Genomic DNA, 72,089 nt, shown 5'->3' with positions numbered 1-72,089 from the left:
GATAGTTTAATGATGGATACACGTCATTATACATTCATCCAAACCCACAGACTGTGCAACACTAACAGTGGACCCTCATGTGAACCATGGACTCTGGGTAATGATGATGTGTCAGTGGAGGTTCATTAGTTATAATAAACGTGCCATCTGGTGGCAGATGTTGATCATGGGGGAGGCTGGGGGGGGTTGGGGACAGAGAATATGTGGGAAATCTCTCTTACCTTCCTCTCATTTTGCCATGAACCTAAAGCTGCCCTAAAAAAAATAAAGCCTTTAAAAGAAACAGAACATGAGAGACTCCTAATTTTGGGAAACAAACTAGGGGTGGTGGAAGGGAGGTGGGCAGGGGGCAGGGGTGACTGGGTGATGGGCACTGAGGGGGCACTTGATGAGATGAGCACTGGGTGTTATTCTATATGTTGGCAAATTGAACACCAATAAAAAATAAATTTATAAATAAAAAAATGAAAAAGAAGAAGAAGAAGGAAGGAGAGGAGGACGGGGGGAAAGGAAAAGAAAAACTAAATAGAACATGGCTTCAAAAAATCCCCTTTTCAGGGGCGCCTGGGGAGCGTGGTTGTTGAGCGACCAACTCTTGGTTTTGGCTCCCGTCATGATCTCAGGTTCTTGAGATCAAGGCCCTGTGTTGGGCTCCATGCCCAGCAGGGAGTCTGCTTGCCCCTCCCCCCACCCCTCACCCCCACTCAAGCTTGCTCTCTCTTTTTCTCTCTCAAAAATAAATAAATAATCTTTTTTAAAAATTCCATTTACAAGCTTTTAGAAGATCACAGTATATGGAGATGATTTTGTGAAGGTCAGATTCTTTCCAGTCAATCATACTGGGCTTCCTGAGAGTTCAAGAGGGAGCGATGGTGCCTTGCCTTCTGCAATGAGACAGGATTTTCAAAGCATCCCGTCCCTGTGGAAAGGCAGTATGATACAAACGCAGGAGGTGGTTATGGCACCTGTATTACTATTATTATTGGACTGAATTGTCTTTGAGAGATTGCTGTAAGAGGGACATTAGACTGAAGGAGTGGATTGTTTCTTCAAATTTCTTCTTTAGAGAAATCAGGTTCCTGGGGTTTGAAGACACAGGGGGCAGCCCCCTCAGCTGGCAGACTCATCTAATCTTCGCGGAGAACCAACCTGAGCACGGGATATCTGACCTTGTGAGAACTTGGGTGGAACTAAATTTGTTGGAACTCTCTTCAAAAAGGATCAAAATGAATATTGTACTCTTCGCATCAAAGCTTTTTGGAGGAGCACCAAGCAAGAGTCATTTCCCTGCCCACCCAGAGTCACAGCCCTTCGTGTGGTCAGCACAGATTCCTAAATACCCACCTTCAAGAATCACGGTCAGACTCCAGGCACAAGGAGCACTGGCTTCCCTCAAACCTCCTTTGAATATGTGTTAGCTGCTGAGAACACTCCCTTCACCCATCCTGTCACACTACAACTGCATGTGGCTTGCACGCAATTCAAATCCTAATCCTCACCCCTAGAACACCTCATTGACCCTTTCCTTGTCAGGCCATGAGCCGTTCTGGAGGAGTGAATGTGCTGTGTGATTTAAGGTTTACCCCTTCGAGCACTGAATCATAAAAAATAAACAAGGAGACTGTGTATTGCATACTTTCCTGCTGAAATAAAGAAAGCACATTTCATACTTGAAATTTTATGATTCAGGCCATCATCTTGAATGAGAAGTATATTATAGGGTTGTAATTCATATGCGGTAGGTAATAAAAGGTTAAAAGTAGTGGTGATTTCTGCCTCTGTGGCGGATGCCCTTAACAAAACTTGATTTCTGGGGCATTGCACGTTATTAAATTATTTTCTGCATGTCTGCCCCAGGTTTATCAGGGTTCATGGAGAAAGTTAAAGAGACACGACACAGGTAATAAGCTCCATTTCAGAAATTAGAAACTGTGTCACTAATTAGATCCCAGCATAATTCTGACCAAGGAGACTTGAATAAATGTTTTCATATCTATCTATCTATCTATCTATATATCTATATATATATATATATATATATAGAGAGAGAGAGAGAGAGAGAGCGCGCAATATAAAATGATGGTGGTGGCCATGAGATCGAAAGATGGTATATCAGTTAAGATTCTTTGGTGTAAGCAAGAGAAACCAACTCTGAGTTACTTGAGCCAGAAAAGGGATATATTGGGAGAATTCTAAGTAGGGCCCACTGGTGAAGTTGTTGGTGAACACCTGGACCCCAGGTAAGACTTAATGAAGGCTGCGAGCTCAAGGATTCTGGAGCTCCATGACCCCACTACAGACACTTCTGGTGTCTGTGTGTTTCCACTCAAGAGTCAATTCCTGGGAAAGAGATGATCTCTTTGGCCCATTTTGGGTCATGAGTCTATCCCTGAGTCCATGTGCATACAACCCTGTGACAGGGAGCCTCATAAAAATCACAGAGAGTGAAGAAGGGGCATTTCCCCCAAAGAGAGGAATGTTGGGTCAACTAAAACAGAGGTCCGCTAGAGACAGACTCCCTAACCCCTCCGCACATGGTCATACCCTCTAACTGCTGGTTGTCCCTGGTTTTGTATAAATGTGGCTTCCTGTCCCAAGGATTTTTGCTGGATCTTCCCTGAGAGGCCATGGTGGATAGATTACACCTCCTCCCCAGGGCACTCCATGCCCTACTCCCCTGCGTCCATGAAAGGGGGACTTTACAGATGTGATTAAGGTTATGGACTGTAAATACAGAGATTAGCCTGGCTTATCCAGCCAAGCCTAATGTAATCACATGAGTCAGACGGGTGCAGCCAAAGAGTTAGACACATTTTAAGCATGAGAGGGACCCAGACCCTGTCACTGGAGGAGAGTCACATGGAAAATACAAGGAGGAATTCAGCAGCTTTTAGCAGGATCTCTAGCAAACATAAGCCCCTGGCTGACAGCCAACAAGGGCACAGGGCCCCCAGTCCTGCTATAGCAGGGGACTTAATTTAGCCAACAACCTGAATGAGCCTGTACGGGGGTTCATACTCAGAGCTTCCAGAAAGGAACTCAAACGTGCTGACCCCTTGTTTCAGCTTATGAGACTCTAAGCAGGTGAACTACTCTGTATCCAGAATTCTGATAAACAGAACTTAGTAATAACAAATTTGTATTGTTTTAAGCCACCAAATTTGTGGTGATTTATGACAGTAGTCACAGAAGACCAATACAGAGGCCATACAGATGTCTCACCTACCGTAACTTAATACCAGCATCTTATGATTTTCTTGGTGATTATCTGGGTGGATGAACTCTCTGGGCATAGAGACCTGACCATAATTCTTCTTTTCCATCTTCAGCAATAAAAACAACAACAAAAACAAATAAAAAGTATTCACTGAACAACTACTACATGTTAGGTACATTATAGTCATTATAGTATATAATCCTCACTCTCCTCCAAAAAACATATTTTACAGATGAAAAAGCTCTCCATATCATGGCATCCTAGAACATAGGAATAGTAATATTGCCTACTTCCCCAGACTTTTATAAGGATTGAATAAGGTACGACAATGGGGTAAAGGTCACCCAAATTCACAAGCAGTAAGAGATGGAGTTGGGATTAAAACCCCAGTCTGGGGATGCCTGGATGGCTCATTTGTTGAGCATCTGTCTTCGGCTCAGGGAGTGATTCCAGGATCCTGGGATTGGGTCCCTGCATCAGACTCCCCGGGAGCCTGCTTCTCCCTCTGCCTGTGTCTTTGCCTCTCTCTCTGTGTCTCTCATGAATAAATAAATCTTAAAAAAAAACAAAACAAAAAACAAAAAACAACAGTCTGTCTGACCCAACACAAGCTCTTTCCTACCATGCCTTGCCCCAGTATCACCACTAAGAAGGCACCCAAACAACAGGTAACAAACCAACAATCAGTATCATTTCATGTATCTCACAGCCTCGGGATTCTCCAGTGTATCAGACCTATGGGCCAGTGGGACCAAAGCTGGACCAGGAGTTACTGGCCAGGTCTCCATATCTCTACAAATGAATCAGTGTGGAGGTTAAAAAACACATTGAAAGTTGAAGCCAACTCTCAATTCTCCTTGGCTTTCAGTTTTCACAGAGCTCTCTTGGGTCTGCTCCATGCATGCAGTATCCCAGCTGTCAGGAATATGTGGAGAATGTTTCTCAGCCTCTCTTTAGCACTTTTTGATTTTTTTCAACTTTCCCATTGGATTTAGGGCTCACTTCAACTAAGAGCAAAATCTTGGGCTAGCAAAGTGACGAGGTTATTCTCGTTTGTTCCTACCTGAGTCCCCCAGGGTTAGGCAGCAAAGCCCCTCACAGGTTTACACACACACACACACACACACACACACCAGATTGAGTCTGTCGTTTCTGGCCACAAACTTGCTCATTTCCATGTTCAGTCCACACTTTTAAAGCTATAGTTCTAGCCAATTGAGGTGATAGAAGGGCACAAAAGTAGCTCCAGCAAGGAGGCCACAGACGCCTACCCTTCTTACCTGAAGCTCAAGCAGTGTTTCAAGAATAGAAGCTTCTCAGTTTGTTGTCTGCCTTTGGTCAATTTACAGTGCTTTGAAATAGTTGTTCTTGACATTATTTTTTCCAGTGTTATGCTTGCTTTATGGAGGAGTCATGGGCCTCGCATGCTGCTGCGCCTAGAAGCCTCTCCCTCTATCCCTCCCAAGAGGCTGATGTGGAGGCCGCAGGAGACACCAGCCATGGCAAGCTCCCACTATACAGCTGTCCTTGCCCCTGACCACACTAACCCCAAAACTGCTCCTCAGAGGCCCTTCAGAGTCATTTCCCAGAATCTCCTCTCTCTCCCCACATTTCCCAGCTCTGCCCTGGGATAGGCAAAATGGAGGCTTTTGCAGCTTGAATCTATTTCTGTCATCTGCATATTTTCTAATATCAGAAAATATACAAGTCTGGCTGCCTGAGCTCTGGCTTTGACTGTCACTCTGTGTTTTTCACTGCAGTTAATGAACCATAACTGCCTCCAAATACTTTGGCTTTCAGACTATTGGGGCCAACATTCTCAATTGAGTATCAATTTACCATTGCATTTATATGAAAGAACAAGAAAGAGCTTTGTGCGTGTGTGTGTGTTTTTTTCTACTCGAGCCTCATTTCTTGAAGCTGAGAGCTTAGCCAGAATGTTTTAGCCTGCTGCCTCCTCTTTATTCTCACTGCATTACTCCTACATTAATATCTCCTTTTGGAACTCTCAGAAAATAAAGGAAAACAACAGCCCTTCCTGGCAATGGATGTAAACGTCATCTAGCGAGGTGATGGAGTTATTGCAAGGTGATCATGAATCTAAATGCCATCCAATCATGTGTATTCTGAATAAATAATATGGGTACAACTACTTTCAAATGCACACACATCCCTATTGTACAGTGCGAGTATTTTTACAGTCACCAGGATTAGGGTAGATTCTAACGCTGGATATTAAGTTGACAGTGTCTGTATCCTGCTGGAAGCAGGGAAAGCCTACAAAATTTATGGATGTTAGGAAGTATTCCTCATTTTCAAAAAGACTGGGTATTCCTGTTCCAGGGAAACTGGATCTGTAGCAGAACAGCATCTCCTCCCTTTGGCCTAGGGAAGGGGCAGTATCAGAGACAGAGGGTTCCTCCACCACCACTACTGGCTCACATTCATGACATTGGCCAGCTGTTGGGTGCAGTGCCCTTGTAAAATAGACAAGATAATGGTCTAGGAGTCTGAAGACCCCATATGCCATTAGCTTGCTGGAAAATCTTGGAAAAATCTTCATTATCTTGGGCCCCTGCTCCTTCATCTATAAAACAATATCACTAAATGATGTCAAAGACCCTTGCCAGCTTAGCCATTCTTTGACTCAACACATTGCAATAATAGGCACCTAGCACACATCTTCCTGTTCATAAATCCCAGAATGGCCACAGGCCTTTTACAGACAATTGGATTTCCCGGCTAAATGCCAACAGCCTCTCTTGGCTTCTGATCATAAAACAAAATGCAGCTCAGGGTACAAGTGGCCAACAGCATCAGGGTTCAGGTGGAGGAACACACATAGCCTCACCAGTCCTAACAACGGCCACCACTTACCCACCACTTACTATGTGCCAGGCACACTGAGAAGCACTTTTGGGCTCTTAAATCAATTGATGCTCACCACAGTTCTATAAAGTATCCTATTATTCTTCCCCTTTTACAGGCAAGGAAACTCAAACCTTTCTCTGGGCTGATTCTGCATTATCTTTGCATCTTTTAGCTGACATGCCCCTTGCAGAGAAACACAGAATGTTATAAAAATATATATATATACAAAAAATTTTTTTAAAGAAACAAGGAATGTTTGTTCTTAGAACATAATTAATAAGCACATAACCCATTATATGGGTTTGTTCTTAGAACATAATTCATAAACACATAAGTCATCATCATATGGGTCATGAAACACAGTAAGATTCAGGGAAGAAAATAAAAGTTTCATTTAGCTATTACCATTTGAGATCGCCTTCCCTGAGACAACTGTCAGATATCAATGTAATTATCCTTAACTCTCCCTGGAAGCAGGGGAGAATTTGGTGATTCAAAGTTTGCCACTCTTTTTTCACCAGTCTTAAAGCAGAACACATCAAACAGTGAGGAGGGCTTACACTGGACAAAGTGCTTGGCAGCTTGATGCCTTCACTCATGAGGGAAATTGTGACTTCTGCAACTGAGTCGATCAGCCCCATCTGTAACCCTTTTGCTAACTCTTTCACCAGTACTCAACCCAAAGAAAACTGGGCTTACCCTATATGCACTAATTAGAACAAATATAAGCAGATGAAAGCACAGGGTTGGTAACATTACCATAAAAAGCCATCTTTCATATAGAAATGTTTATATATATATGACTGTAGATTGGTACAAAGCTTCTGAAAAGCAACATGGCAAAGCCAAACAATAATGCTCAGCAATCCCACTGCTGAATGTCTATCCCTAGAAAACATATCAATAAAAACAAGTCATACATGAAAATACCCATTGCAGCGTTATCTGCAATAGCAAAACATCAGAGTCAACATAAATACACACACACACACACACACACACACACACACAGCCTTTCAGTATTCATTGAACACCTGTTATGTGCCAGGCACTATGCTAGACCCCAAAATGAATACGAGTCCTCGAGGAGTGTGCTGAATATTAAGGCTATGTTGGTTCAGTTTTGCCTATTTATTTTCAATAATTTGCATACACCACTTTCTGGCTTTCCTGTATGTCATGAGGCTGGAAGATTGGGAACTATATTGGCAACTATATGATCTGCATTCTGCCAACAAGATGTGTTTGTATGAGATTTGGAAAGCAGAAAAAGGAGGCAAGAGGACATATTATTCTTTCTGCAGCACCAATGGTGGACGCAGGGGCCTTATCACACGTGGGTTTCTGCAGAAACCAGCAAAACACTTGCCAACCACCCACCTGGGTATTGCGGGGCAGCTGGGACCATTAGCAGCATTTTCCTGCTTTCTGACCTCTGCTCTGAGTAGTCCTTCCTGATTCTCTGAAAGTCAGCCTTGAACCTGAAGTTGAGGAGACGCCCCCCACCTCCCACCGACCCCTGCTGCTAATTTTCATTCCTCCACCCTTGGTTTTGTAAGCACCTAATTCCCTGTGTTAAATCCCTCTCTGGTTAAAATTCCTGGGGTAATATACATTTTCCTTGATCCCTAACTTATTGCAGTAATATTATCATCTAGAGCAGCACTGTCCAGTAGAAAAATAATACAAGTTGCACCTGTGAGCCACATGCGTAATTTAAATTTTTCGGTAGCCATTTTTTAAAAATAAAAATAATCAGGGGCACCTGGGTGGCTCAATCGGTTAAGCATCTGCCTTCAGCTCAGGCCATGACCCCAGGGTCCTGGGATCAAGCCCCTTCCCACTGCTTCCCTAGTTGGGCAGGGGCGGGGTGTCCCTGCTCAGCAAGGAGTCTTCCTCTCCCTCTTCCTCTGCCTCTGCTTGTGTGCTCTCTCTCTTTTACTTACTCTGTCTCTCAAATAAATAAATTTTAAAAAATATCAAAATATTAAAGCATCTACTTTTTATACTGTCTTCAAGATACAGCGTGTATTTTGCCACTATATCACTTCTCAATTCAGACTAACCACATTTCAAGCACTTAACGGCTACATGTGACTAGTGTCTCCCATAGCCCAAATCTGTACACGAAACTATGGCACAATATGATGGCTGATTACTATGCAGCTATTTAAATGAACTTTGGGGTTTGGCGGGGGACCTGGTTTCCGCTACTGTGGTTGGCACATCTCTCCACCTGGTCCATTGGGTGTCTGTCATGTGAGACCTGGTTGTCACCCAGGGTGGGGATCGAAGGCAGCCTTTCAGACAGGAAAGAACACAAGCTCTGTAAGCACCCTCAAATTATGTAAAATCTCGACAAGGCAAGAAGGGGCCAGGTCCGGGGTGCTGTGCTGGAGTGAACTCAGTTGCAAGGTAGGAATAGGGCAGTTCCTGGCCTTCGAAGCTCTCTGCCTGAGACAGAAGGCACACTGGCATGAGCTCCCAGGTCATGTCCACTGGGAATGGTAGTCTGACAGGGGAGAGTCAGCAGGACTTGTGTGAAGAGGTACTGAGCTGGCCACAGGAGCCTAGAATGAGACCTTGACTTACAGGCGGGTCCAACAAGCATGAGCAACAGAGACACAGCTCAGGAGACTGTATCTTGCCAACAGTGAATTTGCAGCAGGCAAAAAACAGATGTAAGGTTGGATTCTGGAAAGGGCAGCTGTTATGCAGGTCAGGCCAGCCAGGGTGGATGCATGTTGAATGTGGATTCCAAGAACAGGCTGAGAGCACCTGCAAACCCAGTAGCAGGTGGGGGTTAGGGGCCAGGGTGGGGGCAGCGGGGGTTGTTGTGAAAGGGCCTGGGTGTGCCTGCCTAAGGTGAGGAAGGGCCGTGCGGTGGCTGCACCTGTCTAACCCTGCCTGCTGCCTTCCCTACCGGTTTCCTCCTGAGACAGCTGTGCGCCACACATCGGGACAACAACTGATAGCTGAGCTGTGAGTGCTTCCCACAGGGCCGGATCAGTGCCGAGAACTTTGCACACATGATCCCAATCTGATCCTCCCCAAAAGCGCCGTGAGGAAAGGACCGTGATTAGCCCCACTTCACAGATAGGAAAACCAAGGACTCAGAACCCTACCTGAGGACCTATGCTTAGGAAATGTTGAAGCTGCCCTTCAAACTCAGAAATGCTGACCTGGAGCCTCACGCATCACCGCTGGGCAGGGCTGGGCTGCTTCAGGAAAAGTTCTCTGGCTTGACTTGAGCTGGGAAAGGAGAGATGTAAAGGCAGGGGGTAAACTGTCAACACCCAGTTTGGCCAAATTCACAGATAGCGTGTTGAGGTTGGACCTGGGGAGGGGACCGTGGAAGGCGACAGGAGTGACAGTGTCAACTGGGGGCAGCAGTGCCCTCCATGCATGTTCCAGAAATGAGGGCCCCTGTGCACGCAGGGACCCCACCCGCAGAGACCCGGGCTGGGGACAGAGGTTGCAGACTCTCAGCCTCACTTCTAAGAGAAAGGAATCATTCTTAGGTGCAAGGAGGTGCTGTTACCATGGCAACTGCAAAATCTTGGCCCAATCCTAGGGCAGTAGCCTGACTCCTAATTCAGAGAGGCTTGGTTTGCAGAAAGGGGGGGCGGGGGGAAGAAATCGAATTAAAGAGAATCAGAGCGTCAGTCCACCACAGCAGCCTTGCACAAAGGGACAGTGTCTCTACCCGGCTCCACATCCAAACAGATAAACCGCAACGGGCCCAGAGGCCCATGAAAAGCCCCTGCAGAAGGTGAAGCGCCCTTTCATCGCCAACAGTCCCCCAGCTGGGCCTTGGCGCCAATCGGCCAAGGAACCTGCCAGAACAAACACGAAGCCTTCGGGCCGGGATCCACATTCCAGTTGTGGGCCTCCTGCAGCAGCCTGCAGTCGGCCCCACAAGGCTGACTTTTCTCCCCACCAGTCAAACCTCGTTTATCAGGCCTGCTGGCAGCCCTGGCAGCCCTGGGGGCCCCCTACACAGCCTCTCTCAGCCCAGGTCTGCCTGCAGCTCGGCGTAGCTCCGAAAACCTCCAGTTTCAACAGAGCCTGGACTGTCATTCCTCCCCAGTGATGGCTCACTCGTTCTATAAGGATTCAGGGCCGGCCCGAGGAACCCAGATGTCACCGCCCTGTCCCCAGCCGTGCCTGTCCCCTGTGCCCACCCCCACCGCCAGGCACACATGCAGGTACTATACACACAGGCCTTGCAGGGCACCCCAAGGTGAACGGGAGCCTTCCTTCCCCCTCAGGTGGACCCCACCACCTTACCACCATGCTTATTCCAGGACATGGCACTCCTCGGAAATTATACAAACCAGGTTCCCACTTTTCCATCTTCTATGCCTGCACTGAGGAGCCCACAAATGTACTTAATGCCCAGAATGGAAAAATAACAAAAACAAAAGCAAACAAAAAGTCCTGCCCAAGTCCTAAAGTTTCCCATGCCTCAGAAGGGGTCAAAGATAGTACAGCCAACTAATTAGAACCCCTTGACAACAGGCTCCATATGCTTGCTGTTTACATTTATATTTCAGTCATGCGAGATGTATTGAATCATTAAACAGAATTCTAAATAGGTGCAAGAAAATCTTTATCTCATTTTTGGATCCCAGTGCAGTAAACTGCTTTCATTTGTCTGCATGCAGCTGCTGTTGCCTTTTCATCTTTCCAGAGAACATTTATCATTATATCTCATCTGAAGTTTAAGCACCTGGGAAGAATAGAGCAGGCATTAATAACCCCCATGTCCTAAAAGAAGCCCGGATGACCTCATCAAGGTGAGGGGCTCCGCTGTTCTCTCAAGGTCAAGACCAGAGCACAGCCTTAGCAGGTCTAGATCTAGGGCTCTGTCCAACTTTCCAGAATCTCATATGTACCAGCAGGCTCATGTCCTGGGCTGAACCCAGGCCTGAGGGTATTAGGGAGATAAGTTTTCTTTCATAACCAATAACAATGATTGCCACTAGGAAGGAGAACAAGGTAGCTGAAGCCACAGGTAAGGGGAAGATTTTCCTTTTACTGTATATCCTTCTGTGCCTTTGAATTTTGCCCCATTTACATGACCCAACTATTCAGGAAATAATCAACATTTAATTTTAAATGTTAGTTTAGATGTAATTTAAAATTCAGATGTAATTTTAAATTTCCTTTTATAAATCAACTTTATCAGGGTGCCTGGGTGGCTTAATTGGTTAAGCATCTGCCTTTAGCTCAGGTCATCATCCCAGGACCCTGGGATCACGCCCCACATCGGGATCCCTCCTGAACAGAGAGCCTGCTTCTCCCTCTCCCTGCTGCTCGTGTTCCGTCTCTCGCTATTTTCTCTCTCTCTCTCAAATAAATAAGTAAAATCTTAAATACATAAATAAAATTTATCTTACCCCCAAATTGATGGAGTTGAGACACACATTGTGATTAGTGTGATGCTTAAGTCTCATAAGAGCCATGACTGGATGAGCCCATAGCCAAGTTCACAGGGAACTTAGATAAGAGATGCTGGCCACAGTCACCCCTCTAACACCCAAAGCTGTAGAGTTCAGAGTAAATAAAATAGCCAGTTTGCAATTATCTGTGGTAGTGAAGGAAAGTCAGGGGATAGATACTTTAAAGTGTGAGTAAAGATTAAAAGTTACATCTAATTTATAGTTTAGCATTGGAATGTATTTGCACACTTTGGAATATGGATCTTTTTTATCCCATGAACTTACAACACTGAGAACTAAATAAACCCAAAACACTGAAATATTGGGAAACTGTCCATATTTTTCTCTCTGTATCTGTTAGAATGTTTTTGGCTACAGGAAACAAAAATCCTGGCTGAAGCTCATTTCGACACTAAGGAAATTTACTGTTGCACAAAACTGACAGACCACAGGTCGGGGGTCAGAGTTTGTTGATCTAGCAACTCAGCTATGACATCGAGGTCCCAGGTCCTTCTAACCCTCTGTGCTGCTTCTTCTCAGTACTGGCTTCATCGTCAGGCTCAGAGCAATGTGGCAGCAGGGCTTCCAGACATTGTCTCCAGACACGACAGATTCAAACAAAAAAAAAGGGTGGGGGGCAGGTACTATTTTTTTTCGTAGGACAAGGGAGCCTCTCAGAATTCTCTCATCTCTACCCCACCCCCAGACAGCACTGCATGCCGTACTTCACCACTTGCCATTTCAGAACCAGCCATTAGCTGGGGGTGGGGAGGGACAGGGGAGTGGAGCAGGAGATGCTGGCCAAACACAACATCCACTGTATACACCCAAGAAGCCTGTCCCTGCAGTCACCTGGTGAACAGCATGACAGGAGAATGGACTGAGGGCTTTGACTCATTCTGAGCATGTGTTTACCTAGAGATGACTGACTCCCACCTCTTTCCTTTTGGGTTGACTCCTGCTGAGGAGTGGTGAGAAACTATGTATTTTAGTTTCAAGTTTGTCCTACCTGTGTGCTCTAAGTGGATAGAGATGAGTATAAACAAAGATAATGCTCACATCACTAAAAGACAACTTAGATTGAGTAAGTGGGAGTTCAGCAAGCCGTTTAAAGCAAGATTCACAAGGGAATGCCATAATAATAAGCAGCCAGCCCATGTTCAAGGTAAATATGTCTATTAGCGTGGGAACACAGTTGTTCATTATTGTCCTTTCCAGAAATCCACGTGAGTCAAAGGTATTTTTCAAGGCTAATGATCAAATGAAGTGTGTAGAGTACAGGTGTCAGGGAAGAGTCTCATTGACTCAAAAGTTCCTTGTGCAGAGGTCTCATCCTTGACTACTGCACCTGCCCCAGCAGCTCAGAAGTGGACACTCAGGGAGTGTTCTCATTAAAGGTATACTATCCCGCAGGAGAAAGGATGGATTGATGTCACTAACTTGCTGCGATAATAACCACCCCGGCTGCACAAAGCCCCAGTTGGAGGTTAAGAAGAGAATTGCCTACAAGCAATTTACACAGAGCAGCTAAGAAATAAAACAGTGTCAGATGGGCCACTGAAAACCAGCGTGGGAATCTGTTTCTTTCTTTATTTTTTTTTTCTGGAAGGAAACAGAAGGTACAGCCACTGGCTACATTTATTTTTGGAGCAGGGAGAAGGGAAAAAAAGATAAGTAGATAGAAAAAGATGTAGACATATGGACTGATCTGATTCAGCCCTGCAGAAAAACATCCATCTCAGCATGTCAGGGTTAAGAAGGGCCATACACTTGTGACATTGCCATCAGAAATGCACAGTTTAATGGTATAAAGGGCAAGAATGCCAGCATGGGATCATTCTAGAATCAAAAATTGAAAAAAGCAAATGCCTGCTTCATCTTACACCTTACACAGCCACACTGTGTTCTGGAGCAGTGTTACTCAGGCTTCAGTGAATCACCTGGGGACCTTGTTGAAATCCAGATTCTCACTCAGAAGCTCTAGGGTGAGGACCAAGATTCTGTACTTCTAACAAGCTCCCAGATGATGGTGACACTGCCAACCTGGGGACCACACTTTGAGTAGACAGTTTCTAAGCCATCTATGACTGGTTCAGTCAGAGGAGCGTGCGATTCTTGATCTCAGGGTTGTGGGTTTGAGCCCCACATTGGGAGTACAGGTTATTCAAATAAATAAAACTTTTTAAAAAAAGATACCCCCAAAAAGATGCATAAATGTTAAGGCAGAAAGAAGCCTTAAAAAGATAATAGAGATTAATATCTAGAGCATATAAAGAACTCCTACAACTCAACAACAACAACAAAACAATTTTAACATGGGAAAAACATGAATAGACATTTCTCCAAAGAAGATATACAGATGGCAAATTAGTCTATGAAAAGATAGGCAACATCACCCATCACTAAGGAAATGCATATTAAAACCACAGCAACGGGCAGCCCAGGTGGCTCGGGGGTTCAGCACTGCCTTTGGCCCAGGGCCTGATCCTGGAGACCCAGAATCAAGTCCCACGTTGGGCTTCCTGCGTGGAGCCTGCTTCTCCCTCTGCCTGTGTTTCTGCCTTTCTCTCTCTCCCTCTGTGTGTGTGTGTGTGTGTGTGTGTGTCTCACGAATAAATAAATAAAATATTTTATAAATAAATAAATACCCAAAAGAATTGAAAGCAGGGCCTCAAAGAGATGTTTGTATACCCATAATCAAGGCAGCATTATTCACAGTGGCCAAAACGTGGACACAAACCCAAATATTCCTTGAAAAAATGAGTAGGGGGCACCTGGGTGGCTCAGTGGTTGAGCGTCTGCCTTGGGCTCAAGTCATGATCCCGGGGTCCTGGGATCGAATCCCGCATCGGGCTCCCCACAGGGAGCCTGCTTCTCCCTCTGCCTGTGTCTCTGCCTCTCTCTGTGTGTCTCTCATGAATAAATAAAATCTTAAAAAAGAAAAATGGACAAACAAAATGTGGTATACACATACAATGAAATATGATTCAGCCTTATAAAGGAAGAGAATTCTACAATATGTTACAACATGGATGAACGCTGAGGACATTACATTAAGTGAAATAAGTCAGTCCCCAAAACATGAGAGATACCTAACTCTGGGAAACGAACTAGGGGTGGTAGAAGGGGAGGTGGGCGGGGGGGGGTTAGGGTGACTGGGTGACGGGCACTGAAGGGGGCACTTGATGGGATGAGCACTGGGTGTTATGCTGTATGTTGGCAAATTGAACTCCAATAAAAAAATTTACAAAAAAAATAAAATAAGTCAGTCCCGAAAAGACAAAAAACTGCATAATTCCACTCATAACTATGTTGAGTAGTTTAGTTAAATTCATAGAATCAGAAAATAAGATGGCAATTGCCAGAGACTAGGGGAACAGGGGCATGGGGAGTTTCTGTTTTATGGGTGTGGGGTTTTGGTTTGGGAAGATGGGAAGGTTTTGGAGTTGGATGATGACAATGGTCCCACAGCCCTGCGAATGTACTTAATGTCACTGAGGAGTACCACTAAAAGTACTTTAAATGGTATGTTTTCTGTTGGATGTATTTTACCTCCACTTTTTCTTTAAAGTCAGCTAATTTCACCATCTGGTTTCATAGATGAAGAAGGTAAGACAAAGGATAACTGTAAGTGAATAAGCAGAAGGGCACAGCTGGTTGGTGATGGAGACCAGATGGAACCCGGAAAACTGAACCCCCGAGGCCATGATCCGTGACCTTAGAATTCTGACCCTGGGCTAATCTGGAATGAGGTACAGGTGCCAAACTCTGTGGAGAAGAGAGAAGAAGAAACCTAGATTCTAGGCATAAATCTGCCACTTGTGGCTGTGACGGTTTAGATGAATACTTAACTTTCCTAGGATTAGCACTCTTGTCAGTAAAATGCAGAGACTGACAACATTTCTTACCAGTAAAATAAAGAAATTGACTCCCCAAATATTTCATCTGCAATATTAATCTCAAGAGAGATCTGAGGAAGAGGGACAGAGGATATGGTTTTGTAGGCAATTATTTGGGAAGTGCTGCAGACAGAATGTCCCTCCTCAGTAGTCACAAAGCGCATTAGCATAGTAAAGGCTCTGGAAAGTTCTGTAGTAAAGAAACTTGTTCATTTTTTTGTCTTTACCCAGTTATCTTACTTTGGGCTCCTGAAGCAGAAGCTGAGACAAGGATTGGAGTGCAAGTAATTGATTTGGGAAATGAAGGGAAACACAGCAAGGAAATTGGGAAGCAAGACAGAGCTGGGAAGGCAGCCTTGAAGAATGCATTATTAAGACAGCTGCCAGGGGGTACAGCTGGAACTCGGTCCCACTGGGGAAGCTGCAGGAGCCAGTGCAGAGCACACGTCCCAGTTATCCCACCTGAGGGGCAAGACTGGGACGTTTGTATGCCAACACTCACTGGTCGGGAGTTGAAGGGCTGCTTTGGGTGGGTGTCAAGCCCCTGACACCCATGACCCATTATGTGAGGGCAGATCGGCCTTCCATGGCTTCAGGAAGAGCCTTCAACATACAGACAAGAGTCGCTGGGAGGCAGTGTCTTGGGCTGAAGCGGGGCACCAGCAGCATCTGCTACATTCAGCATTTCTCAATCTTATGCGGCCAGGGAACGCCTCCTCCCTTATTTCTGAACACCTAAAAATATCCTGCAGAACTTTGGGAAACAAGACAATTGCTAAGAACCCTTCTGGTTTTAATGTCCTAATTCACTCTGATTTTAAGTTACTTAAAAATTACTTACGATGTCTTGTCAGGGCTGAATAGCCATTCGATTTCTGAGACTTGACCTTACTCTCACACGCTAGGTAAGGCTGGCCTCCTGCCAAGGCTGGTGGGAAGACAGACTGTCCAGGCGTGGCAGGTGGGAATCCCAAAGACCAGCTCTGTCCTCCCCTGCCATTCCTCATGTCCACAGATATCTGTTTCTTAGGCTTTCTTCCCAAAAGTGAATGGAGAGAGCTGGCAATCTCCTCTTTAAATGCACTCGTGCCTTTGAAACACAGAATTCTAGTCTAGGTTCCCAAGATTGCACCTTTGATTTTATTTTTTCCGACAACAAACTGACCACCTAAAATGTTTTCTTGTGTTGGAAAGGAGAAGTCTCATCCGAACCTGTGGAAAATTTGAGGTCAGAGATTAATCACTCAGGTATAATATCCTAATAGTTTGTAGTGAAAAAGAAAAAGAAAGAAGAACAAATCTTTAACAAAAAAACTCGGCCAACCCCTCCAGACAGATGAGATGTTTTTAAAGGAGCGCTCTGCAGAGCAGTCCCCCCAACCCAATGCTGCTGTCAGCGTTCTTTCTCATAGCCAGGCAGTTTGAAGGCTTGCTTTGGGTGGAAAAAATTGCCTTGGCCTTGGTTCAAGTCTCCTCACTCTCTTTAGCTGACAAGTCTTAAAAAGAAATCAAGAACCAGAAAGAACTAGAGTTTTGCCTATTTTTTCCCCTTTTAAGGCTCTATACTGCTTCTAGGATTCACCTTGAAGTTCCATTTTTGATCTTTTTCCCTGCAAAAAACAAATCAATCGTTGTCCAACTGTACACATACCTGAACTATATTTACAATATGTGAGTATTAATTATTGGCAAATGGTATCAACAGTGTGAATAAATATAAGTTTATAAAAATATGTGAAAAAATATATAAATATCATTTCTAACTATGAATATGTGTTCATGTGAAGCAGCAAATCAGCCAACTTCTAAATACCAAATGCCAACATGAAATCAATTCAAGTTGGTCCAGCCTTGAGCCAGGCACCATGCTAGGGACAAAGGAGACCAAACACTGTGGATCTGCCAGTTTCACAGGCAAAATAAGGTCAGATATTGGCATTTGAATATGATTCAACCTCATACAAAAATGAATGACACAAACCCTGGGCTCAAGGCGTTTAGGGCTCAGGAGGACTAAGATGTCAAACAACCAAGATTGAAACAAGGACTTAAAAAGGTACAAGCAGTGAGCTGAGGAGCTGCTGAAGGTAACCAGAGAGATACTCCAAGGAAGTGGAGTTCTAGCTCCTTATAAAAAATAAAATAAAGTAGGGGCGCCTGGGTGGTTCAATCAGGTAAGCGTGATCCTGGGGTCCTGGGGTTGAGCCTCTTGTTGGGCTTCCTGCTCAGTGGGGAGTCTGCTTCTCCTTCTCCTTCTGCTGCTTCTCCACCTCATGCCTTCTCTATCTCTCATAAATAAATAAGATATTTTTTAAAAAATTAATTAAATATTACACAAGTATCAGAAAGATGAAAAAGTCCCTCATAGGCCTATCCGCCAAAGATAATTTATATTATCAACAGTTTAGTGTATTTCTAGACTTTCCCTATGCTTGTGCTTTTATTTCTTCTATTTATTTTTTAAGAAAATTTGTTCATACACCTCATATTGTTTTACAACCTGATTGGGTGGTTGATTTTTTTTTCACTTCACCATATATCTTGAACATCTTTCTGTACTGTATCATTCTCATTCTTTTCAAACTGCTGCATGGTATTCCATTGTGAAGACCTAGAATTTATTTCACTCTCCCTCATGAACGGACAGTCGGGTTGCTTCCACTCTTTGACGTTTCAAACAGTTGCAGTGAACATCCTTGAACTTCGATCTTTGAATCCTTGAAATCAGTGTTTTCTAGCTTAAAACCCGAAAAATGGAACCATTAAATCAAAAGGTACAAACTTTTATATCTTTTTTTTAAAATTTTATTTATTTATGATAGGCACACAGTGAGAGAGGCAGAGACACAGGCAGAGGGAGAAGCAGGCCCCATGCACCGGGAGCCCGACGTGGGACTCGATCCCGGGTCTCCAGGATCGCGCCCTGGGCCAAAGGCAGGCGCTAAACCGCTGCGCCACCCAGGGATCCCCCAAACTTTTATATCTAACGAACGTTGTCAGATTGGAGGAAATGAATTGTAAATTGGCCTTGAGGAGCAAGAGGAAGGGGGACCAGGATTTTCAGAAAGAAGTTAGCATGTGAGAAAAGACGCAGAGCTGTAAACATAAGCAGCAAGTTGATTCCTGTAACCTACTATTTAGGGCACTGGCAGATGAGGCCAAGATGTAGTTTGGGGACTGATTATACTTGGAAGGACCAGGCAGCCACAGCGCCTCATTACACCTCTGTTTCCATCCCTGTGATTTTCTTTTTTCTCAAACTCATGCCCATCATTGGTTGTAGGTGACTGAGCCGTGATCACACTGAGACAATGGCTGTGGCTATGGCCCTGTGTGAAGTAGTGTCTCTCTACTTAAGATCAAGTCATGAGGAGGGAGACTTCCCTCATCCCTCCACCCATTTCTGAGCCACCTGAACACTGGCCCTTGGCTGACCATCTGGAACCAGATGGCCAGGGCTTGAATCCAGCTCCAACACTCACTCCCAGCGTGCCATCAGGCCAGCCTTCTACCTCCCCTGTATCTCAACTGACTAGTGAAGATAATAATAGCCTTATGCTCCATGGTATTGCCATGAGGATAAAATGAGGTTGTACCTACAATGCCATCAGAAGGGGACCTGGCACATACAAGAGCTCCAGGGCTGTCTGTTCATGTGATGATTATTCTTTTGTGGCAGGTCATCTCAGCCTCTCTGCTCTCCAATGACAGTGATCCAACACCTCTCAACCTGTAGGGAAGAGAAGAGCATGGGCTTCAGCATCCAGTGGCCTCAAATGTAAAGGGAGAGAACACTGTCTACCTTCAGGCTTGTTGTGAGGTTCCAGATGAGCTATACAAGGGACCTTGCACCCAGCTGGAAGTCAATAGCTATTAGGTGTTAATATTATTACTGTTGATGTTGTCAGAAGTGTCAATACACCAGCATGCACATATCTCCTTTATCCTCAAGGCACATTAATAATTCCCTGAGGAGCCTCTCTAGGTGGCAGAGAGAACCAAAGTCCATATGTGATACCACTGATCATGCAATAGAGCAGGACCTTAAGTTAAGGTAGACAAGAGCAGTTTGGAAATCATGGAGGCCATGATAGGAACCAGACGCGATGGGCTGCATTCTGTGATGGTTAATTTTATATGTCAAAAAAAATGTTTATATGTCAACCTGACTGGGCTAAGAGATAACCAGAAGTTGGTAAAACAGATAACTGTTTCTGGGTGTGCCTGCAAGTCTATCTCCAGAAGAAATTAGCATTTGAATTGGTACACTGAGTAAAGAGATCATCTTCTCCAGTGCAGGTGGGTACCAACTAATCCCAGAGCTTGAATAGAACAAAAAAGTGGAAGAAAGGTGAGATTGCTCTCTCTGGTTGAGCTGAGGCATCCATTTTCGCCTGCCTTTGGACACTGGACATTGCCACCTCTGGTTCATCGAAACTTTGGATTCAGGCCAGGATTCTCTGCCCATGATTCATGGGCTTGGACTTATACCACCAGCTTTCCTGGTTCTCTAGCTTACAGAGGGCAAATCATGGGACTTCTCAACCTCCATTATCCCATAAGCCTACTTTTACAATAAATATCCTTTTGTATCTGTCTGTTTGTATATCTGTCTACATACTGGTGTTGTTTCTCTGGAGAATCCTAATACAAGAGCAGTAGACAATAAGGATAGAATTAAGAGAGACAGAGAGAAGCTTTCCTTCCTTTGCTTGGAGGCTGTATAACAGTCTTCCCTTAAATATGAAGGTAGAGAAGATGTTGAGAGAAGAGAATGCTCACAGCAGCAGAGACTTTAAGAGACAAAGCACATGTAGAGAGCTGCAATCTTCAAAGGAGAGAACCTGAGCCCAGGGATACACAAAGGTTTTCCAACAGATATGTGGGCACAGATGGCTCAGAGGGAATTAAGTTCCACATGCTCCATTTCCACACAAAGTCTCTCCCAGAATTAATATTCCTGAGAACATGTCTGTGGCCAAATGTCCAGGAGATTTTCCTCCCCCACCTTTCCTTTAACAAACACTCATCCCCAATTTTTAGCTGTTATTTTGTTGTTGTTGTTGTTGTTGTTGACCATTCCCTAAGTGCATAGATTTTCTATATTGGGGCACAATTTTGCCTAGAAGGGAATCTCCTAAGATTCTCGCGGAGTGAGCAAGAAAAGGGTACACTCAATATATGTCAAGAAACTGGGAGAGCTCTCCTAACCTCCTGTGTGTGTTGAAAGATAGCCAGATCAGAGCTCCCGTTACACCCCATCCAATCCGTGTATCACAAGGGACCCTGACACACGATGGGCTGTATTCTGTAATCGATGGGAAATTGTCAAAAACGATTTTTTAAATGAATTGCTTAGTCTACATTGTGCCTTGAGAAAAATGGCCCTGTATTCAGAAAAAAAAAATTTCATTTTTTAGAGAAGCAATTGCAGTAGCTAAATATTTGAATGTAGTTAAATATTTATAGATTCACAACGTTAAATATTCAGGTTACCTCTGGTAGGCAGATGCGCCATATCATCAGTCATGGCCTCACAGATGCATGTATCTCTCATTACCTGCTTCTTTAGTTATTCTTTTAAGCCCTTTCAAGTCATCTAATTGCTCCAGCAGTCAGGACATTTTTATCAACTCCTGTTAATTAAAAGGCTTAGCTTCCAGTGCTCCATGCCTAGAGCCAGAATCAGTCTGGAACTACAACCTTCCCTTTAGCTGGGTCCTTGGCCCGCCCCACTCCCTACTTCTACCATCGCCAGCAGGTCCTCCAGCCCCATCCCTCACCTGTCTGTTCCTTGCTCCTTCTAAAGCTCCTTCTGCTCCCACCCCCCACCCCGCATCTGGAAAAGAAAGGGGCAGGCTGTCCCTGTGCATCTGTTTCCTCTGCACGAAGCAAAGGACACAATTAGAGATTGTCCTATAAATCTTACAGCTTGGGTCAAAAGTAATAGGACTGAGCTCTGTCATCTACTTAATCATCTTCTGGGATCATACATGACCCAGATGAAGCCAGCTCTTCATCCTTCCCACTGCCTATCCTCCCACCTCACCTTATCTGTGCTGCCGCAGCGAGCACTCCTCCCACCTTACCTTAAAGTTAACTCCCAGAGAGAAACAAAATGAGATGCAAATAGGGTCTGCACAGCACACAGAGCTGTCGATCCCTGTCCCTGAGGTCCCTGAAACTACCCTGGATACTTCACCTTCCTCATCAGTTCTGCAAACCCATGTCCTTCCAATAAGCCCTCCCCCTTTTTTTTGTCTAAGCGGAATTGCATTGGATTTCTGTTCACACATCTAATTAACGAACATGCGTACAATATAAAAATTTCTAATCCCTTATAATCACATTGGTAGAACACCTAAGGGCCTCGGTTTTATTTTTCCACAAAACACGAAGGCTGCTCTGATGCCCACTAGTTGCCTGGGATGTGCAGACTCATACAATGTCTGTTCACCAGACTCAACAGATGTTTTGAGCTCCTCATATCAGTCACTGCTTTCATGACCTTGCTATCTATACAAAGAGGGTCCTCACCATTAATTTCGACAACTGTCATAAGAGATGTACAGAACCCTTGCCATGATGGTTCAAGATAGGAACAATGACATGCCATGTGGGGACCAGAAAGGCTTTGTGAAGAGGAGTCATTTTCGCTGGGTGCTGAGGGACAGTGAGAGGGCCAGCCAGCGGAGGTTCCCAAAAGAAGTGTTCCAGCCAGAAGACGGTAAGCACAAGCAGAGGAGCGACAAAATGCAGGGTGAGTGAATGCAGGCAGGGGAGTTGTGGCCACACTGTGCACAGGCCTGCCTTGCATGAACCCAAAACAGTGTTCTCTTAATTGAATAAACAATGGGAAGAAGTCACAAAATGTTCCTGAGCCAAAGAATGACGCAATCTGAGCTACACTTTAAGAAGATTAATCCAGCGGCCTTATGTGGGATGATTTCAAAGAGAGAACACAGGCAGAGAAATGAGTAGGAAAGCTGAGGAAATCATCTTAGGCAGCAGATAATGAGGGACGGAATTAGGGCAGTGGGAACGGGAAGGAGGGAATTGATGGATGGAAGACATACGGCAGAGGTAGAAAACTGACAGGATTTGACAACTGTTAAGTATGAAATCTTTCACGAAAGTGTGGATCGTTCTTATTTGGTGTTACTTAGGGTAGTCAAGACTGTAGACCATCTGTCACTGATGCTAGAAAGTAAGACAGATTTCATCCCTATCAAAAGCAGGTTGTTGGACACTCAGAGGTCCCGTGCTTACAGGGGTGTGCAGCTGGGCATTTCCAGAGCCAGCCACCTACTAAGTGCAATGCCTGGGATCATATCAGGCTCCTCTACCTCCAACACCCTCCAAAGTGCAACAGCCCAGTAGGTACCTGAACCATCACTGCACTCCTGGAGTTGTCCAGGGGCCCCGGTGGGCTGCATTGCACTGACAGACATGCCTGCTTCCAAGTGTCCCCTGGGAGCAGGCCCAGGGTTCAGGACAGAGACAGAGTATATATGTTTTAGAGGACAGTGAGGGGGTGCTGCTTGCTTCTCAGTGGCACGCCCAGCACCCAGAAGACAGCCAGCATACATATAGATGGACAATGGCTGAATGCATTAGGATTTCTAGAATGTCCAACCAGAGTGTGGAGGCCCCCACACCTGCCATTCCTCTCCTTCCACTGGCCTCTGGCAGCCCCTGCTCCTCTTCAAAAGCACCCCCAGAAAAACTGAGCTTCCCGTGGCATCAACCACAGGCTGAGAGGTGACAGTGCATGATCCCAACCACAGGAGAGGCCAGAAGTGGGTAGCAGAAGAGAGGGTTGAAAGAGGATGGGCTTGCAGAGATGGGAATCCAGTGCTCCCAACCCCCACCAACTTGGTAGGCCATGACAATCATTCTCTCAGGAGTAGAAGGAACAACTGAATACATTAAATAATCATTTTTTAATTTGAATCGTAAAGCATTTGGGAATAGCAACAGTGTGAACAACCCTCACAACCAAATAACATTCCAGGCGACCACCACAGTGACTGCTTGTCTCAACACTTGTTCCCCCCTCCTCCCCTTATCTCGCTATTGCTTCAAGCCATGATTTGATGAATCTCTGTGCCAGGAAAAAACAAAACTTATTAAAATTATGCTGTCAAACTGTTGTAATTTTCCTTTATCTTGCTCTCAGCTGTTTAAAAAAATTTTTTTAAATGTTCCCTCCCCAGCCCCGGAGCCCTAAGCTTGGAAACAATACTAGTGTCAGGTCCTTCTGCTTCTCCTTTGCACAAACAGCAGGGTCTCATGTAATAATGGGGGTCTGCAGAGATCCAGAGAGAGAAATCACTTGTCATTCCCCCTCCATTGACTCAACATGGGTTGTCATTACATACATGTGAAGCATTTTGAAATTGAGAAATGATAGTGATCCAAATTTTTTCTCCCCCTCTCCCTCCACACACACACATACACACACACACACACACGCAGACACACACGTTCAGGCAAAAAGCCTTGACCTCTACTGGGTTGTGGTCATGTCCATGATCTTGGTCCTTCCTATGAGCTCAATGGAAGCAACTCAGGTACTTCTGAAGCGATCCTACATAATTTTAGACAGTGGAAGGTATGAGGCCTGTCAATCTTCTGCAGGTGACAGAGGGCCTTCATCAAGTATGCCTACCCACCCCTTTAGGGATCACGTGGCCCAGTGAGCATCATACCCAGTGAAATGAAAACCTCAGAGGTGGGCCCTTCCTCAAGAATGAGCTGGTGAAACCCCCTCTGGGAAACGCTTCCAAAACTGCAGGCTGGGAAAGAAACAAGAGGTTGGGGGACCCGGCAAGCCGTAGCAGCCATACTTGTGGGGGCCGAACTTTACTGAGGCTAAGATAAGGAATCAACTCTCTGTGATCACATTCATCTCCTCAACTGTTGCATTTCTGTATTGTTTGCTTTGGATTCACATTCCATGCATTTCTTAATGAGATTCTTTCGGGGATAGTCCAACCTGACTTCAGCTAAACAAAGGGAGGTGTGGACAACTGGACCAACACACACCATGGCAATTTGGCTGCTTGGAGGAGTGGTGGCCCTGGTGGCAGCTGAGGTGGAGGCAGAGCAGGTGGGTAGGAGAGAAAAATGAAATGTGGGGGCTGGAGGTCAGAGACCCCATCCTCCTGCGGACACACCTCTCCACTCCCCTCTTACCTGTTCTGGTCTCTCACCTCCACTGACTGCCCTGGAGAGCACGCCTGGGGACTGGGAAGAGAGAAAGGTATTGAGACCAGGGACTTGCATATGGACAGCATGAGCTCAGCAACTCACCCTGCCAGGCTTGGCTGAGTGACCTTAGACATAATATTGACTCTCCAAGCCTCAATGTTTTCATTTGTTAAAAGGGAATAATATTAGTACCTCAGGGTAGGTTGTTGCTGGAATTAAATGAGATATTCTATGTAAAACTTGAGCAGAATTTCTCTGCCAAGTCAGCCCAGCATGCCCACATCCCTGGGAAAAGCACCCCTCTTCTTTCAGGGAATGTCATTCCCCTACACCTTTGCCCTGGTGGCCACATGGGAGTTGTGCTACCTTTTTACACGACCTTGACCACGGTAATCGATGGAGGGGCAATCACCCCTTTTCAGATATGCCAAGCATAATAGACACCTTACAACTACAGTCATTGGTCCAGAGAGGGTATGTGTCCTTAAACAAGTCACCGGGACTCTTCAAAAGGAGCAAGGAATCCAGATGTTGAGGTCCCTGGCTCTAGTCACTCTGTCCACCTGTAGTTTGGCCAAATGTTAATTCAAATCATGTCACAGGCAACCAAAAGAATCCTATAAAAGCCAGAAGTGGGGCATTTAAAGTGACAGACCCTAAACAGGGCCACTGGCAGAGTTAAGGTCAGGAGAGTGGCTTCGACATATGTTTGCAAAATCTGTCCCCTCGCCTTGAAACTGGGCAGGCCTTGGTGACTGCCTCAGTGAACAGAGTGGGGCAGAGATGATATCATTTCTGTGGCTAAGATAGAAAGAACAATGGAGTTTCTACCAGTTGATCTTGGAACACTCATCCTGGGAGCCTTTGACTGCCCTATATGGAGTCCAGAGCCCTGAGGCTGCCATATGGAGACACCTCCAGGAGAGAGAGTTGCTTGAGGAGCCCAGCCATTGGAGTTTTCCCAGCCAGGCAACCCTTGTGGGATAAAGAAGGCTTTGAGAGACCCTACCCCCACCAGCCATCTGAGACCATGACTGAGAACTACCTGGCTGAGCCCAGTTGACCTCTAGAACCATGAGCAAAATAAAGGATGGTCGTTGTTTTCACCACTGAAAACTGAGGCAGTTGGTTGTGCAGCCATGGATAACCAGAATAGCAAATGGAAGGCAGTCAGGATCCCCTCACTCTGACAGAGATCTTCATTCAGTAAGAGTCAGGTAAGCTGTTGGTTACATGATCATCTGTCATGTCTGGGGATTCAGTCCACTGAGACCAGAGCTCTAGGGGCTTGGGTAAGTTGGGAAAGAGGAACTGTTCATACTGCCTTTAAGTTTAAGAATCATAAGCAGCTACATCTAGGGCACCTGGTTGGCTCAGTCATTTGAGTATATGACTCTTGATTTCAGCTCAGGTCATGATCTCAGGGTCCTGAGATCAAGACCTACCTGGGACTCCCTGCTCAGTGGGGAGTCTGCTTGTGTCTCTTTCCCTCTGCCCCTCCTCTGGCTCATGCTCGCCTTTTTTCTCCATCTCTCTAAAATAAATAAACCAATCTTTAAAAAAAAAAGCTACATCTAGAACTAATAAAAATGAATGATGTATAGGAGTAGACATGACTTTGGAACATTTCAGAATGCTGAGGAAATAAGCAAGTCTGTAGTTTTGCACAGGTGGATGCATTTTGTGGTTTTGCACAGATGGTACACATGCACACCCAGATACTGAATAGCCAAGGGCATATAATACCTCACTTCACTATCACGATTAATCAGGAGGTAAAAACCTGGCCCAGGCTAGCCACCCCAAGGCCTTCCCCAGCATTGTTCATATTTGAGAAGGTGTGAGACTAGTGGGGCTGAAGGAAAGACCCTTCCTCTCTAGACCTGAATTGGTAAAGATGGAAGATCAAATCTGACAGTGGAAATGGTTCTAGCCTCATGAAAAATGGAGCTAGCACACAGAGAAAAGAATTGGTGCAAGATTGGGGAAGCCGATATGGTGTTTAGGTACCTGCTTTTTCCATCATTATTTATATTGGCCAAAAATTCACTGCCAAAGCTGTTGAATTTAGTCATCTGCAACCAAAAGAATCTTTAACACAATTCCAGGGACATTGAAAACATCCAATACATGCTCTTCACACTTAGCTGCTGCCCACTGCTGTGCTTCTAGCAAGGAGAGAAGTCAACTGTGCATAAGGAAAGTATTCAAAGCCACATCCCATTGGGGCTCAGTGGGCCATGAAGTTAGTTCACCCCATCACCCTACTGGGAGCCCCCAAAATATAGGAATGCCCAGATCCCACCTGATACCCTCTAATGAGATTCTTTAAGGATGGAGCCTGGGTGTCTATATATTGTTAAAATTCCACTGGATACCTGATTAAATAAACACAGTTGTTTATCTCTCTTTCCTCCCAAAACCTGATAAAATGACAGCAAAAGAATTAAAGAGCTAAAAATATACAAACAACAAGCAGAAGACTAAACAGATGAGAAATGTCAGTAACATTTTATAAATGGAAACTGTATGGGAAAAAGGCAACAAAGAAAGCTGAATCCAAGTGCCTGCAGGGGAAGGCAACCAGAGGCAAACCTATGTATAGCCCAGGACCCCAAAAGGCTCAGGAATTAATAATACTAGGTTCTCCTGAAAGCAGAGGCACAAAGCAGGGCTGAAAAGAGGAGGGCTAACAGAAGGTCCATGTGAGGAGGTCTGCGTCCCAGGTGCCTGCCCCATCGACCTTATCCTGCCAGGTAGGAGATGAGGTTCACTTGGAGAGGATCAGTAAGCCAGGTGCTGGAGTCTGGGGCTTAGGCACAGGTGAGGGCAAGATGAGCTGCATCCAAGAAAAGAAGAATTAAAGAAAATCCTGCACAGACTCATAGATACAGAGAACAAATTGGTGGTTGCCAGAGGGGAAGGGTCAGGATCCCTTCACTCTCTTAGAGATCTTCAGTAAGGGGAGGGGCAAAGAAGGTAAAAGGAATTAAGAGGTACAATCTTCCAGTTGTAATATCAATAAGACGTGGGGATATTATGCACAACACAGGAGATATAGTCAGTAATACTGTAAAAACTGTCTGGTGACCGGTGTCAACTAGACTTACCATGGCGATCATTTCTATGTTGTACACCTGAAACTAAAATAATATTGTATGTCAATTATGCTGCAATAAACATTAAAATAGGATGCCCGGGTGACTCGGTCAGCTGAGCATTCCACTCTTGGTTTCCTCTTGATCTCAGGGTGGTGGAATTGAGCCTTAACTCCGCTCTATACTCGGCATTGAATCTGCTTGAGATTCTCTCTCTCTTCCTCTGCCCCCGCCTCAGCTTCAAGCTCATGTGCATGTTCTCTCTCTCTCTCTCTCAAAACAATTTTAAATTCAAATTTAAAATAAAAATAAAATACTACAAGCTGAATGGAGAATCTTCTGTCCCCTTCTCTTCTTGCTCCTAGAACTTAATTGAAACTCTGAACATAAGAGTAGATAGAGGGTCTACTAGGACCCTCTGAGAAAACTACTAGGACCTAAGGAAGGACCTACGGAAAAAAATATTTGTACGTATCCAACAAAAAGGCAAGTCCCCACCTGTTGACCATACCAGTTCTCAGTCATTCTCATGCACACAGAGCTTCCATTTAACTTTTCAGGGTCTCACACTTAGATATCAATGATGGCCAAGGATCTTAGACAAGTGAGGAAAACCACTACAAGGAAAGAGGAACCAGAAGCCATACATAGGACAAAGAAACCTGGAAGAAATAGACAATGCAGGGAATAGAAGAAAGCTTCTTTAAAAACTGTAGTTAATATCCCTAAAGATAGAAGGAAGGTATCATATCAATGAAACTAGGAAAAATGCTATTTTTAAAAATATTTATTTATTTTATCTTGAGAGAGAGAGCATGCACAAGAGTAGGGGGAGGGGGAGAGGGAGAGAGAGAATCTTAGGCAGACTCTCCACTGAGTTCAGAGCTCAAGGCAGAGCCCCCCCGCTGCCGGGCTTGATCCCACAACCAAGAATTCAAGGCCCAAGCAGAAAGCCACAAGTTGATCACTCAGCCAACTGAGCCACCCAGACACCTATTTTTAAAAACCATTTGAGAACGAGAAATAGGACAGCAGAGCAAAAGCAGTAGAACATAAAGTTGTGAAAACCTCACAGAAACTAAAATCTTTTCATGGAAAATAAAATCTGAAAGATAAATGGCCATTCAAAAGATATTCTAAAAGGTGAAAGCAGAGAGATAGTGATGCCAAAAAAAATACAAGAAAAATGTTTAGAACTGAAGGACACACATTTTCCTTCTATGACAGTAGATGGAGGAAACCCCAATCTCAAAGCTCTCCCAAAAAACAATGGATGACTATTCATTTTGTCTTTATAGTACTTATATTCACAGGAAATACATGAGAATTATAAAAGAGCTAGTACTTACTGAGGGCTTGTTCTACACAAGGGATTTGCTGTATTTTATATACCTTATATTTCACTTAATCTTCATGGCTACCCCCATGAAGTAGGTACTATTGTTTTTCCCACTTGCAGATGAAAAAAAACTAAGACTCGAAGAAGTTAAGCCATTTGAAGGATTATGATTCAACCGAAGACTGCCTGGCCTTCTAACCATCATGCTGCTCTGCCTCTCATCTATCAATACCAACAGCATTTTATGTGCACACGCGCTTACACACATGCACACACACGCACACACATAGATCTTTACCTGGGCCATCCCTTCCTCTCACTTCTTGGGTAGCTAACAAGTTTTACTGTCTGCTTTCTTTGGGTTATTATTTTACTTTTCAGAAAGACTTAGTTCTTTCTACCAATTCACATTCTCGATTTTCAATTAAATTGGCCATTTTCTGCTTTCCATTTGGGAGTTTTGCACACAGAAATGTGAAAAATAGGTCAGTCCTTGAGTCGGCCATACCAGCTCATATGGCCCTTTAACCTCCCATCATTCTTTGGAAGTCAAAATCCCCCGGAAAAGAAATCTTTTGTCCCCATTTGACTAGGGAAGGACCTGCTCAGGAGGGCTCTGCAGGGACGCTGACAAGCGTAACTCACATCCTCTCAGAAACGCAAAGACCAGCTTGGGAGCCAATATTGATAGATCTTGGGATAGGAACAAGACTGCCTTTCACCAAGGAATGTTTTATTTGAAATTGCAAAAGAAAATGTCAACAGTGCCTGTCTTTGGGCTTTTTTCTAGAGAAACAGTATATATTCAGCTGGCTGAACCAACCATCTTCGAATAAAGGCAATGACAGAAACTTTCAAGAAACATTCGCTCTTAGGCGAGCAGTGCCTATCACACAGCGGTACTGAAAAGCCTCAGAAAGCACTCAATACAATGCCTCAAAGGCTACAGTGTTGCTGCACAGTGAGAAGAGAATCTTCTTCAAAGATGCAGATTTATATAATTTCTTAAATTTTATCTCTCCGTCTACATGTTCTCAACACCTCAGTTTCCAACCAGAGTGCTTCTGAGGCTCCCTTCCTGCTCTGCAAAAGTCCTGTATAACCAAGGCCTAACTTCTAGCAGAGATCACCTCTTCCAAATGCACAATGAGGGAATTAGGGTTGGCTCCAGGTGCTGAAGCAGACAATAGAGAGATTAGGAAACGGGGGGGGGGGGGGGGGGGGGGGGGGGGGGGGGACACACATACCTCCCCAAAGGGGAAAGAGGCAGCCATCCTGGGAATAGTTGGAAACAACTCCATGGTAACAGGAGAACATTATTTTCTTAAGCCACCAAATGGCATTCATGCCGTAAACCACCTTGGAGATTATTAGAATATTGGAAACCACCTGTAGATCGAACAAAAACAAATGGCAACATTCAACAAGCAATAGAAATCATTAAATCAGGGGCACCTGGGTGGCTCAGTGTTTGGGCATCTGCCTTCAGCTCAGGTTGTGATCCCGAGGTCCTGGGATATCAAGTCCCGCATCGGACTCCCCACGAGGAACCTGCTTCTCCCTCTGTCTTTGTGTCTACCTCCCTCTCTGTGTCTTTCATGAATAAATTAATTAAATCTTTAAAAAAAAAAAAGAAATCATTAAATAATCCCAAAGTGGATAACACTCAAGGCATTTCACTTGAATATCTTAAAATTAATTTTTCTGAGTTGCTGAAATAACAGTCTTTTGCTGTATGCTGAGGTTTGTTTTTTTTTTTTTTTTTCACATTGTTTCAGTTTGAGCTTTACAATAAATAATACCTTTAGGGAGTGAATAAGCCTGCCATTACCCCAGTTTAAGAAGGAAAGAGGGAAACTAAGAAGGAAGAAGGAAAGAAGGAAGGAAAAGAAGGAAACTAAGGCTCAGGAAAGCTAAGAGATTTGTCCAAGGTCCCACAATTAGCAGAAACAACGGCTGACTCAGTTCCCTACTTTAGAAGATACAAGGCACCTTTGCAAACAACAGACCCCATGGAAGCCTCCTAACAGTCCTGTGAGAATAATGCTACTACGAGGCTCATTTCTCAAGCAATCTGAGACTCTGAGAGGTGAGAAAGCTTTCATGAGTGCTGACATGATCCATACAAGACCCAGATCCCAATCTCACCCTCTTCCCAACTTGAACTCAACCCAGGTCTATTGACCACAAAGCAATTGTGCTTTCTGGCAAATAATCTGCCCTTAAAGAAGATAAAGAAATAAATACTCCTCCTTCTCCTTGACTGGCAATTGCTGAGCCAGATACTTTGAAAGCCTTAGCGACCTTAGCGACCTTGGGCCCCTATGCTGATTCTTTCAGGAACAGTCTACCCGACAGTCAGTATAAACTGGTTTACAAATACAGGATTCCTGAGAACCTGCAGAAGTCTTACCATGTCCATGGATAGCATGATATTTGGCATGGTAGACCTACCCAAGAAAGGCCGTGGCTTTGGAAGAGCTAAGTGTGTCTTGGCGTGCCACCGTCAAGGCCTGAACCAAGCCAACGTACCTGGAAAAATATAGGTGAAGTAAGCAAACAACGCGACACTAAGTGGCCACCTACAAAATGTCCAGGTGTCTGTGTGCCCCAGACACCACCTCCCTTCACGGTAATCTAAATCAGGTGCCGCAGAGGAGACCGGAGTGCATCTACTAACAAAGCCCAGAAGTTATTAGTCTTAACTTGGCAGTTGGTTCCTTTTCTTATTTTTTCATTCAAAGCTAACCTTAATGTGGCACTGATTTTGGTGTCTAGCGTATTTTCATTTCTCAAGCAAAATTTAAAGACTGCCGTTTCTTGCACCCCTTGCACACAGTGAGAAACAGCGCTGGTGACAACTTTTTGATGACAGTTTCCTCAGAACCAAACAGTAAAAAAAAAAAAAAAGAACCAAACAGTAGTGTTTCATTCATCTGAGTTGAAAGACAAGGGTGCCAGAAAAATCCGTAAGCCGTTTCCACACAAACTCCTAAGCGATGTGAATAGTATGTCTGTCCGGCTGCAGCTCCAGCACTGAACTTGGCTTAGTGGCTTTCATAAAACCAGTCTTCAGATGCCATAAACGCCCAGTGGGTTTTGTGTTGACTCTGAAAATACCGTGCACTGTGTTTAATCTTTCCACGCGACATGCTCATTAGTTTAGTTTCCACATTCCTGAAATATTAGAAGTTTCTTGTGCGTCCAGGCTATACTTTTGAGAAATCAAAATGGTTCAGTGCTTTTTAAGTTTTGCATAAATACTAAGTACTACTTCTCCTTTTGATATTTTTACTTTCCTAAACAAAGTAAAGGCAGAAAGAAGAAAGAAAGAAAGAAAGAAAGAAAGAAAGAAAGAAAGAAAGAAAGAAAGAAAGAAAGAAAGAAAAAGAAAGAAAAAAGAAAGAAAGAAGAAAGAAAGAAAGAAAGAAAAGAAAGAAAGAAAGAAAGAAAGAAAGAAAGAAAGAAAGAAAGAAAGAAAGAAAGAAAGAAAGAAAAAGAAAGAAAGAAAGAAAATACTGGTTTGCAAGAGTCCAAGATTTTTCTGTTTTAGTTATCGAATTCTGATGCAACTAGCAAAATAGTCTTTGAATTAATACTGAGTCTCAATGTCAGTGAAAATCTTGGTCCCAAGAGAATTGCTGGGGCTTTAAAACAGAAAATAGTTCACATGATACATGTAGCTGGCATAAATCCGAGAAGCCAGCTTATTAGGGAAGCTGCTCTTTGAATTGCAGCATGAAAGGCTGATCTAGTTAAGAAAGAGATCTCGACTTAAGAGAGAGAAGGTAGAGAGGTGCCTATGGTGATTTTCAGATTATGCATTTGATTTTTTTTTTTTTTTTGGCAATTAAATCAAAATGTAGGAGCCTCTTGATTGCTCACGTTTGCTTCTGTTACAGCTGCTCCCTGGAGAAACGGTATTTTCGCCATCTGTAAATTGGCAGTAACTCCCAGCTTTTCTTTGCGCTGCAGCATATGTTATCAGCAGTTTTCGGTTTCTCATGCTCTGGATCTGCTCCTTTAAATCCCTACTTAAAACTCACTTTCCGTGTGCTTCCATGTGTGTGAAAGTCCACCAGCTTGCTCCGGTCTGTTACCATCGATCGTGTGTCCCCAGTTCCTTCCCCTTTAATTCAGCACCTACTACCTGCCCGCTCATCTCCCGGCTCTCAGCAACCTTTGGGGACAGGTTCTGATGTCCCAATTTTACAGATGACTAAACTGAGGTCCAAAGAGAGAACAAGTACCCCACCTACAGATACGGAGCTTATCAGTGGGAAACATGGGATTTGACCCCCAGGGCTACTGACTGCAGAGCCTGGCCTACCCACTCCAAGGTGCCCTATTTTATTTATTTTTTTAAGATTTTATTTATTTATTCCTGAGAGACACAGAAACACAGGCAGAGGGAGAAGCAGGCTTCCTGCAGGGAGCCCCATGTGGGACTCGATCCCTGGACTCCAGAATCACACCCTGGGCCAAAGGGAGGTGCTCAACTGCTGAGAGCCACCCAGGGATCCCCAGGGTGCCCTATTCTAAATGATGTGCTGCATCATCCCCAGAGCAGGAAACAGCATGTGAACATCCGAGAGCCTCGGCGATGTGTCTATAAAAGTCACACCGATTGTGGGTGACACTCATAGCTTCAACAGGTCTTTGAGATCATCTGGTTCAAACTTCTGCCCTAATCAGCAATTCCCTCTGCAGCTTGCTGTCCAGGTAAACGGTTTCCCAGCCTGGGCTTGCATTGTTTTTAAACGAGAAAAAAAAAAAAAAAGTGGTGAATCGCTGTGGAGGTGATGGCATTTATGTATCAATATTCATCCGGCGGTTGAGTTTCCGCAGGGACACTGTGTTTGGGACCATTTGTGCAAAGAACCGTGCTCAGGTTGGATCAGAGTGTTCCCACCAGCAGAACCAGGCCCCCAGGAAAGACCCTGCAGGGAGGGACTGCAGGCCTTGTCGCTCTTGATGCGCCTTCCCGGGACCCACACTCTCGAAGGTGGTCCCAGAAAGGGCCAAACGACATCCTTCCAAAACTGCACAAACGACATGAAAAACACCAATTGCAAAAGATGAGGAATCCCTCACGATCCCACCAGACGAACTAATCTGTTTTCATTCTTCCCGCTTCCTGCTAGTCCTTGCCCACATGTAAACATGATTTTTAGAGCTGTAATCAAGTATACGTGCAATTTGCTCTTCTGCTTTACGCGCTTAACATTATATCATAGGCATTTGCTGTTGCTGCGCTGTCTGCATAATTATAATTTTTAGCGACTGTACGATAGCCCATCAAATTGACACAACATAATTTACTTGACTACTCTTGTTTCTAGTTTTTCTGCATTATAAATTACTCCACAATGATCATCTTGATTTTTATTGACTTGCCCCCCTTCCTTTGGATTATTTCCTTGGAGTCAAAAATTAGCACACTCAAAAAAAAAATTAGCACACTCTTTAAAAAATAAAGTCGGTGCAAGTGGCCTCTGTTTTGACTTTTATGACATGCAAAAGATCTACATCCTTAGGAGAACTGACATCAGGTGTGACTGTTCCTTCATGTGTTAATGTATTAAAGGTGTCCAACAACTTTGTGTCATAAATAGATAAAATTCTGCACTCAATGAGCATACTTTCTAAAAGAAAATAGAGAATTTTTTTAAGAAGACTAAAATAATTTTCAAGTCCTCCCCCCAAATAAAGGTTTCTTAAAAATGTTTTCATTGTCCTTCCCTTGTTAAACCTGCGACATACACCTCCTACATACACTGTCTGAACATAGGTTTTTAAGCAGGAGGCTGGGGTCCTGTATTTGTTATTCAGGAAGATCACTTCGTCCTCAACATGGGAAGTGGCCTGGACAGAGTAGAGACATACCAGGGGTCTGGCTGGGAGACTCCAGCAATAGGCCAGGCAGGACGGCATGAGGCTCCAAAGTATGCATGGCAGGTGGAGTGGGGATGGCCGGAAAGGAGCAAATGCAGGTGACCCTTCTCAGATGGTCAGGGCATGAAGGTCAGTGAGATGTGTGGATTAGACAGGTGCACCTGTCGGCCAGCTCTTTGGAGATTTTCAGAAGAATGATTCTGCCCCGGGCTCAGGGGTAGGAAAGATAGATACCTGCTAACTTGGAGTCAGTTGAAGTGCTCCAGGATCTCTGAGCTCACCTGCCCAAAATGCCTCCAGAGAGAGTCCTTCACTGAAGCTGACATCCTGCCTCTCCATCAGCCTTCCCGGCACAAGGCAACCTGCTCCTGAATGAATGACGCACTGTGACATTTTCCATAATGTGGCGCTGAGGACAGAGCGCTGGGCTAGGGAGTCAGAGGACGGAGTGCCAGTCCTTGCTGTGTGGTTGTGGTAAGTCACTTGATCTTGCCAAGCCTCACTTCACTTAGCTCTAAAGTGGGGGTAATAAGGACCGTCCTACCTGCTTCTCAAGTTGCTTTTGAGTATTAGGTAAAGTCACATATGTGGATTTCTTTGTAAACTCTACTACACAGATGTTGGGTGGTTTGGGGAGCAGAAGCCTGGGGGTAGGAAGTTAATCACATCACCAGCTGTTGCTGATTGGTAGAAAGCAAAGCCTTAAATGAATGGGACATGGGACAAGTAAATTTTAAGGAGTGTGCTTGAAGAACTGTCTTAGTCTACTTGGGCTGCCATAACAAAACACCAAAGACGAGGTGGGTTAAACAGCAGACATTTATCTCAGAAAGCTCTAGAGGCTGGAGAAGTCAAGATCAAGTTGCTGGCAGATTCAGTTCCTGGTAAGGCCCCTATCTCTTCCTTGCAGACAGCCAGCCACCTCTTGCCGTGTCTTCATAAAGTGAAGAGTGTGAGCTTTGGTGTCTCTCCCTCTTCTTACAGGGCACTAATCCCATCATGAGAGCCCTACCTGCATGATTTTATCCAAGCCTAATTACCTCCCAAAGCCCCTACTTCCAAATGCCATCACACTGGGGGGTTTGGGCTTCAACATCTGAATGTGAGGGGGACACAACGTTCAGTCCATAACAACGGAGAACAGACCAGTGACAGGAACAGACATAAACTGGAGGTTGATAGAACTTGGAGCGCTCAGAACCAGAGGATGCCTGAGGACGGTGAACAAGGGTAATGAGCCCTGGCTCTGCCACTTTCTAAAGCTCCACGACATGAACAGGTTACTATTAAGTGTGTCACACCTCAATTGCCTCGTCTAAAATGAAGACTCATTAGGTCACCAAAGATTTTATTGAGTAGCTACAAGATGCCAGAAACTGTTCGAGGTGCTAAAGATTAAAAGGTGAACAAGACAGGCCAAGGCCCTGCCCTTGTGAAGCATCCATCACCATGGGATGGGAAGAGGGTCCTGTGGGGGGGGGGGGGGGCTCTGAGGAGTGCATGGTGAACCTACATGGCATGGTGGTTGCGCAGAATAAGTGCTCCAGAACCATTAGCTTTCCTGGGGCTGGTCCTGGTAAGGTAACTATATGAATAGAACAAATGAATAGAAATCAAGGGCATTAACCCAGAGGTCCATTCATACATCCCCTCTGTTTGTATTCGCTGCTTCGGATAGAACCTGCAGGGTCACCCCACACACACACACTGCCCATTCCACTGGGTAGTCAATATCTGTGCTGCTTAACCATCCATTCTCTGGGCTTCCTTCTCCAGTGAGTCCAGAAGGGCATTGCTTATTTAGGAAATGACATGTTCCGAGTTATTAATACGTCCCAAATATTAAAATTTCAGTTGAAGCACTGGGAAAATCATGGCAGGATCATAATTTAGGAAGGCCAGGTGGCTAATGAATGCTTGGTGCCCAGGAATATCTTGATTCCTCTGCCCCTCTCTCCCAATTAACAAAGGCACTGATGATCTCGGGGCTGCTTCTGGCCAGCTGGGATAAATCAGCCCGCTGGCAGCTGCCCAAATGATGTATTTTAAGGGCACGGGCCATGTGGCTCTCTATTGCAAAGCAATTGGGGTCACTGTGTTTGCATATGGATTAACTTGCTGTGCCGGGATCCTACCCACTTACTGTGCCCACTGTGGGTTGACGCGCAATAGCTATTCAGCAATGATAAAGAGGAGGCCGACCTAATGCCCCTTCAGAATGCCCCCATCTTCATTTCTCTCCATTCCTATTTTTATGACTTTCAGTGAAAAGAATGCACTGGCTTTCCCTATTTTCTCAGCCCCTATTCTTAGAAAGAATTTCCCACAAGTGATAGAAAAGGGTATCTGGACAGAAAAAAAAAAAACAAAAAACCATAAAGATCCATACAGATGGGACTTGAAAATTATCAACTTGGCCCATTTTCCTTAGTGATTCCAAGGCAAAATACCTTAAAGTTATAGTCATGTTGGATAAATTGTTAATTGGATGAACTGTTCTCTTGGGGAGCATAGGGATGGTCAGGTAAATCCCAGTGCATTCAAGTGGTTCAAGTGTTCTGTTGTGCACAATCTAGAAGTTCCTGAATATTTTGTCTCCATTCCCCTGAGCAATCATGTGTGACGCAGAGGAGATGACCTAGTCCTTATTTAGCCATTCAATAAACCTTTCTCAGTGACCTACTGTGTCCAACACACCGTACCAAACATTAGAAGGGTCCAAAGATGTATAACTCAGAGCAAAGCAAGGCAGAAACTTGCTGCCTTAGAAGAGGGATTAGGAATTCACAAAATAACCGCCACACAAGGTCGTACGGCTCAGGTGCCAACTTTTCTGTGATTCTTGGGATCTGTGATCATAGGTCCCCAATTTTCTGAGCCAGTTCTGATAGTTCATGTTCTAGGTCATCACCCACCACCACCCCCCAAATCTCTGAGGTACTCCAAAACTCAGAACCCAAGCTACATTTCTCAGACTACCTTTTCTCTCTGGGAGCAAGGCAAAAATCCTCTGATTTTTTTCCCAAAAAAACGATGGCCACCAAACACATGAGTAGCTTATACCATAAGGTGACTGACCATTCGTAATCCTGCAACAAGCAATTAATGAGGAGCACGAGCCTTTTCAGCAAGGTCTTCTGCCCCATGCCCTGGCAAATGTTTCGATGGCCCTTGCACCGCTTTTCCTTTCATTCATTCATTAACGATGCATCTGTCAAATGAACAATGGTGAGTAAGACATGGTCCTGATCTCTCAGAAGCTTACAGTCTAGCAGAGAAAACAGACCCCAAATATAGGCAACGATGCCCCCCGGAGAGGGGGGAGGCAAAAGGCCAGAGCATCACATATGCGATACCAGAGTTTTGACTTTGCTGGCACCGCCTGCCACTGTGGGGTCCTCCTCAGCAGAGGTTCGAAGGGGGATGAGTCACACTTGAGAAGGGCTGATCTCGAGATGGTCCAAAAGGGCAGGGTCAGAGGGAGGCAGGTGGATAGGGAGGACGTTCTCACATCCTCCCGGGGAGGACTGCCACGTAAAGCTCCACGGAGATGGATTTCAGTCCATGAGGACAGAAGGCCGAGGTGGAGTCAACAAGCCAGGACGTGGCCACTTGGCAGGAGGCAGGAGCAGGACCTGCATCCCCACGCCCTGTGCACTTTCTCTCCACTTTGCCATTTAACTGAGGAGAAGGAGGCAGCGCAGGCATGAGCAGGTAAGGATAACTGGAAAATTAGCCTATCTGTGTGGACTGACACACATTTGAACGGCTCAAAACTGCCTCAGCTAAAAGGAAGGAACCTCACTTTGATAATCCCCAAAGGCAGATAATGACTTAATCCCTAGTGTTTAGCACTGGAAGAGGATAGGTTGTTTTTCTTCTGCAGGGCATCTACCATCGACGCAAGGATTTTTGCTACACCGATATGAAAATATTTGCTCTGTTAACTCCGGACTGGCTGGATGGCAGAAAGCGGGAAAAGAGAAACAAATAGGACCCATGAGCCAGTCGGTTGAGGAGCAAGGGACGTAGGGACTGGAATAATGCACAAGTCAACTGTTCATGCCATGATAGCTTTACATCGATGTCCTCTTCGTCTCCTCAAGTTGGGGAGCGTCCCATCAGAAAATTCTAGAGGGACTCCTGCTGCCTGTGCGGAGTACTTCTGTGTTAGTGGCTCTGTGGGATCCTCTCTTTTATCTCTGACTACTTGTCCCTAAGCTGCCCGCCTTCTCCTCCAAAATCCCAGAGTGAACAGAAAGAAGTGACAGAAAGCTGCGTGTAAAAGCAGCTACAATAGCAGTCCTGATCCTGGAGCTCTGGGCCACTCTCCGTCCCTCTCCTGGGCTTCCATTCCCCGCACACAAGAGGGGTTTCTGGTTCTTCACTGCCCCTTCCAGGACTTTCTCTCACCATGTTCTTGGAACAGTCTTTTCTTCTGAGGTTCACACATCCATTCATACCACCTTTGTCACTCCCTCAGCCCTGGCTAGGGAGCTCCGTGTGGAACATTCTCCTGTTCCTCAACCACCCCTGCAGAGCCCTCACCGTTTTCCTTTGCCACATCCCTACCAGGCCTACTGGCTACTTCAAAACCTGCCCTGATGCTGATGCTCCGACCTCAACAGCCTCAAATTCTGGAAGCCATCACCCCCACCCAGCCTCGTCACTAGCCTGACACTCTAGATCGTGTCCCCGCCTGGAACCAGTCTACACTCTGGAAGCTTCTCCCTCTCTGGTTCTCTCTTCCTATTTCTGGAGCTCCTCCTCCTCCTGCCCCTCAGGCTAGCACCATCATGGAGGCTCTCCTCTCTCCTCTGAGGTCACCAGCCCTTCCCTACTTCTCAGACCTCCCCTCCCAGCCCACACCCTACGATGGCCTGGCCCCTGCCCCTCTGCCCTGCCTAGGGCCATCTTTAACACCTAATGTGATGGTTAACTTTTTTCCAGCTTTACTGAGGTATAGTTGACACATAAAACCATAGAATATTTAAAATTTCCTTTGTGAAAAACAAATAAATAAAAAATAAAGTCTACATTGTGGTGATTTGATACACATACACGCTGTGAAAGGATCCCGCCCCCCCACCCGCCACCACCACTACTCTATCTAGTTCATCAGCATGTTGTGATGGATAATTTTATGCGTCAACTTGACTGAGTTTAGGGATGCCCAAGTGGCTGGGAAGCATTCCTGCGTGTGCCTGTGAGGGCATTTACGTAAGAGATCAGGATTTGAATGGGGAGACTGAGTAAAGAGCCACCCTCACCAACGTGGGTGGGTGGGTGGGCGTCGTCCAATCTGTTGAGGCCAAAATAGAACAAACAGGTGGATGGAACTTGAACTGAGACACCCATCTTCTGCCCACCCTTGGACATCTGCGCTCAGGGTTCTCCAGCCTTCGGGACTCCAAATGGGATTTATACCACCTGCTTCTCTGGGCCCCCAATTTGTAGACAGAAGATAAAGGCACTTCTCAGCCTCCATGATTGTGCAAACCAATCTCAAGATGGTCCAAATAATGATCCCTTTCTATATACCTATAGGTATCTGATTGGTTCTGTTTCTCTGGAGAACTCTCGCTAATCCACCCAATTTCTCCCAACATCGTCTATCATCCTCTCTTCTGCTCTGAGTTTGGTCACTGCCAGGGAAGAGCCTTGTTATCCAGCCCCAAAGGATCATTGCTTTTGTAAATTCAGTATTGCATTTCTTGTACAAAAGCTATCGTATTTCCCCCCTCCTTTACAAGCCCTGCTCGGGCCCCCCGCCTGTCCACCTCAGCACATGGCTCTCTCTGCCTCTCTACTGACGCTAAGTACAACATGTCCCCTTGAGTTTTCATAGCTCTCAAACTTAATGGGACCTAAACTCAGCCAATGCTGCCTACAGCTATTTAGTTTTTTGTGCTGGAAATGTGAGGGTCAACTTGACACCTCTCTCTCTCCTGCACTTCAAACTCCTCAACCTCCAGAGTTGCTTGATTCTACCTGTGAAACAAATCTCAAGTCTATTCCTTCCTTCCCTCCCAGTTCCATCATTTATGGCTGTTTTAGTTCGGACCACCAATGTCTCACTCGGATGCCCAAACGATGTTTTTAAAATGCAAATCCTTGAGGCACCTGGGTGGTGCAGTTGGTAGAGCGTCTGACTCTTGGTTTCAGCTCAGGTCATGATCTCAGGATCCTGAGATTGAGCCCCACATCCAGCTCCACACTCAGCACTGAGTCTGCTTAAGACTCTCTCTCTCCAAATAAGTAAATAAATGTTTAATAAAATTCTTTCCCAATACTAAGAGGAAAACATTCAAAATCCTTAACAGGCCCTAGCAGACCTCATTGGCTGCCTTTCTTTCTCTCATTCTCTGCAATCCACACTTTTCCTTTCATAAGGCAAACTCTTCGCCACCTCACGGTGACACGCTGTCTCTCCACAGTTCCCACACCCCTACCCTCATCTCCACCTGGAAAATTCCTATTTGTCTTTCAGTTCTCAGTTTAAAAGCCGCCTTCCTCACCCAGCATAGATTAGATGCTGTTTGGTCTTAGGTACCCTGTGCTTTTCGCTCATATTGTTTATCACGAATGCAATTAAACCATTATTTTGTGATTACCTGCTTAATGATTGTCTTTTCCCCTCCGCTATAAGCAACTCAAGAGCTCAGGTCCTGTCTCACTGGCTCATGGTCGTGTCCCCAGACCTGGCACAGGACAGAGTGGGGTTCTAACCTGAACGGGCCTATGTTCAGGTCCATCAGGAGAGGGGCAGAGGGAAGCAGATCCATGAAATGGGCACCCCTTTGATCCCCTTCTCCATAGCCCTCCTGGTGTGCTGCTCCTTCTCCCATCTCCTTATCACTGTTGACCACCTTCATGTAAACATATTACTTTAAAATTGTTGAAAATATGCCACTTTAACAGCAGGTGCTCCGAGGATGCCACTGGGCTCCCCGCCCACCACCCACCCCCCTTTGTGGCCCGAATGAGATAGAAACCTGCATTTCCCCCCAACTCCTCACTCATCCCTCAGGGTGCCTCCCCTCAGAGCCCAGATGTCCCCAGAGCATCCCTATGGTCGCTTACTCCTATGGGTCCCTTTGTCTTCTTGCTTGCCCTGGCTCCCCCATCTTCCCAGGGCCTCTTTCCCTGTGGCCTTCAAAGGTCTCTCCAGTCCTAGAGGGATTGGTGGGAGGTGGTGAGGTAGCAGGGAGAACTTCCTTGATCCTCGGACTCCCTTGATCTAGCCTCCTACTTTCTTTTTCCTCTCAAGACCAAAGTTCTTGAAAGAATTATCTCCATGTGTTGCATGCGCTTCCTCCCCACCTCACCATTATTATTTTATTCACTAATGTTTAAAGAGTCAATAAGCGCTCACAATACAGAATTCAAAACTTTCCAGAAGGCACACAGTGAAGTCTCTTCCTTCCGTGGTGTCTCCAAGCCACACAGCTCTCCTCAGAGGCAACCCCCGCTGTCCGCATCTCACGTATCTTTCCAGAGAGCATATGTGTACGCAGATTCTTGTTTGCATTTTTTTATACAAATGAAGGCACTTATGCACATTTTCCATCCTTTGCTTTATTTTTTCACATAAAATGTGTTTGGATTTCTACATCAGGAAATCCAAAGCTGCTCCCTTCCTTTAAATAGCTGCCAAGAGCCCTCTGTGAGGATGTACCATCAGTTCTCTGCTGTGCACACCCAAGATGCTTCTGGTCCTTTGTTCTAATGAACACGCTGCGATGAGCATCCTCGCATATATAGGATTTTTCCACCCCTGTGAGTGCGTCTGTGGGATAAATCCACAGAAATGCAATCGTATGTTGCATTTTGGAACTAACTTACTTTCCATAAGGGTCCTAACCAGGTCCCCTACCCACAGCAAAAAAATGGGAGGCCCTGTGTCTCCCCAGCCCAGCAGCTGCCAAGTCCTACAGATTCTTCTGTGGGTGCTTGTTCCGTTCCCGCCTCCTAGGCCGCACTGCCCCATGTTCATCACCCAGCCTCCCTGTCTGGCACCCCATCCTGGAACACTTCCTCCTGCTCAGGAAACCTGGGTTCCCCCCGGGCACCCTCACATGCAGGCTGACTCCCCCACAGAAGCCTCTGCACAAAGCTGGAACTCCGTATGAAGTAATGAAGCCTGGCTCCAGAAGAGGTACTGTGTCCTCCCGGTGCTGACAGATGGCATTTCCAAAAGTGAATAAATACTCTCTGCATTCTGCTCTTTTAAAAAATGTATATATGTTTTAGTTATTTCTTTGGATATAACATCTTTGAAGAGCGTGTGTGCTGCCCTTGATTTGTTTGACTTACACCGCTGGCCACGCACTGCATTCTTATATTGGTCTCCCCAACTCCTTCCCTCCCACCCCTTCTGCTTGGCTTTGCCTTTTGCTACCCCTGTGCCCTCCTCCTAGATCTTGTGGAGTCAGGGGTGGCAAGGGCCACCTCGTTGGCCCTGCTCCATGCTCTAGACCCCGGGCCCCCCCAGCAATGCCAGACCTGCCCTCCACTCTGTCCCCTTCCACCACGGGCTCCCAATGCACAGACAGAGGCAGGAAGTGGGTCCCCAGCCAGGTGTCACAGCAGAGTGCTCTGAGAGAGCCTTGGATGATAGGAAGAGTCCTGGCATTTTCACATTTGGGGGTCCCAGGACTCAGCATCCTCCGTGGACCGGGACCCACTCGGGGTGCTCTGGGGTGGGGGTGAGGGGCAGGAGGCCGGGAGGGCGGGAAGAGGGAGCGTGGGGAATGCAGGACGAGCTCCCGGGCCGCTGGGGGGGAGGAGGGAGGAGAGGTGAGGTGAGGCGCGGGAAGGGGTGGGCCGGCTGGGCTGGCCCTGCGCGGCGCTGAGAGCCCGGGCCGTCGGGGCCGCAGGACAGAGCCGGGGCGCGCCGAGCCTCCCGCTGCCTCGCTCCTCCCGCCGCGGCCATGACCGAAAACTGCGACAAAGTTCCCATCGCCCTCGTGGGGCCCGACGACGTCGAGTTTTGCAGCCCCCCGGTGAGTCGGGCTGGGGATCCCCGGCCCCGCTGCCCGCTCCGGCCACACAAGGGGCCCGGCCTCGGCGTCTGGGTCCCTGCCGGGGTCGGGATTTGCACCTCGGAAGGTGGGAGGCGGGCGCCCCGACCTGCGCGTGTGGGGGATGGGGTGGGGGCTCGGGACCTGCAGACGGGTGGGGCCCGGACTCAGGAGGGGGCGTCCTGGGTCCTGTGCCCCGGGTCAGGATTTGCACCTCGGAAGGTGGGAGGCGGGCGCCCCCACCTGCACGTGTGCAGGGGTGAGGGTGGGGGGCTCGGGACCCGCAGACCCCTCTCCCTTCCCCTTCCCTTCTGCTCCGCCAGAAGAGTGCGCATCACCCAGCCGCGCCCGAGGACTGGGGCCCCGCGGGAGGGAGCGCGGCGAGAGGGGCCGCGCCGCTCCCCATCCCCATCCCCATCCCCCCCCCAGGCCGGTTGCGGGGCGCAGACCTGACGGTCCCCCCTGCCCATGCCCCCGCCCCCGCCCGGCCCGCAGGCCTACGCCACGGTGACCGGTGAAGCCCTCCAGCCCCGCGCGGCTGCTCAAGGTGGGAGCCGTGGTCCTCATCTCGGGGGCGGTGCTGCTGCTCTTCGGGGCCATCGGGGCCTTCTACTTCTGGAAGGGGAGCGACAATCACGTGAGTCCAGAGGGCGGGGTGCGGCCCCCAGGCGGGGTGCGCAGGCCGGGGAGGTCCCCCCGGGGCGGGGGGGGGAGCCAGGGCGCTGGTGCCCCGGGGTGGGGGGTCCCCTCGGGGTGGGGGGTCCCCTCTCGCCCCGCAGACTCTCCCCCCGGCCCCGGGGCACCTCCTCCCCCCCCCTCCATCCAGCACCACCGCGCGCCTTTCTGCTCTTGGCAACTTCGTGGGAAAGCAAGTCAGGGTTTGCAGGGAGAGTCCCCCCCACCCCCCGCCTAGAGGAGCGGGAAGAGGCAGCTCGGGCGCTCGAGGGAGGTTCCTCCCTGGGGCTCCCGGCCCCGCGCTTGCGGGGGGAGCTAAAGCTACGATCGATACAGGGGGACCAGGGGGACCGTCGAGGGGCTGCGGGTGAGGCCTCTCCTCTCCGGCCTCATCCCGGGGGAAGAAAGGGGACTGGGTGATGGCTGAGGCCTTTCCCTTCTCTCCGGCCCCAAGGCAAAGAAATAGTCTGACTTCCTTAAAGGTGGCAAATCTCTTTTTAAAAAAAATCAATGCTGGCCTAGTCACGTGTGATTTAATGGTAACTGTTTCACTAACTGCTGTCCTACTTTCCTTGTGTGTGACTATTCGTTGTAAAGCAACCCCAGCTCTCAAGGAGTGTAAAAAGCGCTTCTGACTTGACTGGGTGGATTTCCAGGGCGTTCTCTGAGCACTCTGGATTTGGTTCACCCAGGTAAAGAGGTGGGGCATTTTTATCTTGATGACCATTGCCAGGCCTGGTGTAAGCTGCTTTGGGCTAATGGAAAAGAATTCCATCTCCTGGATACACACAAAGGGCTTTTTCTTAATCACTACCCTCAGAGGATCTGCGACTGCTGTTTGTCACTCCCCCTCTCTCCCACCATGAAATTCAAAGCATGAACGAATTCCAGTACTTAGAGAAAATGGTGCTGAAAGCAATTCAACCATTTTACACATCACATCTTCTGCAGTCACTGCATAATTTGTATTTTTAACTCAAATGCCTACTGTAGATAATCATGCCATTTAGCACTGAGTCTGTTTTAGAGACTATATCAAATTTACCAGCATCGATTTGTAAGATCAGAACTGCACAGTATTTTGTGTATATTTGAAAAGTGCCTTAATGTATTTGTATTTTAAATATAGAAGTTAGGCCAGATGCTCATGTTTGAAAGCAGCAGATCTGAGCAGAAGAACAATTTCAAGATCTACATCTCCATTAATAGCAGGGTTGAGATTGTCATCCTTGGGAAATTGTCTGGTATTCGAATGTAAATGCTTTCTTTTAGATGACAAAACCTCAGGGGTACAGGTCATTTGGAGATAAAAATAGCTTTGCTTTTTTTGGGGGGGGACGGTAGGGATTTTAGACATGATGTATATTAAAATGAATACCATTTGATATTTAATTATTCCACAACTAACGGGCAAGCTTCTAAAAAGAGAGAGACTGAATGATCCTGCTGACAAAGTGGGGTTCCCTCTTTGCACCTTGTACTTTGCCACAAGGGTCTGGTTCAAGAGAGCAGCAGTATTAAATCCTAAGACTCCAGAGGAATATTGAATTGTTTGCCAAGAATCAAAGTTATTTCTATTTCCCGGACAGGCAGGAGAATGAAGAAAATCATGGTTATCTTTTTTTTTTTTTTTTTACTCCCAAAATATTTGGTGCTGCTCTAGATTACTTAAGTCAGAAAAACAAATCACTAAAATACTAAACAGGGTACATGTGGCACCATCTCAGCATTGCACATGCACAGGTGTACTATTTACACTTGTCTTCAGGGATAGCAATCCACGTAAGTCTCTGTCGAACAAAAAGATGTCTCCCACCAAATGGACTCCCCACTCTTTGGGGGTATCCATTCCTCTGTTCTTCTGTATTTGTTTATAGAGGGGAATGGGCTGTCAATCACCTCCTCTCCCTTTCACAAGGGTAAATCCCCTCAGGACAGGCTGGAGGACTAGGGAGCATCAGAGTGCTGATAATTGGGGGGACAAGTGATGGGGCTGAAATATTGAGGCCATGTCCCACCTGCGTGATTGTAAATGGGACAGGTTTCGAACTATGGGGAAGGTCCCACCAATGAGAAGTGGCGGACAGCCCTGCCCTGTGGGATGAGGGGATGAGGTCAGTGCTCGGGGCCTTTATTCTCAGACTGATTTTTCGAAATATAGTCCCAAGCATTATGTCATTAATCTTACAGAACCCAGGCTTCATTAGAAACTCATTAGCAAATATTCCTGGCTGTAAAAGGCACCACACTGAGCAGAATTTTGGCAAATAATAAACTCCGTAGTACTTAGAATATCGCCTTGGGTGCCAACAGCTCCATTGGCCCAGAGCAGGCAATGTGATCACTGCTCCACCTGGCCCGCCTCCTGAGCTCAGGGCCCAGTACCTTGGAAGTCACTTTGGTTTGCTCTCCCACCATTCACACCAGGAGGGAGGGCACAGACCTCTCACCGCTGGGCCTTGCAGTGTGCTCCTTCTGTGGGATGGGCTAAAGTTACATCACAAAGGACCCGATAGCCATGCCCAGTCCAGGAGCTTCTGCTGGTGCAGAAGTGGCAAGGGGGCGGTGGTGGAGGAAAGTAACATTAAGACCACAAGCCGCTCTGCTGGTGTTATAATTTTGTCTCCCTAAGACCTGCAAAGAATTTGGAAACGATTCATTCCTGAAATTTTGCATTGCCTTCCTAGTAAAAGCTTACGTGCAGTGGTTTCTCTCTCACACACACAGCCTCCTATTGCACGAGTGAAGGATGCTTGTGCCAGCAGGAACTCACGCAGATGTGGTCTGCTGTGTTCCCACTGCCGGTCATACCCAGCCCTTGCAAACAGTGGCTGCCCAGAGAGCACGGGGACAGAACAGAGCCCGCTTTCTCAGCCTTACCTGCAGAAGGCACTGGCTCAGCCAAAGAAAACAGGTTTCCCCAACTGGGCTGATCTGATCATGAGGACCACCTGGGATGCAAAGTCAAAACAGACTGGTGGGCCGTGCTCCAGCCTCCAGCTCAATCCGAACCCCTAAAAGGGGTTCTTCTGATCAGGCAAGCCTGGGGGGGGGGCAAAATACTGCAGGAACCCACATTTGGGAGGGAAGGCAGGGCACTGAGATATGTTGGGCTGAAATAGTGTGCCAGTGTCTTCTGTTCCGCTGAGCAAAGGCTGTTTGCGGCCCGAAAAGGGACTGGCCCGCAAAGCCATTTCTATGTCTCTGCTGGTAAAGCAAAATTGTGCTCCGAGGGTCTGGTGACAATGAGTTTTCCTCAAGCAATGACCCAGTAATGAGATACTTCTTCCCGTGTTTGTCCATGTAGCGGCCTTTCTTCATAATGAGGGAGAAAAATCAGACTTGAATGGAACCTGAGCTATTTGCAGTTCTGACTTATATATATTTTATATATAAGATATGTATATGTTATATAAGCTATAAGAACACACACACACACACACACACACACACATACATATATGCTTCTAAGTCAGAAAAAGAAAGAGAAGGGAAGACCCACCTACTACCCTACAATACAGAGAAAGTTCGAGCAGGGCAACAGCACCCTAGGCAGGAGCAGTGTGTGATTTTTTTAGTTAGTGCACTAACAAGATGTCTACAGTAAGAGAGCCCTTTGGACGATCTAATTTAGTGGTAAACTAAAAACCATATAGTTCACAAAGTTCCTCTTAAGATTTTACTCAGAAGGGACACCTGGGTGGCTCAGTGGTTGAGCATCTGCCTTCAGCTCAGGGTGTGATCCCAGGGTCCTGGGATCGGGCTCCCCCCAGGGAGCCTGCTTCTCCCTCTGCCTGGGTCTCTGCCTCTCTCTCTCTCTCTCTCTCTCTCTCTCTCTGTGTGTGTGTGTGTGTGTGTGTGTGTGTCTCGTAAATAAATAAAATCTTTAAAAAGGAAAAGAGTGCTCGCTTCAGTAGCACATATACTAAAAAGAGAGAGATTTTATTCAGAAATCCAACACATAAAACAGATAAACAAGCAGAGCCACTCTGGTCAAACTGTAGGTGGACGGGAAAGAAAGGGTGATGTCACAGTCCCACCTGCCCTGTCACCCTCCCCTCTGGGCCACCTCTGAAACCTCAGAGCTCTAAGAACATAAATGAAAACCATCTCTGAGGGCGAGCTTCTTCATTTTACACCCAAGACAACTCTCAAGACCCGGGGCTAAGTGGTGTGACCACTCGTTTTTCTGATTCTTGGGCCAATGCTCTCCTCGGATGCCAAGTCTCCCTCCCTTCTTCCCCTACATGGCTCATAACAATATGCCCTACACCACCATATGCCTGTCCACACAATCATTAAAATGACTAACTCCCACACTGAAGCAAAACAGATGTGCACATTGACCTTGCTCTCTACAAAGACTGCTCTACATCAGGCATATCCCAGCCCTGTCTGTAGTCCTGACTATATACTCTACCCCAGGCCCAACCTTAACCAGCGGGGTTTTTAAAAACCTCTCAAATCGAGGTGCCACTGCAGACTTGTTAAGTTCACAGCCTGGTTAACCGTTCATCCATCAATGGCTCTCAACTCTGACCGCCAAGTCAGAGTCAGTAGAACTGACCTAGGAAGAGAAAGATCTGTGTCCAAGCCCCATCCCCACAGGTTCTGATTTGGTTCATCCAGGCGGGTCACGCATGCCCTGGATCTAGAGCTTCTACTCACATACTTGTATGCACAGCCAGGATGGCAAATCCCTGAGCTACTTGAATAAGTATCAGAGATCACCAAAGCTTTTGCTTTTAAGGTATTTTTAAAGAACTCATTGTACTAAGTGACTGGTGTATGGATGAAGTCCTCATATACAAATATATTACTATGAACGATGATTTGGTGTGTCTCTAACAAATGTGTCTACTGCAGGTCTAAAGATAAGCCCTGCATCGCTCTCAAAGGAAAGCCTCACTGACTCCTATGTTCCCTTCCAGATTTACAACGTCCATTATACCATGAGTATCAATGGGAAATTACAAGATGGGTCAATGGAAATAGATACTGGGAACAACCTGGAGACCTTTAAAATGGGAAGTGGAGCTGAAGAAGCAATTGAAGTTAATGATTTCCAGAACGTAAGTATATTTCATGCATTTAGAGGGCTTAGCCAGGCAAGCCTGGAAGACTTTCCTAATCCAGGGAGAAGCAACATGTCTCACACACAACCAAGTGGTAACTGTTCTTTATGGCCGTCATGGTGCCTCTAGTTCAACATACATTATGCAGCATATTCTCTCTCTGAGAAAGGACCACGGTTTGTCCTTTCCATTTCCAGAATGGAAAAAAAAAAAAAAAAAAAACACCTTGGCACTGAAAAGAACAGGTACTTGGAACTATATAAAGTCTTGGCAGAAGGACTCCAGAGCGCTATTTCTTTCCAAGCAGCTTTCTGTAACACGGTGAATAAAATGCTCAAAACATCCCAAAATGTTCCGAGGTCCGAAATGTGAACTTGCAGAGGGGAGGGGAAATTGTATGATCTAACAAGCTTGTCAACAACAGGTGGGACCTGTTTATGCACTTTTCTCAATTCTTCAGATTTCCCATTGATTCCGGAAAATGAGCTTGAAGAAATTCCCCTATCTTAATCCTAGGTTTCCTGACTGTGGCCAATTACAGATAAAATATTCGAGTCTCCTTTGAAAAGGGTGAACACGTCTGTTTTCAAAAGTTCAATTTACAGGCAACTCTGAGACCTCAAGCTACGCATCTGTGCTTCGGGGTACCTCTGCAAGACAGTGGCACTCCGGGCCCTCTTTCCGGTTGGCCACATACATATCTTATTCTCCTCATGTTCTAAGATGAGGAAAAGGCATCCCTGTTTGTGTTCTCCTGTTAAATCTGTAGATGGAGTAGGTGAGACTTGATAATGAAAAAAGGCACTTGAAAATAATGTCTCTTCTGATAGTTTATTGGCCTACAAACATCTCATCGACCCGCCTTGCTCCGATTGATGGGGAAAAGTGGAGATGCTTTTCATTTGAATGAAAGAGCTCCCCTTGCTGATGCCAAAACGCATTTCACAAGTCCTATTGAATACCAAACGGATGCTAACCTTCCAGAGAGCCTTGGTGATGTTAGGTCTTCCTTGCTGATGACAAGGACGGGCTGTGTTCAGAATGGGCTCTCCCAAGGGCGGGTGGGGTGGGGGCAGGCCCTGCAGCCCTGCATGTGACCAGCTGCACTCCGTTTAATCGGAGCTTTGCAAACGGTTCTGGTCAGTGCACAAAGATCATTTCTCTGGACCTATTAAAGGCTTTTACTGCCAGACCCAGGACAAAGTAAAAGCATTTTTTCTTTGTACCGTTCAATGTAAGACGACAAAACATGACCCCCCGCACCCCCCCCCACACACATATCATTCAATCTAGAACAGAATTGAACACCTATGATGTGTCACGATATCAAGATATGCAAAGGTAGCTACACAGGTGAAGATCCATCTCTCTCAAATGTGCATGAATCAGGAATATACTTTTAAAATACTTTAATCCCAAACCTATATTTCTGTTTTATAATCCTTCGGTTAATAATGGTATTGATTGTGTTTTGTTCTCATAGGCCAACAGGGCCACAAATATTTTACAAACTGATCAATTCTCTTTGATAGCTTCCACATTTCTCTAAGTCAGAATTGGTGAGTAGGACATTTTTTTGATGGATAGAACCTGTTACGAGTTTAAACAAGCCTCGACTTTTGAAAACACATGCATCAGCCATTGTGGTCCCCACGCTATTACTTTCTCCTGTGTTTTACACCATCGGTCAAATTCAAGAGGTGGGTGTCAGGACCTACTGTGTGCAAGGGAGAGTGCTAAGCATGGAGGATGCAAAGATTAACTGACACCTGTTCCCTCCCTCGGGAGGCAGACATTCCACGCAGGGTCAGCCCGGAAGCATGCTGCAACAGAGCTAGGAACAGAGTGCTGTGGAACCCAGAGGGGCAGTTGCTGACAATTTGGAGATTGGAGCAGGTTTTACAGAGGTGGTGACCGTTGAGTCGGGTCCTGAAGAATGATTAGGGTTTCAACTCGCAGAGACATAGAGGCAGGGCTTTCCAGACCCAGAGAAGAAAACTGAATACAAATGCACAGGGCCTGCTGAGTTCTGAGTAGCCCAGTGTGGTGGAAGGTGGAGAAGGGGAGGGAGAGTGGGGCCAGGTTAGGAAAGGCTCTGAATAGTGAACGGCGAACAGTCTCCCCTATTAACCTAGGACCCCATCAAGATTTTAGTAGAGCCAATGGGGGAAAAAAACCCTCCTGAGAGGGAAGAGCATTGAACAAAAGGCTCTAGGCCCTCTACCATAAAAGAAAAGATTATTCAGGCCACTTGGTAAAGAAGAGACAGCAGACCCTATCCAAGGTGGGGGGGGCTACTAGAGTGGGGTTTTACAGTAGGGGAGAGAGATTGAGTTCAACTCTGAATTCGATCAGGAGAAGTGGGGATTTATAGCTAAGGAGCAGGGTTGGGGTATTGGTGCATAGAAAATGGCTAAGAGAGAGAGTAGTGCTTTACTAAACTGAACCAACGGGATTTTTGCTCAAGGCAAGCTTGAGTGGTCAGACATAGAGGATGGGCAGACCAAGGCAGACTCAGCAGGATTCTTGCTGAAACTGGAATAAATTGGCCAAAGTAGAGCCCATGGTTGGGGCCCAGTCAAAAGGAGGATTTAGAGGAGCCTGGCTAGAGGTGGGTCAAGGAAGGTCTTTTGTCGGGACCCCAAGGAATACAAAAAGGGGTTTGTTCAGAGTTACGTTCTAGAAAGCATCAGTGCTATTGGGTTAAGCCAACCCTCTCTGGCCTAATAACTCATTTAAATAACATAAAGCCTGGTTAGAAATTAAGATAGAATAACGTGGTGGGTATGTACAAGTGTTCACTACACAATTCTTTTAACTTTGTGTATATATGCACATTTTAATTTAAAAAGCTAGAGAAAAAAATAGTGTGACCTACCTGGTACATAAGTTAGTGACTTCAAAAATCAATATAACCCTTCCTCCAAAAATGAAAAAAAAAAAAATAGAGGGGCACCTGAGTGGCTCAGTCGGTTAAACATCTGCCTTTGGCTCAGGTCATGATCTTGGGGTCCTGGGATCCAGCCCTACATCGGGCTCCCTGCTCAGTGGGGAGTCTGCTTCTCCCTCTCCCTATCCCTCTGTGTTCTCTCTCTCTCTCTCTCTCTCTCTCTTTCTCTCTCAAATAAATAATAAAATCTTAAAAAGAGAAAATAAGAATGTCATCGTGCATTGAAGCTATGCCAGAAGTCACTTTACGTTGATACGTAAGCGGGTGTTAGATGCTAGGCAGATACAACCCAGTTTTCCAGCCAGGCCCCAGGGACCAGGACCTCCCCAGGCTCTCCGGAGCCCCGCACCCTTGGGCCCTGCTCACGGAAGGCCAGGAGAGCCCTAGTCTTTGTGACAACCAAACACTCCTTGAAAGATTTCTAAAGTGCCCTCTTGGGGGAAGGACCCCTTGTTGGAAACTTCTGGTCTAAAGCCACAGAAATCCTGGCAGCCCGGGTGGCTCAGTGGTTTAGCGTCGCCTTCAGCCCAGGGCCTGATCCTGGAGACCCAGGATCGAGTCCCACATCAGGCTCCCTGCATGGAGCCTGCTTCTCCCTCTGCCTGTGTCTCTGCCTCTCTCTATCTCATGAATAAATATAAAATCTTAAAAAAAACCCAAAAACATAAAGCCACAGAAATCCATGAGATCCTCTAGACAGAAAAAACGTGTAGCTAAAATGAAATCACCTGATTCCTATTTTAAAACATGCTAGAGCCTTGGACCCTGCGCTCATTATCTCTGGTAGCAGATTTCTTCATTATCACCAGCTCCTAAGGCCTTGTTTGTTTGCAAAAACAGGAGGTTTGCGTGGCTTTCCTGTGCTTTTCCATTCCCTCCACTTAATCTCTTAATATGTCTGGCTGCTTGATATGGATTTGTAGCCAGACAAGGTGGTTAATATGTGTGAATTCCTTCCCACGGGACCCATTCCTGTGGGGGTTTCAGTTCTCTTCGCAGCGTGTAGACTGTCAGAGCTAACTCAATACTAGACTCACATTCGGGGCTGCGAATCTTTCAATAGAATCAGCTCTGTCCTTTGGGGAAACAGTAATGGTTATAGGGTGTTATAGGGTGTTTCCTCCCTTGCAACTCACATTTACAGGATATGAGGGTTCCAAGTGAAGAGAACATACCGCTTGGGGTGGCAGTCATCTCGCCCTTGCCGCCCGGCCCCCACTGCCTTCTGGTTTTCAAACCGTGAGGCCTAGATTTACATGCGGAACAAGAGCAGCTGGCCTTCCGGAGAGAGCAGGGAGCAGTGGTTCTCAAACTGTGTTCCCTGGGCCACCAGCGGCAGCAGCACCTAAGAGCTTGTGGGAAATGCAAAGTGGAGCCCCCACTCCAGACCCACCGCGTCAGAAACTCCGGAGGTGGCACCCAACAGCCTTTAAGTTTATCGAGTCCTCCAGGTGATTTTGATGCAAGTGAGAATTTGTGAGCTGCTGCTGGTGCAGAAGAGACTGGGACTCGAAAGCTGCGTGTCTTAGCCCACGCAAGGTGCTGTAACAGATTCCCAGCGACGGGGTGATTATTCTTTAACACCAGAAACCTCTCGCAGGGCTGGAGGCTGGGCAGTCCAAGGTCGAGGCACCTGCAGATGAGCGTCTATTGAGGGCCTGCTTCCGGGTCCTAGTGGGCCCGTCTTCGCACTCTGTCCTCACGAGGCAGAAGGGGCGAGGGAGCTCTCTGTGGTCCCTTCGAGGAGGGCACTAATCCCATTCTCGAGGGCTCTTGCCTTCATGACCCCATCACCTCCCAAAAGCCCTACCTCTAGCTACCATCCCATTGGGGGTGTAGGTTTCAACACAGGAGTTTGGGTGACGTGAACAATACCATTCAGTCTGTGGCAGCCTATTTCAGTCATCTAAACACTGTCACCCTGAATAAGGTCTTTTGTCCCTGCATGGCTGGTCCTCCACCCTGGCTTTGAAGCATGCCCGTGTCTGGGCACTGCCCCCAGGCCAATTAGTTGGGGATCCCCAGGCATCTATGGCTTCAAAATCTCTCTGGCTGGTTTTGGTGCCTAGTGAGTCCTTCCCCCTGGAGAAAGCGAGTATATTGCTACCAACCTCTCTCTGGGTGAGAGGTGATGCCAGGACACCTGTGTCACGCGTGTGCACACGGCCAGCTAGGCCACCAGGCAGAGCCAGAGGAGCTTCAGGAAGAGGGAGCCTTGCCTTCTCCGCACTCCCCCCACCCCCACCCCAGCTGTTGTAGGGCTGCTGGCTCTCAGGCTACAGATGGTCCAACCTGCCCCGAGTGTCCTCGGCTCTTTACTGAAGGGGGCCGAGTCCTGAGCCAGGACCCGGAGGTTTCTGAATGCTTTTCTCTGCCCTCCCACCATGGCTGTGCGGCAGTGATCCTAGAACCAGCCCCGTGTCCCCCTGGCATTTGTCTCAGCTGAGCAGAGGATGCACACGCTGAGGTGTTTGGGTTTCTGTTGGTGCGTGTTGTCATGGCGTACAGTCTGGAGGCCTTTTCATACCGTTTTTGGCCCCTCGCTCATCAGGAAATACACCAGCAGGGGGAAAGGAAACACTCCCGGGACAGAAAGGACTGTCATGCCCGATGCACCTGCCGCAGCACTGGGGCCGAGCCGTCCACCGTGCCTGGAGCCCTGAGGCTGACGGTTCCCTCGAGGCTGGTCCCTGGGCTGACGGAGGAGACACTGTTTGTGTCTCATAGGTGACAAAAACAAAGCATCCAAGTCCTCGGGTAAGGCCTGGGAACAAAGGTCCGCTCCTGGTGTTGTAGGAAGCTTTACAGTTTCCCCTGCTTGGTGACTTAGGTAAAATCTGAATTCATGGAATTAATGAATGGGGCCTGCATCTTTTTTTTTTTTTTTTAAGGATCTTATCTATTCATTCAATGGAGGTGGGGGGACACAAGTGGGGGAGCGGCAGGCAGAGGGAGAGGGAGAAGCAGGCTCCCCGCTGTGCCGGGAGCCCCGATGCCGACTCAATCCCAGGACCCTGGCATTAGGACCTGAGCCGAAGGCAGACGCTTATCTGACCGAGCCACCCAGGCGCCCCTGGGCCCACCCACAGGTTTTGAGAACCTTTGTGGGATGACCCTAAAAGCAAAAGATTCAGGTACCGATGTCAAGAGGCCTATAACTGAGTAGGGACAGAACCTTGCCGAGGAGCAGGCACACGGGGACAGAAGGCTAAGTGTCCGATGAGGGAATGACACTAAGGGGGATGCTGGGTGGGGGCTTCCAGAGGGAGGAGGAGGCCGCTTGGCCCAGGAGGGTCAGGGAAGGCTGCGCGGACAAGACAGCATCGCTCCCGGGCCTGCCGGCAGGGGGTCCCCAGCCACCACCCTCTGGCCCTCCTGCCCCGGGCACTGCTTTGGCTTCTCGCTAGCGCTTGGCGGGCCCTGACCTCGCCTCCGAGTTCTCTTTCTGGGAAATGCAGCTCCGCGGTCCGCTCCCCACGGGCAGCCGCCCGTCCGTGCGGCTCTTCCCAGGCCGGCCCGTGCCCGCGGGCGCTGAACCAACGGCCAGGCGGACAGACGGGCGGATACACTTTTCTCTCCCAGGGCATCACCGGGATCCGTTTTGCCGGAGGAGCAAAGTGCTACATCAAGGCGCAGGTGAAGGCGCGCGTTCCTGAGGTGGGCACGGCGACCAAGCAGAGCATCTCCTCCGAACTGGTGGGTACCTCGGGCCTGCGGGCAGCGACCCGGCTGGGGGACAGCACCTGACTGGGGGACAGCACCTGGCTGGGGGGACAGCGCCTGGCTGGGGGACAGCACCCGGCTGGGGGGACAGCGCCCGGCTTGGGGGACAGCGCCTGGCTGGGGGGACAGCGCCCGGCTTGGGGGACAGCACCCAGTTGGGGGACAGCACCCGACTGGGGGACAGCGACCGGCTAGGGGGACAGCACCCGGTTGGGGGACAGCACCCGACTGGGGGACAGCAACCAGCTGGGGGGACAGCGCCTGGCTCCGGGGACAGCACCCGGCTCCAGGACAGCGCCCAACTGGGGGACTGCGCCCAGCTGGGGGACAGCACCCGGCTGGGGGACAGATCCCGGCTGGGGGACAGTGCCCGGCTCGGGGACAGCAGACTGGGGGACAGCACCCAGCTGGGGGACAGCACCTGGCTCGGGGGACAGCACCCGGCTCCGGGACAGCGCCCGGCTGGGTGATAGAGCCCAGCTGGGGGACAGAGCCCGGCTGGGGGACAGCACCCGGCTGGGGGACAGCGCCCACCCCTTGGCCCTCGCCGGCTCCAGTGCCCACATGGGTCCGCGGCCGGAACCTGGGTTCCCTTCCTTTTCTGCCAAAGGAATGGAAACTGTTTGGGTCCTACTGGTCGGTCCACAGAGATCTGCACGCGGGATGCCTTACAGTGTCGGGCAACCTGTAGAAGTGCACAGAGGGGCTCGGTCTTCACATGGCTCTTGCTCCCCTAACATTGAAGGAGCTGGTTAGTGATGAGAACACTGTAAAGGACATCTCGTGACAAAATCTTCATTAAAAGCCCCCCCATCCCCCCGCCAGGAGCTTTCTTGCCTCAGTTCCACTCAGTACGGGAGGAATTCTCCTGAAAATCACCCAACCGCTGATCACCCCCCACCCCCGCCCCTTGTAGAAAAGTAGTGACGGGGCGTTCCCCTCCTGGGCAATAGCACAAGCCCCTGTGCCCCACTCTGGGCCCTACGCTTTCTTCCCCTTGGCTCCAGCTCAGCTCAGGGCAGCTGCTTTACATGTATTCATTCCTGTTCTACGTGTCAAGACTTGCGAGTTTGGTTTGTTGTTGTTTTTTTTTAAAAGCCTACTTCTTCCATTTATTAGTCACAACTTACCTTTGAGCTTGATTTTTATAAAAATTCACTTTAAGAATTGCACAGAGTTCTCGAGACACATCTAATAGCTTACACTCACGTGATGCTCTAGGCCTTACGAAGTGGTCACATGCATTGTCGTCTTCCCTTTGAGCTGTGGCAGGGGCAGCAGGAGGAAGATAGACTTTGCAGTTAGGAAAACGCGGGGTTCATGGGACGCCTGGGTGCTCAGCGGTTGAGCACCTGCCTTTGGCTCAGGGCGTGATCCTGGGGTCCCAGGATCGAGTCCCGTGTCGGGCTCCCTGCATGGAGCCTGCTTCTCCCTCTGCCTATGTCTCTGCCTCTCTCTCTCCCTCTATCTTTCATGAATAAATAAATAAAAATCTTAAAAAAAAAAAAAAAAAGGAAAACGTGGGGTTCAAATCCCAGCTCTGCCACTTGCTATGGACGTGGTTTCGATTCTTCCAACCTGAGTTTTGTCACCTGCACACTGGGGGTCTGCATCCTGTCCCCGAGGCCCTGGGACCTACTAGATAATGACTACCTGGCTGCTGCTATAAACGACTAATTCCATTATGATCAGCTTAGGGCCCTTCCTGTATCCCCGAGAGGGAGGTAAAGCAGGCCTCAGCTCCCTTAAGGACGGAGGAAAGGAGGAAAAATAAGGGGAAGCAAAGGTGCTGGCCTGGAAACTGCCTAATTGTTTGCTGTCATAGGAGCAGCAGCAGCCGCAGGTGTCTCAAAACAAAGCAAAACAAAAGCTAAAAGATTAACCTGTGAGTGTTTGAAGCTGGCTGCCCTGTCCCCAGCTTTCTTCTCTGCTCCCAGGTCTCCCCAAATGTTCCTCCGGGGGACATGGTTTCCAGACCTTCCTTGCTCCACCATGTGACAGTCTGTTCTCCTGAGCTGTGCCACTCGGGCTCCCAGTGTGACCCCACCCGTAGGGACCCTCAAGATGAGCCCAAGACCTTCGTTCTGAGCCTTGAGCTTCTCTTACTGCGTTTCCATTTTGTTCCTGTCCTAGCGCTCAATTTCTGCAAAGCAGAATCCTTTAGGTTTTCCTCTGTTAAATGCACGAAGAAACCAGCTCTCCCCTCCTGCCTTCCAGGAGGGCCAGCTCTCCACCCGGAGCTGACCGAGACCTCATCATAAGTTTGTAGAACATTTCCAGGGTTTTTAGAAAACAAGTTTTTTTTTCTTCTTCTGCTGCTGCTGCTGCTTCTGCTTTTCAAAACCAATACTTGGTCATTATAGGAAATTTGGAAACTACATAAAAAAGAACAGAGAAGAAAATCCCCCACAATCGCTTAACCCACAGATGTTAATGTTAACGTTAATGTCTTGGTGAATTATTTTCATGTGCGGGTGTGTGCGATATTCTTTTCAAAATTTCAAAATATTCTTATCTTCACTTTAGTTCTTCTCAAGTGTAGACTGTAATGGATATATTATATGTCATCAGACGGTTACAATTTTAAAAGTCTTTTGTTCTCGAATGCTTCAGCCGTCTTCAGTTTTTCACTATTTCAAATAACGATTCAACATAATTATTGGAATATAGAAATAACTCACCGTGATGAACAGCTTAGCATTTTGGAGCTTTGTCTGCATCTGGTTCTTTTCTTAGACCATAGAGGCGAATTATTTGCCCTGTTTTCGTTAGTTGGGTTGTGCTTGGTGGATCCTCTGGTGGACAAAGCCAGATTCAGGCAATGTGTCTGCATAAATCGAGAATGTGCAGAAAACTACACTCTGAGTGACTTAACCCAGCAGGCTTTGTTTTTCTCCATAGTAGGCCATGTGGAGGGAGGGGGCTGCAGCGCTGATTTTTTTTTTATTTTTTTTATTATTTTTTATTTTTGATTCTTCCTTCCAGCTCCAAACATCACCCGTAAGTAAGGGAGTCAGGAGGAGGTTGAGCAGTGCCTTCCAACTGTGACTTCCCTTTAATTGGGAGAAGTTGAAGTCCTCCCAGCCACCTGACCTGGTTCAGGGCTCACCGCATAGTCTAGAACTGGTCGCACGGGCACCCCTGGCTGCTGGAGAGTCTGAGAGCTCGGGTCCTGGGGGCAGGGACACTGCAGCCTCACACAGGAGCAGGACCTCGTGGCAGGGGCAGGGGAGGCGAATTGGGGCGGGGCGGGTGGGGATCTCACGTTCCTAGTTTGTAGGATGCGATGTTTGCATTCTCCACTCTTCCCCCTGATGACTGCCCACTTCAGATTTTTTTTTTTAAAGATTTTATTTATTCATGAGAGACACAGATAGAGAGAGAGGCAGAGACACAGGCAGAGGGAGAAGCAGGCTCCATGCAGGGAGCCCGATGTGGGACTCAATCCGGGGACTCCAGGATCACGCTCTGGGCAGAAGGCAGGGGCCAAACCGCTGAGCCACCCAGGGATCCCCCCCACTTCAGATTATGATGGAGTAGATTGATGCACCACTTGTTCTTATCAATTTTTCATCAGTTTTGTGTAACTTTAAAAAGCTGCTGTACCCAAAGAGCATTCATTTCCTGGATGGAGCCATTTAATTTAAGGTAAATAACTGGATTACCTGAGTGGTAGCTTCCTCCAATACCTTGGAGTTGTTTTAATGCAGCCATAAACCTGGGGGAGAAAGTATAACTGAAGGGCTGCTTTTAGCTAAAAACATGGAGAAAACATTTTAATTTCTCCAACCTATTGCAAACTAATAAATATATGAAAGGAACAACCTGGCAAAATAAATTTGTCTCCTGGGCCATCAGACAGTTCTCAGCATCTTGCTGTAGAAGAAAATCCGGGGTTTAGCTTTGAAATCTCAGTGGTGTGCTTGATGCGAGGAACATCTGAAATGTGTTTTGTTATAGCTGGGAAATGTAGAAATGGTTTATGTTAAATAATACTTTGAACTGAAGACATTAAAGAACCAATCACTTGCTTTTTTCCATTGTTGTTTGGAAGCTGCAGAACAAAACCCCAAAGGATTTTTCACTTCAAATGAAGGGCTCCTCTCTCCTTTATAGGATTTCAGAGTCCATTCAATTGCTTTTCCTCAAAAAAATCTTTGATCAAAAACATCAGATTAACCTAAGTCTGAAAGTTGGTTATCAAGTAATTTTCACTTCCACTCAGGACATTCAGTATTCACACGTTTCAGTTATCCAAAGGCAGGGCGACAAAAGGGGCCAAGACAATATTGTGAAGAGAGCTACAAAGACACACACCCTGCCACACACTACCCCCCCCCCCAACACTACACACCACTACATGCCCCACAACCCCACACATGCCCCCCTACACACCCCACACACACACCCTACATACCCCACACACATACCCCACGCACCCCAAATCCCCACATGCACCACACTACACACACCCATATACACACTCAACCTCACATACCCCCTACACATACACCCCCACACCCACCCCACACCCTACATACCCTCCCCACACCACACCACATCCCACAACCTCACATACCCCCTACACATACACCCCCACACCCAACCCACACGCTACATACCTTCCCCATGCCACACCACATACACATCCCACAACCTCACATACCCCCCTACACCTACACACCCCTCCACGCACCCCACACCCTACATACCCTCCCCACACCACACACACATCCCACTACCTTACATACTCCTCTACACATACACACCCCCACGCCCACCTCCCACACCCCCACACCCACCCTGCACACCACACACTACACACACCACACACACACATCCCACAACCCCACATCCCCCACATACACACCCCCACCCCGCACATTCCCCCCCAACACCCACACACAATTCTCATTAAGTTTTTATTAGGCGGAATCATCTTGTACCAGCACTTTGAATACGCAGCATATGTCACTGTCTCCTTTGCTCAGTGCATTTCATTTTTACTTATTTGCAGGAAGGCAAGATCATGCCAGTTAAATACGAAGAAAATTCTCTCATCTGGGTGGCTGTAGACCAGCCTGTGAAGGACAACAGCTTCTTGAGTTCTAGGATCTTAGAACTCTGTGGCGACCTTCCTATTTTCTGGCTGAAGCCAACGTATCCAAGAGGTGACATTTTAAATTCTCTTACTGCTGCTGGGGAGGCTCCCCGTTTGCGTGAGCTTCTGGGAGCCCCTCCACAGTGGGAGCCCATCAGGGTGGGCACCCCTGCATCCTGCCTTCCCTGCCGTTTTTATTTAGGACACTTCCCCTTCTTTCTGCTTTCATCCATTTGCACTTTCCAATTTTACATTTTTTTTTTCATTCCTACGGCACAGAATCGAGGGACTAAGACGGTGTCGTACTGCTGGATCTTTGTGATGCTCACACCTAGAATTATGGGACAGCCAAAAGCCGCTGTGGTCATAGGTTGAGATTCTTCAAGTTTGAGGCTCGAGCATCAGCTTCCAAGCCCCGTGAAAAGAAATGAAGGGCCCCTGGGGTTCAGGGCTAGGTTGGAGCACACCTGGGAGCTGGCTGTGGACCCAAGGGCCAACCCCTTTCCCAGAGTTACTCTGTCCCCAGGGGTCCTTTCACTCCTCACCACGGTCACCCCACCCCCCAGTGGCCTACTCTGTGGCTCTGGCTCAAGTGTGGAAGGAAGGCCTTTCTCCCAGCACGGCTCAGCTAGAAATGTATGTTTTCTGGAAGATTTTATTGGACAGTGAGTGAGGAGCATGGAAATAAAATACCAGCATTAAAACCCCCAGGCTTGGGAGGGGGCAACGGGCAGTGATTACAGAAAGGGTGCAGTTAGTTTTGCAAGATGAAAGAAGCTGTGGAGCTAGACACTTGCACAGCCATGTGAATGCACGCAATGCCACTCAACTGTACAGTCAAAAATGGTGACGGTGCTAAATTTTATGTATATTTTAGCACAATTAAAAACAAAACAAAAACAAAAATAACTCAGCGGGCTTAGAAAGTCCAGGCTTCTGTTTCTGTCACTACTAATTCATTCCAGCGGGTCACAAGTCTCATTATGTCCCAGAGCCTGGATGAGGTGGTTACTTTCTGACTCAGGCAAAGCAAGTGAGATCCAACTTATAGGCCACCGGCAGTGGCTTTCTGGAAGAGCTGAGAAGGATCCTGAGGCCACAAGCCGGCCTAGGAAGGAGGAGTAGCATGAGCAGTGTCTGTCTCCACTTTTGGGGCCTGGGGGGCGGGGGTGCTGCCGAAAGGACTGTCCCTCTTGCCATCCATGCTCTTGCTCCAGTGGGTGCTGGCAACTCAGTTCTGTGGCCTTCTGTCAAGTGCTGGCTTTTGATCCCTCACCTGCCTCCACGTGGAATGGGGCCTTCTTGCTTTCCAGCCCCCAGGAACTACTTCTCCAATACCTGTCACCTTGTGCAGTCAAGGACAAAAAGCCTCTGACTCTGCCACCATGTAGAGCGCTCTCTCCTCGCCTTCTGTTTGAGGACAAGCCTCTTACCCAGAGAGTTCATTTATTCGGCAGACGTTCTTGAAGGCTTATTATGCACCACTTACCTGTTCTAGGTAGTCGGGGTGCATTGGTGCAGAACAGAGGAGAGAACCCCTGCCCTCGGGGAGTTTACACTGGAGCAAGGGGGAGGCAGTTAATAAACACTAAATTAAGATGAGAAAATCGTATGGTAGGATAGCAGACGCTACGGACAACAGAGCAGGGCCAAGAGGGCGGGGTGGGGAGGGAAGCCGGTGCTCGTCTGACAGTGAGTGCCTCCACCCTTTGGGAAAGGGTGTGCTCCCTACATCCGGGGTGCAGCTTGGCCCCTCAGCGCCCACAGCGTGACCGCATCTTAACTATTCAGTCATCACAACACCCACCCCAGGATGACCCGTGACATCCGGCACCAGAGAAGTGGAAACCACCCAGATGCCCCCGGGGCCAGAGAGGGTTCAGTAACCATGGGGCTGGGCGCAGAGTGGAAGAGGACACACCTTAAACATGAGGCGTTTTTGCTCAGTCTCTCGTAAATGCAGTTGCATTTGATAAAGATCAAGAAAATAAACCCCCCTTTGAGGATGCTCGGTCCCCCCCACCCCGTTCTCCTAGAAGCCCCCCAACTCCAGGCTCCAGCAGCCTCTGGCTCGGGTCCTTGGGCTGGCAGGTCCTGCACGTTCCGTGTGTGTCGGGCGCAGGGCGAGAGCAGGGCCGGGCTGGTGGCCACGGAGCTGTGCGTGCCACCCGCCGGCCACTGTGCCAGAGCCCCGCGGCCGGCCCCAGCCACTCCTTAGCACCCGTCCACGCGTCGGCCGTGAACTAACCCCGTTTTGTAGATGAAGAAACCAAGGCTCACCGGGATTGAAGAACTTGCCAGAGGTCACTCGGTTAGTTAAAAGAAGGGGTGCTGAGATTTGAATCCAGGGCTCTGATGCCTCTCCAGCCAACAGCTCAGAAACCTAAAAAATGATCCGTGGAAGCTCTCCGTGGCCGTAGAGCACATCCAGGGCCTCAGAAATAGCCTGGGATGACGCAGTCCTCGCCACCCAACACGAGCGATCAGAGGCCAAATGCTGTGCCAAAACCCTCAGACACAACACTGGGCTCCATCACTCCTCTGCCAATTGGATACATCATCCCCATTTGACAGATGAAGAAAATGAGCCTGAGACACTGAAGCCCACGCACCGTGTGGCCCTTCCCATGTTCGTCATTCGGCAGCCACGGGTGGCGGCGGTGTGATGAACCAGAGCACTGGCCGGGAGCCAGACAGGGCCTGCTCGGCTCCTGACTCTGCCACCCAACCTGTGATCTTGGCCAAGTCTCTTGGCCCTACTGAGCCGTGATGCCCTCATGCATACAAGCATCTGCTTGCTCTATTCCACCATACGATTTTTAATCCCCTGAAAATTATAAGGCTTTAGACATCTATGGTCAATCCATACGGAATGCACAGGGCTGAGGCCTCACTGGCTCAGCTGGCGGAGCACGTGACTTGATCTCAGGGTTGTGAGTTCAAGCCCCCTGTTGGGTGTGGAGCTTACTGAAAAAACAAGAGATGTTCAGGCCGGCAAGTAACCATACCTGACCGTCAGGGGTTTCAATAAATACAGGCTGGTTTTTATTCATATGGTCACACATCTGGAGGTAGGTTTCTGGCATTGTCAACTACTCAGCCGTATCAGCAAGGCTCTTTCTCGTTGTCCGTTTTGCTACCTACAGCATGCTAGTTTATCATCTTTGTGCCTATCCCTTCTGGTCACAAATTGGCTCTCGTAACCGAGATTTATCTATGTTCAAGAAAAGAAGACAAGACAGAAAAAAAGCTGTATTGGTCTTCTCTCCCCAAGAAAGCAAAAGCTTTCTCAGAAACTGCACCAATATATTCTGCTTACATCGCACTGGCCAGAAATATTCCATCTGGTCTCTCTTAATTGCAAGGGAGGCTAGGCAAGCAAGTGGTATTTTACTTTCTCAGCCCCTACAGTAGAGGCTGGTAGAGAAACAGAGGATTGAGAATGGGTTTTTGTCAGCTATCTCACAGTATCTGTCTGTTAGGACTTATAAAACCAAATAAGTTTTATATTTATATGGTTTTCTGTATGTTTATCTACTAACCCAAGACTTTCACTGAAACATGCTTTATTATTTAAAAAAAATCATCAATACAAATTTCAGTATTTGGGTAAGAATGTGTTTTGACACCCTTTTATGCTCTTACCCTGATAAACACAGTACTTCCTTAATTATCCAAACAAATGAATGTACAGCAATTGTTTTTTTTTTTTTCAGAAATCCAGAGAGAAAGAAGAGAATTGGCAAGAAAAATCGTTACAACTACTACAAGACGACCACGCAGTGGACCACGGGGCAACCCAGGCCCTGGAGGACCAAATAATGAAACCAGACCCAGTGTTCAAGAGGATTCAGAACCCTTCAATCCAGACAACCCTTACCACGTACGTACCAATGTTGTCACGACTGCTGATGAATCCCTTGAACCTAACATTGAAGTGGTGGTTATTTCTACTTGAAGTTTCAAATGAGCACTTAGTATTCAACTTAGATTTTTACTCAGTTACTTTAAAAGTACATCTTGATTTGTCACAAAGTTTATAAAATGAGGGTGACACTTAAGCATGGTCTCTGTAGTGTGAAATCCGTATTGGCTGTAACCCTTACACAAAGTTGTTTTCTGTGCTCTCCTTTTTTTGAGGCACGGGCAAATCCATAAAGACAAATCCACATGAGTAATTGGATTATTCAAAAAAAATGTTTCCAAGAACATGTCCAGGGGACAGCACACAGAATTGAAAGTATTCTCTTTACTCCCTCTATAACCACTTCATTCATTCATTCAACAGACATTTGTTGAGGACCTGCTCTCTTCCACGCCCTGTGCATCGAACACAGGCAGGAGTTAACTTCTGCCCTCAGGGGCTCTCAGTCCAGGTGGGAGACAGACTTACACAGATAAAACACTTTGGACTGAAACACTGGGAACTGGGTGTTTATAAGGATGGCACTAACGTTCTAAAAACGTCTCAAATCTTCAACAAAATATTATTTACTATTACTAGAAGTGCAGGGAACAAAAGAATAAATTTTTGCAACTAGTGTTTTAAATGAAAAAATAATACATGCATATATATATATATATATATTTAAATCTAGAAGGGTGTACAATGAGGTGTGTTTCTCTTTCACCTCAGACACCTTCCCCAGAGCAACGTATTAACAGTAGATATTTGCCCAGTTTTCTTTGCACAAGAAAGTGTACCACATGAACATACACGTTTTTAACACGAGAGCATACACCAGTTCTGTATCTTGCTTTCTTTCCAGTTACAACCTCTTGGAGATTGTTCTGGATCTCCTACATAGATCACCTCATTCACTTTAATGGCCACATCATATTCCATTGTGGGGGTAGATGTGCAGAAATTTAACTAGTTCCACTTTGATGGACATGTAGATTATTGCCCTTTTGTTCTTTTAGTAAGATACTGTTAATAGTATATAACCTCATACATGCCCCAGAGGGAAGGAGTAAATGAGGTAATGCCGGCAAAGCTCTTAGCACAGTGCTTGGCACACAGTAGGCATTACCTTATTCAGAGTTATTAGTCTTATACTTTTTGTACACATGTGGGAATATATTTTTAGCATAAATACAGATGTATGGGTCTACTGGGTCAAAGGAGATGGGAATTTTACATTATTTAATGGAGGATGCCAAATGGTCTCCTCCCAAGGAATTACACCAACTCATTATCAAACTTTACAAAAATCTCTACCAGTTTCCTGGTCGTAAAAGTGTATCTTCTCATCGTTTCATCTTGCTGGTCTTTAATTATGTGTAAGCTTGAGCATCTTTTCATAGACAGGCAATTCATTTGCATATTTTTCCTATGTAGCCCATTCAGTCCTATACTGTTTCACATGTTGCAAATTTGTCTTCTAGTTTATGATTTTAGACTAACATATTTTAGAAAGATTTAGAGATGTATTTTTTTAAATGACCAGAGGCTTACTGGAAAATTCAGGGCACCACAGTACTTCTTCATTCCCTAAAGCTCAAATAATAAATAAAATCTGAATAGGCAAACAGAAAAATTTAATATAGTTTATTCCCCCGGTAACTGGGTTAACTAAATCTGGTTCAAGGGAGAGGGCAAAAGCCCTTCACAGAAGGGCAGGATGTGACTTTATCTGCCTAGCTTCCAGACTTGAGTGACCCGTTTTCCTTGAAAAACTCCAGTTTTATTAGGTTTTCCTTTATTTCATGCTCAGCTTTAAGAAAAAACATCTCCCATGATCTCAGTCCTTTCACACGTTCCTTTAAGGAACTATCCTAGGGCAACAACCTGAGATTTCCTCCCAACTTTCAGATCTTAACCAACCTTTTTTGAACCCTCAAATGAGGAAATGCCTAAACCGACAGGCTTTTGACTCTTTCTGCCCCAGACAAGTCAGCTACAATTTAAAAAGTGGTTTTCTTTTTGCTGTCCCAGATGAACCAAGTTCAAGAGATAAGGGAACACAAACAGAAAGAGTCTGAAGAATAAAAAAAAAGAATGGTTTAGGAGAGTAAGGCAAATATTCTGACGATAAAATTTGAACATAAACTATCAGATGGTGTTAAGGAATTGTTAATTTTGTTAGGTATGGTAATGGCATCATAGTTGTGTAGGCAAAACATTGTTTTAGAGGTGCACTCTAACGTATTTATGGTTGAAATGTCACAATACCTCCAGTTCTCTTTAAAGTCGCCTCAAAATTTAAAATTTTTCCAGAAAGGAAAAAGTCAAGCAAATCTGACAAAAGGTTAGCAACTGTCAAAACTAGATGACGTTCAGTACACAATTGTCTCCCCTTTCCAGTATTTTTGATATCCCCCCCAAAAAAAACACAAAACCCTGCCCTCCCCCCAAAAAAGTTAAGGTTTTGTATTCCACAAAAGATGATAGGGTTGTGAGGTTCACTTTGCTCAAGCCTAACCTATGTTTGGTGTTTCACCTCCCCAGGCTCAACTTCCCCAAGGAAAGAGACTGAAGTGAATAAAGAATACACATCAAGGGCTTCTTGGCAGCGTAATTCAGTAGCATATTAGAATACAGAATCTATACCCCCCCTAGAAATCTATGAAAAGGAAAACCAGATACATACATTTAGCAGAGGGCAAGTTCCTTCCAGTATTGGGGTATCTCCAGCAGTGAAAATGGGGGTTGTGTAGGTGATTTTTACTACATCTATGACTATGTAATTATAATAATGGCACATAGAAAGTACAAAGCAAAATTTAAGGTCTTGAATTTTGAGACATTATATGGTACCTTCTCCTGAGCGTTACAGACCCCTCAAGATTGAAACGGAGGCAGATAATCTAAATGATGTTTTCAGCCAGTGCAACTGTTGTAACAATCTGTTTGCTTAGATCAATGAGTTTCAAAGGGTGCACCAAGAGCCCGGGAGGCCGTTAGTATAAAATGGCACCAGTGTTCCACAGACTTAAGTTAGCAGTGGCAAAAATGCTACTTTTGAATCAGGTTTCCTCTTGTTTGCCTATTTAAAACAAGTTGAGTCAGTACTGAGTGGGAACCATGGCTCATTAAAGGCATGGAGAAACCACGGAACATTAAAAAAAAAACAACAAAAAACAAAAAACAAAAGACCTTCCTGCCCATGACAGGTGGAAGGTTCCTTGATGTTTTAGAAGGAATTCTGAATTACTAGGTTCTACGATTGAAAACCTCTTAGAGAAAAATATGCTGATTTCCTGTGCCAGTGAAATATTCAGGTTCTTATTTTAAAATAATGTGCATGCTACAGAATTCTCATTATGAAGAAAACACAAATAATTACCTTTTATTTCACAGCAGCAGGAAGGGGAAAGCATGACATTTGACCCTAGACTGGATCACGAAGGAATCTGCTGTATAGAATGCAGACGGAGCTACACTCATTGCCAGAAGATCTGTGAACCCCTGGGGGGCTACTATCCATGGCCTTATAATTATCAAGGTTGCCGATCAGCCTGCAGAGTTGTCATGCCTTGTAGCTGGTGGGTGGCCCGCATCTTGGGTATGGTGTGAAAGCTCAGTTCGTATACCCGGTGCTTGTATCATAAAAACTCAAGAGACAACCAGAGTATGAGGCATCTTGATGCTGAAGGGACCACAAAGTATTTTATACTCAATTTCAGCGATGCTATTCAAGATACTTTTAACAGCTCTCAATTGCTTTACAGAACTTCATCCAGAATGTGCAAATGTACTGAAAGGGTAGTTTAAGTCTAAAATGCCCTAACAATCCCTTTATTACTGGCTATTTTTAATTTGCTTTGCTTTGCCAATAAGGCCTACTTACAAGACTAACTTTCCAAGCTACTTTGAAATAAACATGAAAAAATCACAATGTCAGAGATCTCAATTGTACACTTGAGTTCTTTTTAATCAAGTCACTGAAGTAATTAAGGTGTTTCTGGTTATTTGTACAGAATTCTTCCATTGTTCTTAACCTTCATTGTTCTTCTCAGTCTTGCAAATGTGTCCCCAGGTTCCCAGATAAAAACACAAAAAAGTACAATGGGACATATGATGGGATTTACCTGAGAGCAAGCATTATAAACTTCAAGGTGGTAGCTCACAGGAAATTTATTATAGTCTGTGCTGGCATGTGACTAATAGGTGGCTGCCCTATGTCAGGAGTCACATCACGGAAAAGAGCATTAGGATAAAGAGGTGAAAATGAAGTCCAAGATGAGTCGGGCTTGTGGGAAAGGAGGACTTTCATTGACATTCTGAAAAGCAGGTCTTCACACCCTTTTCAATCTGTCTTCAGTAAGTGGTCATCGGGTATGAAGCAGCAGAGTGAGATCTACCTTTGTAGTACAAATCAGGCTGTTGATGTCGTCCAATTACCAGTAAGTTACTCTCATAGTAATAGGACTGACGGTGATGCCTGGCAGATCTGGCTGAGAGGAATGGCTTATTTATTTCGAATGACATAAAATCTCTTAGGAACAAGGACTGTCGTTAGAAACTGAAATATCAGGAAAAGGAGCAGGTATTTCGTACTGACATTTTAGTTTTGAGAGACCAAGAACTTTCTTAAGGAAAATAAAAGTTTTCCAAAACAATGCAATGATTCGGAGAGATTACAGAACAGTTTTGATACCATGATCTCACTACAGTCCCCTAAATAAACCTTATTACTGTACATCTAGTATTTGCCAATTTAAATTGGTAAAGTCTTACACAGTTACTTAAACCTGGTTATCTGATGAACATTTGTATGTCTGCATTTAATAGAATATACAGGGAGTTAGGTCTCTGCATGAAAATGAAGGAAAGACACATGCAGAATTATACATTTAATGGTCACACTGTTCTCAGGCACAGATAGAATTTTACATGTTTAGTCTTTAAAACAGTTGTTACTCTATTAACTAAGCAAATATGTGTCAATGGTTCTGGCCTACCATCTCCAACTGCACTCTCCAGCAACCTGTACACTTGATTCTAGAACCAAATAAAAAGGAAGAAAAATCCCATCAAAAAGCCTCAGTGATCCCAGCCCAGAAGAGCTTGTGGTCTCAGAGAGACGCAGATAAGCAGGACTCAGTACACAAAAAGCCTTGACAAAGATGAGAGCTTTGGGCTTCTTGAAAGCAGAGAATGCCTTTGCTAGGTTTTCAAGGATAAACAGGAGTTAGCCGGGAAAAGGTGACAGAGGAAGGACATTCCAGGCAGAGGGAGGACTTCCGTAAAGGTGTGAAAATGCGTGGTATCATCAGGCAAACGAAGCATTCAGGTCGAGGTAGAACATATTAAAATGGAAATGCAGATAAAAGAAATCTTATATTGCAGGTTAACTTTGAACTTACTTGGTGGATAAGGGATAGGAAACCATGAAAAGTTGCTGGCATGGAGGGAGGTGTTCTCCATTTTTAGATGGATCACCCTTGGTAGCTTGCTTGAGAGAACTGAGCAGGTGCCAGACTTAGTAAGGAGCAAAAGATGTCTTGGGGAGGAGGCGGTCTCTTGAAAAGGTGCTCCCTTCTCTAAGTGCCATAATTAAACAGAAATATAGGAAGTGAATAGTCTAAACAGAGTTATGTTGTGTTATGTCAAGAAATACCCAAGGAAGTCAACTCAACAGAAAAAATACTGCTGTTTTAAGGGCACAGGGGAGAGTCAAGGTTGGATTAAAGGTAGAAATGACCAACTCAAATTATGTTCAATGGAGAAAACTAGAAGCTTACTGTGAAAGAGAACAATCCAGTGTACAAAGGAAGACGATTTAGTGAAAGAAGACACTGCAGAATATAAACTATTCACAAATTGGTACTAATCCCCAGATTATCTTTAATCAGGCCAATCTAAAAGCTGTAAATGTAGCCCAGTCTGCTGTTCTGAATCTTGACTCTGTGTGTACATTGTGTATGTATACATTATATATATGTGACATTTTATTATTTTATGGTTAACTCATTAATTCTCAGCTGTAAACTAATCCTATGGACATCACATGTCAATTTTCAAGCTCCTCATCTGACCCAGATAGCCTTATTTTATGGTTAACTCATTAATTCTCAGCTGTAAACTAATCCTATGGACATCACATGTCAATTTTCAAGCTCCTCATCTGACCCAGATAGCCTTAAATGTGATAGTTGCTGCTGCATAAGCACAAAGAAAATGAAGAAATGGTCTCATGCTGGGTTCCAATAGTTTCTATGTTACATTAACATATCTCACTAAAATAGGCCAACATAAGTCCACTGCAATTTTAAAAATTTGTTAAAACCTCATCCTTATACCTTCTCCACCACCACCTCAAATAATTGACACTAGAAAAGTTAATACATTCAGAAGAATCACTTAACCCATTCAACAGTTTATTTCTTACACCATATTTTATTGCACTCTGAAATACAAGCTACATTCTTACAAAATAGAAATTCCTTGTGTGGGGAGGAAAATTAATTTCTGTATAAGCTGAATATGCTGATGTTTTATGAACATTTTATAGAAAGGATTACAATATTTGTTAGAGTTAACTGCCTACTGAGGGGGGAAAAGGGAGTTGGCAAAAGTCTACATGCATAGATAGTCCTAAGTAGCATATCTCAAACATG

At 46.3% G+C, this 72,089-nt stretch overlaps 1 protein-coding gene across 1 annotated transcript; it reads left to right on the top strand.

Annotated features, from left to right (window-relative positions):
* The first annotated feature begins 43,807 nt into the window (after nucleotides 1-43,807).
* On the top strand, nucleotides 43,808-69,374 carry CNMD (chondromodulin). The gene is given in 8 exon segments (XM_038569675.1): nucleotides 43,808-43,981; nucleotides 44,495-44,512; nucleotides 44,514-44,636; nucleotides 49,606-49,746; nucleotides 56,282-56,395; nucleotides 61,440-61,593; nucleotides 65,240-65,406; nucleotides 68,827-69,374. Coding segments are annotated over 8 exon segments (1,005 nt in total). The 5' UTR covers nucleotides 43,808-43,909; the 3' UTR covers nucleotides 69,043-69,374.
* Nucleotides 69,375-72,089: the final 2,715 nt, after the last annotated feature.

Source organism: Canis lupus, chromosome 22 (genome assembly GCF_011100685.1).
Source record: "Canis lupus familiaris isolate Mischka breed German Shepherd chromosome 22, alternate assembly UU_Cfam_GSD_1.0, whole genome shotgun sequence".
In the NCBI taxonomy this organism is placed as follows: domain Eukaryota; kingdom Metazoa; phylum Chordata; class Mammalia; order Carnivora; family Canidae; genus Canis; species Canis lupus.
Note: the sequence above shows the minus strand (reverse complement) of the source record. Positions and strands in the feature narration are given on the sequence as shown.